The sequence below is a fragment of the Zea mays genome, chromosome 4 (genome assembly GCF_902167145.1).
Source record: "Zea mays cultivar B73 chromosome 4, Zm-B73-REFERENCE-NAM-5.0, whole genome shotgun sequence".
Classification (NCBI taxonomy): Eukaryota; Viridiplantae; Streptophyta; class Magnoliopsida; order Poales; family Poaceae; genus Zea; species Zea mays.
The window spans coordinates 24233376-24305464 of record NC_050099.1 but is presented as its reverse complement, the minus strand read 5'-3'; the positions used below and the strand labels follow the sequence as shown (position 1 = coordinate 24305464).

Here is a 72089-nt window from a genome sequence, read left to right as displayed (position 1 = left end):
GCATTGATTTCACAGATCTCAACAAGGCCTGTCCAAAGGATGAATTTACATTACCAAGAATAGACTCCCTTGTAGATGCAACAACTTCTTCAGAGCTCATGAGTCTATTGGATTGTTACTCAGGCTATCATCAAATTTGGATGAAGAAGGAAGACGAGCCGAAGACTAGCTTCATAACCCCTAGTGGCACCTATTGCTATCTCCGGATGCCTGAGGGGCTTAAGAATGCTGGAGGAAACTTCAGCAGAATGACAACCAAGGTCCTTCATTCTCAAATAGGCAGGAATGTATTGACCTATGTTTATGATATCATTGTGAAAAGCACGAAGCAAGAAAATCACATTGCTGATTTGCAAGAGACATTTGCCAATTCCAGGCAAGCTGGCCTAAAATTGAATCCAGAAAAGTGTGTTTTTGGAGTAAAAAAGGGCAAGTTCCTTGGCTGTTTGGTTTCAACAAAGGGAATTGAAGCCAACCCAAGCAAGATTGAAGCTATCCTTCGGATGGAGCCACCAAATTCAAAAAAGGGGGCTCAACGATTGGAAGGAAGGCTTGCGTCATTGAATAGGTTCATATCAAGATCGACAGAGAGGAATCTACCATTCTTTGAAATTCTAAAGTCAGCCGAAGTTTTTCAATGGGGTACGGCTCAGCAAAAAGCTTTCGAAGAGTTGAAGCAATACTTGATCGATCTAACAACACTAACTCCACCTTCGCCAGGGGCTCCATTACTCTTATATGTGGCAGCTTCGCACTCTGCAGTTAGTGCGGCACTTGTACAGGAGAAGCTAGATGGCCAAATCAAAAAGCAGGCTCCAGTGTACTTTATCTCCGAAGTTTTAAGTTTATCAAAGAAAAATTATACAGAATTGCAGAAGGTGTTGTATGCTGTGTTAATGGCCTCCAGGAAGCTTCGACTTTATTTTCAAGCATATCACATAATTGTTCCTTCGTCACAGCCTCTGAAGGATATAATGAGGAACAGAGAAGCTACTGGAAGAATTGGAAAATGGGCTGCGAAGCTTAACAGATTCAGTATTGACTATGTGCATAGATCCTCAATTCAGTCCTAGGCGTTAGCAGACTTCATTGCTGATTGGACGCTAGGGGCTCAGGAAGAAGAAACAAATAAAGACGCTGAAGCTTGGACAGTGTTCTGCGATGGTTCCTGGGGAACCCTCGGTGCAGGAGTGGCTGTTGTCCTAGTTGCGCCTTCTAAAGTCAGAACATGTTATGCAGCAAGACATGACTTTAGTTGTACAAATAATATTGCTGAATACGAAGCACTTCTGTTGGGGCTTCGGAAGTTAAAGGCAATGGAAATAAGAAGGGCCATCCTTAAAACTGACTCTCAAGTCATTTCTGGTCATGTAGACAAAAGTAGTAAGGCAAGAGATCCGAAGCTTGAAAAATATTTGGATACAGTTCGAAGGTTGGAGGCTTCTTTCGAAGGTTTTCCATCAAGAATATCCCAAGAGGAGAAAATGAGCATGCAGATCTGTTAGCCAAATCAGCGGCACAAGGGCTCCCTCTACCTTCGGAAGTATTCTTCGAGACAATAAAAGCACCTTCGGATGAACTTATGGAGAGAGCAGTGCTTACAATTTCCCTTGTACATAGTGAAGATTGGAGGACTGAAATTATATCTTTCCTCCAAGGTAATTGTCTTTCGGATGACGAAGCTTATAATAAGAGAATGGAAGCAAGGACAAGACCGTATGTGATGATAGAAGGGGAATTATACAAACAAGGAGTCTGTTATCCACTCCTCAAGTGTTTATCTAGAACCGAAAGTATATAATTAATGAAGAAGATACATGCAGGTCTGTGTGGATCTCGTATTGGGTCTAGGCCCTTGTTGGGAAAAGTTTTTAGACAAGGATTTTATTGGCCGAAGGCAGCTTCGGATGCAGCAGAGTTAGTTCAAAAGTGCGAGAATTGTCAAAAATGTGCAAGAGATCAGAAGCAACCTTCGTCTCTCACACAGCTGATACAACCTACTTGGCCATTACAAAGATGGGGCCTGGATTTGTTAGGTCCACTTCCAACGGCACAAGGTAATTTGAAGTATATTGTGGTGGCTGTAGAATATTTTTCTAAGTGGATTGAAGCAAAGCCTTAGGCTACAATAACTTCGGCCACAGTCCAAAAATTCTTCTGGCAGAATATTGTTTGACGCTTCGACGTGCGGAAGGCCATAACTGTGGACAATGGAACACAGTTTGATGCTGAAACATTCAAAGATTTCTATGACCAAATTGGCACGAAGATCCATTTTGCATCAGTAAGGCACCCAGAATCAAACGGATTGGTAGAAAGAGCAAACGACATTATAATGACAGGAATAATGAAGCTAATCTTCAATCAGCCCAGAGGAAAGTGGCCAAATGTGTTGATTAAAGTGGTGTGGAGCCATAATACAACCACGTCAAGATCAACAGGATTTACACCTTTCAAACTATTGTTTGGTGACGAAGCTATAACTCCAGAAGAAGCTAAAGCAGGATCAATAAGAACAGTAGCTTCGGCAGAAGACGAAGCTGATTATCATGTAGCAAAAGATACCATAGAGGGGACCAGACTTCAGGCTGTAGAGAACATCAACAAATATCAAGCCGAAATAATAAAATGGCGTGACAGAAATGTTCGATTGAAAAATATCAAGCCAGGGCATTTGATGCTTTGGAGAGTAGCCAATTCAGACACAGTGGGAAAATTATAGCTGAAGTGGGAAGGTCCTTTTCTTGTGGTATCTTCGTCAAGACTCGGTTCTTATATATTGAAGGATATGGACGACAACGACATACCCAGATCTTGGAATGCGGATGAGCTTCGGTGATATTATGTGTAAATTGATGTAATCTTTTTTCATTTTTTTCTATGGCACCCTTTTCCTTTCCAAAGGGGAGAAAGGTTTTTAATGGGGCCTGTTGGGGGCCTTCGGCTTCCGAAGGTCCTCAAAAACAGGATTTAACAGTATTTCTGGAGTATAATGTGTGAACAGGTATCTTCGAACACAAGTCGGCATCACAGTAGACCAGAATAATACGAAGGTTGATACAGCGCCGAAGGTGTGAGCAGGAAAGCTTCGGCGTGGCAACAAAAAGCGAAACCGACTTAAAGATGAAAAGGCTATTTAGACCTCGATAGATTACTATAGAATCATTATCAAGTGTAAAGGGCATGAATGTAATTTTGTATGGGTTGTGCCCCGTGCCTATAAATAGGTGAACAGTACCCCCGTACTGTTCACGCTGACTTGGCATTCACTTTTGCGTCACGCTTGTACTTTCATTTCCTTCAAGTTGAAGGTACATCTGTAATTCAATGTTATTTCTGTTTATATATAATAATAATATATAATTATTTATGTTATCCTTTATATTCCTTACAATTCATTCTTCGATGCTATATAATGTATTTATGAAGGTACGCCCTTCATAACCTTCGTCCGAAAACCATTATATCCTAAGGGGAATAATGCTTCGTAGGACGAAGGATTTAATCGATTAACATTTTCTATGTTGCCTTGTTCTTATAGCATTTGAGAACAAGTCCCCAACATTGGCGCCCACCTCCGGTGAACTCACTTCCACTTTTTGAGTTTTTTGAACACCTTCGGCGATCACAAACCTTCGTTATGGCGCCGAAGAAAGCTTCAGCGACTGGGGCTGCAGCTCTGCAACCGCTGGACCACAATCAGGAGACAGTCTCCCTTCGGGAAGCCCGAAGCCAGAAAAGGAAGGCTGTCAGCCCGACACCACCAGAGGACGAGATAGATCAAGAAATCAGAGATATGGAGATGCTTCATCAACAAGTGCAGAGGAAGAAAGAAAAGATGGCCAGGCTAGCTGAACTACAGAGGCAGATAGACGAAGCCTCTGAAGAAGTTCGTCATCTTTCCCAGGATGAGCAACATCGAAGGCCTCACCACCAAGACCTTCATCAGGAGGGTTTTCCCAACGAAGATGACTGGTATGACAATTTCCATCATCGGAATTTTGTTTTTGATGATGCTTCTCCTCTGTCCGCTGAGCTGCAGGCTACACCTTGGCCTCTGTCCTACAAGCCGCCTCAGCTTCCCGTATTCGATGGCCACTCAGACCCGAAGCAGTTTTTGATGAGCTACGAAGCAACAGTATCTTCGTATGGTGGCAATGCTGCAGTCATGGCCAAATCTTTTGTTATGGCTGTCAGGAGTGTTGCCCAAACCTGGTATTCCTCCCTTCGACCAGGAACGATCACTTCATGGCAGAAGCTGAAGGACTTGTTGTTAACTAGCTTCCAAGGGTTTCAGACGAAGCCGGTTACTGCTCAAGCCCTGTTCCAGTGCACCCAGGATCACGAAGAATACCTTCAGGCGTATGTCCGGAGGTTCTTGCGTTTAAGGGCACATGCACCAACGGTGCCCAATGAAATTGTCATTGAGGCCATGATCAAGGGGCTTCGGCCAGGACCGTCAGCTCAGTACTTCGCTAGGAAGCCTCCTCAAACTTTGGAGAAGCTGCTCCAGAAGATGGACGAATACATTCGCGCCGATAATGATTTTCGCCAAAGAAGGGAGGAGGCTTTCAGGTTTTCTGAAATGACCAGGGGCTTCGGAGGGAGGTTCTACCCGAGGCACGTTAGATCAATTCATAACTCTACACAAAATTATGATAGAGGGAGCCAACAGCAAAGGCCACAATGTTCCTCACAGGCTTCGGGGCAACAGCAAGGCTCCTTCCGACCACCAGCTCCAAGAGGCAGAGGCGCCAGGGGCTTCGGAGGAAGATTTGGCGATCAACCGAGAAGAATCTTTTGCTTATTCTGTGGTGAGAACAAAGGTCATACCACCAGGATGTGCCATGTTACCATCCAGAAGCAAAAGAAATAGCCGAAGCGGCAGCACAACAGGCTCAGCCGAAGCAGGTCATGCACACTGCTTCGTATCATTCGCCTTACATCCCAGAGTATGTAGGCAATCACCCTGCAGTTTCTGTTGCTTCGGCGAGTCAACCTCAGGCTTCTTGGCAACAGCCTCCGCCTCCACCTCCGCTGCAACAAGGCCAGCAGCCAGAAGGGAGCCAGTATGCTCCACACCAAAGGGGCTTCAGAGAGCAGTCCGAAGCTCGTACAGTTAACAGCACTGTGCCAGAGTCAAAGCACATCTATTGACAAATATCCTACCTTAATAGCAATCTTTTTCATTCAGTTTTATTTTCTGTAATAAAGGACATTGTTTAGGTTTCATGTAAATAGTTTCGTTGATTCCCATAAGGAAAATATATTTTCTTCACAGGCTTAAATTGTTGAAGTTTAAAGACTTGTGATAACAAAGAGGATCTTCGAACTATCGAAAAGTCTTCGAAACAACAAAAAGTCGTTCTAAGGAACGCAGAGTAAGTTTGCCGAAGTCACAAAAAAGTCGTTCCAAAGGGAGCGCAGTGTAAGTTTTCTGCTCCAAAGTCGTTCCAAAGGGAATGCAGAGCATACAGCGAAAAGTCAACGCTGATACCGCCTAAGTAAAAGGCGAAGCGCGAAAAGTCAACGCGAATACCGCTGAAAGTAAAAGGCGAAGAAGCTCCTAAGGGAGGCTTACAGCGAAAAATAAACGCTGATTCCGCTGAAGTAAAAGGCGAAGAAGCTCCTAAGGGAGGCTTATAGTAAAAAGACAATGCTGATTCAAAAAATTATGTGTTTTGTCGCAGGAATGTGTGCATTTTTCGGAATAAACACCATCTTACACAGCATAACATCATCGCATCATTTCACATAGCATAAGCATCATACATCATGTTGCATATGGCACAAGAAGGGGACATGACATCGATCTTCGGAAGAATGTTTTGAAAGAGGAAAATCATGCTAAGTAGCTTCGGAGAACATTTTCACGGAGCTTGAATATTATTCATCAGAGCACCACGAATATTGTTGTGACAAATGGAAATTATTCTTCACGAAGCATGAAAAGAAGGGAAGGTGTTTTTTCGTCAAAGACTCAAAAACGGTACGTATGTAAAATTTCATGCATCGTAAAGAATTAAATGCTAAAAGCAGGTATATTACATTCAGGGCTACAAGATGTCACACATATTACATTTCAGAAGTTTAATTTACAATAGTATTTAATCTTCTCTCAGAACAACTTCTGCAGCCTCATTCAGGAGCCGATTGACGACTTCGTCCATAATGGCTTCAGCCATCTTTTTAATTTCGTCGTCTCCTTTCGGCTGAGGGCCCGGAGACGCTTTGGCAGGATCTGAAGTAGGACAGGATACGGCTACATTGCTATTACAAATGGCAAACGAAGCTTAAAACCAAAAATTACAACACAATAAAAACTATTAGTTAATACCTAACTGCCCTTCGGGCTCTGCGCTCTTCTCAGCAGTCTCAGCTACTTCTCTAGCGTCGTGGATGCCCTTTTCACTTTTTCGAATGATTTCTCGGGCCATCTCTCGACCACCATTATCCCAGATATCGGTGAAAAATTTTCCACCAGCCATGCTAGCTTCGGCCGAAGGATCCCTTGCATCTTCGAAGGGCAGTGCATCTTCGGATTGTGCTAGAAGCTTTACGTGTTCACAACCCTTTTTCTCTAAAATGGTGGCAATCCCTCTGGCACCCGAGAAAGCGCATATATCTCCACGGCTATTTAAAATTTCCTCGAAGGCCTCAGCTTCGTGGTCGATCCATTCGATGGGACCTTCGGGATTGCCTCTTGTAAAGTACTCTTCGCTTGAGAATGCGCCGACTTTGGCGAAGCTAGCTTTTAACTTCTTAACACACTCTATAGATTTGTTATAGCATCTCTTCTTGGACGAACGAAGCTCTTCAACAGTTCCTTCTAAGTGATCTGCCCATTGGTCGCTGAGTTCTCGCTTTGTTTCCTCAAGTATGCGTTCTTCCTTGGCTCTGGCCAGTTGTTTCCGAAGATCTTCAATTTCGCGCTTCTGAGCTTCAGCTTGACCTCTAAAAGCAGCTTCGTCTTCCTTTATTTTATTTATCAATGAGTGTAATATTTTATCTTTTTCGAGACCTTCGTTCCTCAGTTCGATTACTTCGGAACGAAGGTTGCTCAGGGCTATAGCACACCCTTCGTCTTCAGCATCCTTCTATGCCCTGAGGGCATTGCTAAGTATCAGGCCCTGCAAAGAGAAATATGTGTGTGTCAATAGATTTAAACAAACGAAAAATTGTGGTCTCAACAAAAATACAAGGATCTCATTTGTCGTACCTTTAAGCTATTATAGGCCAGGCTGTCGGCCAGATCGTTCTTCGACAGCACCGAGAGCCCGTCTTCTAAAGTTGGGAATCCGAAGCTCTTGCTCATCTCCCGACAGACAGAAATCTCCTTGCTGTCAGGGAGACAATACAAAAAGTCTTCTTCTCCACTGCCATTGAATATTAACGCCCCCTTTGGATACTTCAGTTTTTGGGCGTAGCGCTGGGCCTCTTGCTCTTCTTTTTCTGATAGTTTTTTCCCCGAAGCATGACGAATAATATAATCACGAATTTTGGAGGATGCTTCGGGGGCAATGACGCTGATTTCTTCAGCAAAAGTTGGCTTTGTTATTTTTTCTTCCTCAGTTTCCAAGGATTTTATCTTCGCGGGCTCTGAGGACCCAGCTTCGGCTTCAGTTTCTTGCTCTGGAGCTTTAGTATCAGAAATTTCAGTTGTTGTTTCAGGAATGGCAGCAGCCTTCTTCGGAGGTGTGCTTGAAGATTTGATTGTTTCCAGTACATCTAGCACATTAGCCATTCTCTTTCTTTTTGGAGTCACTGCTGGCACTTTTTGATTTTTTACTGTCTCAACATTTGCTGCAGGACTCACAACTTCTGATGTTTTTTCTTCAGTTGGTTTTTTCACTTCTTCCATTTTTTCTGTGGATGGCGCTTCGGCCATTTCTTCGGTTTTTGGTAGCAAAATCTTCGGTTCTTCCAATTCTATCCTTTTTGGCGCTTCGGCCATTTCTGCAACTTCTGGCAGCATGGTTGGTTTGGTTGGCTTTTTAGCCTCGGTGGCCGAAGAAGTTTCTCCGGTAAACTCAGGCACCGAAGCTGGTTCAATATAGCGCGGCCGATGTGTGAGGACCTTTATCTTCTTTCTTTTCGGTTCTGGCTCGCTAGGAGCAGTTACAGCTTCTTCTTTTGCAGAGGTTGTGTTTTTTCTCTTCTGCCTTCGAATGGGATAGCAATAGTCAGGGTAGACAAACCCGATTGCATCAAATACCCGATTCAGCCTCTTCTTTCTTCGGCCTCCGAAGGCTGCTGACATTGCAGTATCTTCGGCCTTCGAATAAGCCCCAAGAAGTTCATCACTTAAATTTTCAATACTTTTTAACCAGTCATCATCTGGCTCAACGAATTTATCTCCGAACTTAAAAGTGTACTTCAGCCTGATAAGTCCACCTTCGTCGGCCTCTTTTATGGTTTCTTGCGGCATCTCCCATTTCTCCGCGAGCGGCCATATCCTGAAGGCAATATGCTCTTGTACTAAATCTCTCGTTCCAATAAAAGAACAGATAACGCCGAAGGCCCTCTGGCATTCTTCGGCAGCTTCATTCATTTCAACCTTCGGCCTCCGAAGGCCGAAGCTTTGCCAAATAGGGCGCATAATTACACCCTTGATATCTTCTCGTGCTGACAGGTCATTCTTCACATAAAACCATTCTGTCATCCAGTCTCCGGGCCATCTCTTCCGAAAAGTTGGCACGGGACAGCTTGACCCGGACCGAGAAACGAAGCTGTAGCAGCCAAAATTATTGTGATACTGTTCCTTACCCCAAGGTTTTGTTTCGTATGATAATTCGTGTATATTGCAGAAGCTTTTTGCATCAGGCTTCAGACCTTGGCTTCTCGCGGCCCACACGAAGATATTCAGCCTTATGATTGCCTCGGGGGTAAGTTGATGAAGATAGACTTCAAAGATTTTCAGCACCTCCACGACGAAGCTGCTCAAGGGAAATCGCAGACCAGCTTTCAAAAAGCTTTGGTACACTACGACTTCATTCTCTTCAGGGTGTGGACAAGTTTTTTCCCCTTCGTCGGCCCTCACAATGGACAAATCCCGGAAATACCTTCCTCTCATGTTGACCAGATGATTCTCTTTGATAGTTGATTTACCATAAACTGAATGGCTTGGTCGCCAGGGACGATCTTCGGAGTCTTCACCACCACTGTCCACATCATAACTGTCACTGTCACCAATATCTTCAGACAAACCTTCCAGAATCTCCTTGGTGATTTTTTCTGTATTGGTCTTTGACATCGCTATAAGAAACCCCAAGTTTTTCTCTTCGTCGAGGCTCAACTTCATCTCAGCAGCAGCCTTCTTATCTTCAGACATCTTCGGAGACACTAAAAAACTATTTTCAAAGCCGAAGCTCCAAAACTAAAAGCTTAGCAAATCTTAGTGCACAAGAGCTAAAAATTGAGTGAGCGGGAGCAGATGGCCAGAGAGCGTGTCAAATGAGTTTGCGGTATGACCGTATTTATACGCCAAATGCGTTGAAAATTGACAGACCCCGCTTGTCAGTGAATATTGCTATTCTAGCAAAGGGAAGGTGTTTTTTCGGACCTTCGGCGTAAAGCCTTCGTCCATGTCGCAATCTAAATTTATTATTTTAAACAAATTAATATTGCGAGGGGCTACTGTTGGGGGCCTTCGGCTTCCGAAGGTCCTCAAAAACAGGATTTAACAGTATTTCTGGAGTATAATGTGTGAACAGGTATCTTCGGACACAAGTCGGCATCACAGTAGACCAGAATAATACGAAGGTTGATACAGCGCCGAAGGTGTGAGCAGGAAAGCTTCGGCGTGGCAACAAAAAGCGAAACCGACTTAAAGATGAAAAGGCTATTTAGACCTCAATAGATTACTATAGAATCATTATCAAGTGTAAAGGGCATGAATGTAATTTTGTATGGGTTGTGCCCCGTGCCTATAAATAGGTGAACAGTACCCCCGTACTGTTCACGCTGACTTGGCATTCACTTTTGCGTCACGCTTGTACTTTCATTTCCTTCAAGTTGAAGGTACATCTGTAATTCAATGTTATTTCTGTTTATATATAATAATAATATATAATTATTTATGTTATCCTTTATATTCCTTACAATTCATTCTTCGATGCTATATAATGTATTTATGAAGGTACGCCCTTCATAACCTTCGTCCGAAAACCATTATATCCTAAGGGGAATAATGCTTCGTAGGACGAAGGATTTAATCGATTAACATTTTCTATGTTGCCTTGTTCTTATATCATTTGAGAACAAGTCCCCAACAGGGCCATAGCTTATAATTTTTCCTTTCTTATTTAGCTCCACGAGAGCCAAATCCCCCAAAAGGATGAAAAATGTAAAATCTGAGCATGCACCATCGAGTGCAGAGAGAGAAAAAAGAGGAAAAGCAGGGAGAAGCTCAAAAGTCATCCCCAAGGGGATGCAGAGCATGACGAAGCTACAAAAAGTCGTTCCTAAGGGAGCGCAGCGTAAGTTTTCTGCTCAAAAGTCGTTCCTAAGGGAATGCAGAGCCAAATACCACCGAAATATAAGGTGAAGGAGTTCAAAAGTTGTTCCTAAGGGGATACAGAACTTATACCGCCGAAATAGAAGGCGAAGAAGTTCAAAAGACGTTCCTAAGGGGATGCAGAACTTATACCACCGAAATAGAAGGTGAAGAAAGCTCAAAAGACGTTCCTAAGGGGATGCAGAGCTTAAGACTCAAAAGACGTTCCTAAGGGGATGCAGAGTCTGGGTGTGGCTTCATGCGCATGTGTTTGGACATTCATTTGCACATTACATTACATCATTCATTGGATTCATACACATTCGTGTAGATATTTGTAGGATCATCATCATCATAACATAGAGTACAAACAGATGCTTCGGCTTTGATGACAATTCTTTGATGAGCATAAAGAAGCAAAGATACGCTTCGTTGTGTACGAAAAGAAGGGAAGGTGTTTTTCGCCTTCGGCTCAAAAGATACAAGTTTCGTCCACATCAAAGCAATTCACACACGAATGAAAAGGTAAAAACATATTACAAGGTATGGACAAATTTACAGAGTAATGTTTGATTCCTGAATTACAATATCTTTCACAAAGATAGTTCAAATGTCTCTAAAGCCTTGTGCAGCAGCTTCATCAATCTTCGTTGAGCTTCGGATTATTGACCTTCGGCATCGTCATCCTGTACACAACAAAGCAGTATAAGGTAAAAAGTAATTACAAGAGAAGGTAAGCAACAGGTACAAGTTTTATACCGGCTTAAGATGACTTCGTGCCTCGTCACCAGCTAAGTTCCGCCCACCCTTCGTCCAAATTTGCATTATAAACCTATTCCCAATACTTCGGGCTAGGCTGGGGATATCAACTAGGTCCGCTGGAGATAGACTAAAATTCGGTCTGTTTACTATTTTTCCGTGCGTGCAACCAGCCTTCATAAAAGCTACAGCTGTGCCACGAGAAGCCAGCAGGGCACATAAGTCGTCGTGCCCAGCTATAACTTCATCAAGCGCCTCAACTTCACTTTCAATATGCTTGAAGGTGCTTGGCAAGTCTTCAACCGAAGGTTCAAATTTTTTAGAGCTGGCTCCCACTGAGTTAAAGCCCTGTCGTAGTCGTTGCACGCAGCGATTGCCGAAGTTTAAGCAAGCATTCTGAAGCTCTTTTAGGGATTCTTGCAGATTTGAGTTTTTCTCGACTTCGGCTTCAAGCCTTGCACCAAAACTTTTCTTTTATTGTTCGAAGTTTTTTGATCTTCGAAGGAGTTCATCGTTCAATCTGGCAACTTTGGCTTGGGCTTCTGCCAATGAACCCTCCATTGTCTGAAGAAGGAAGTCTTTCTTTTCTAGAGAAGCTTCATGATCTTTGATTTTCTTTTCCAAGCCCTCGATTATAATATCATTCTTCTTATCTTCGAGGTCTTATTGCATTCTTAGGGCTTTGCTTAGCAGCATACTCTGTGCAAAATAGCCTTCATCAGAAATCTTTGCTTCATCACAAAAGATTAAAAAGCTGAGGAAAAAACTTTACCTTAAAATTGGAATAGAATAAGATGTCGACGATATGTTGTCGTCAGTAGCTGCTAATGTCAGCTTCAAGCTTCGGAAAACCAACACTCTTTGATAGAGTTCTAATAATTTTCGCCCCAATACGGTCTCGAATGCATCCTAAGGCTTCTTCATTAATTCCTCCAAAGAGCATGGCTTCTGGTTGGTAGCCACAGGATATAGCATACTCCTGTAGCTCCTCTTTCTCGGCCTTGGATAATTCTTGACCAACTAGATTTTGAAAGCTGAAGCCTTGTTCATCCGAAGTATCTTTAGCAATTTCTTTCCCTTTCTCATGCACTGCGGCCAGGACTTCTTCTGTAGCCGCAGCAGTCTCCTCTGCAGCCATATCCAAAAGCACTTTATCAATATCAGATAACGTACTCTTCAGATTGGTAGCTTCGGCGGCCGCAGCTTCGGCAGAAGTATCTGCTTCGGCAGCTGGTGTCTTCTTTGATGCTGAGGCCGGCGGTGGCGTTTCCTCAATAGCTTGCATAACAGTAACAATTCTTCGCTTTTTAGGCCCAACCGCCTTTTTCGTTGTCGAAGGCTTGTCCTTCTGTAAAAGCTTCGTCAGTTGCAGCCCCAGAGGACTTAGCAGCTTGATAGGTAAGGATTCAGTCATTACCTTTAAAATTTCTTCTACTTCGACAGCAGAAGGCGTTGAAGGAGTTTCCTTCATCTCAGCCACCTTCGGCTCTGGAGTTGCAGTTTTCCTCTTCTTTGAAGTCACCGCCTTCGGCTCGGGACTGGTTTTTCTCTTCTTTAGAGTTTTTTCGTCCTCTTTCACCATTCTAGCAGCCTGCCTGCTCAAAACACTGACAACCCTTTTTTTGTCCCTTCGGCACCCTTGCTGAGTCGTTCATAATCAGGGTATTCAAAATTTAAAGCGTCCATTACCCGATTCAACCTTCGTTTTGGTCGGGTGCCGAAGGCTGCAGTCATTAATTGATCTTCTTTTTTGGTATAATTGCCCAAATTTTCATTGCACATAGTCTCAATCATCTCCAGCCATTCTTGGCAAGGCTCTTTGAACTGTTTCTCAAACTTGAAGCGATAAGGCAATCAAACAAGTTCATTCTTCTTCTTTGTTCCTTTTAGCTTCGGCATACTCCATTCACTCAACGTTGGAGATACCCTATTGGCCAGGTATTCTTGCACTACATCCTTGGTGCTGATTTGTTCAGCCACCACCCTGAATTCTGCTATGGCCAGCGGACATGCTGACCCTAGCGCCATGTTGCACAAGGGTTTGGTCATCCCAAAGCTTAAAGCCAGCGGGCTCATCACCATCGTCATCAGTTTCCCTCTTTTCTTCTCATTGGCCTTAATATAAAACCACTCACTCTTCCAGCCAGTTGGCCACTTGGTGCGGTAGCTGAGGACCGGAGCCTTCGTATCCTTGCGATACGCGAAGTTATAACAACCAAAATTTTCATGTAGCCTGTCTTCTCTGGCCTTCGTTTGGTAATGCAACTCATGCACTCGGCAAAATGCTTTGGCATTTAGGTTCAACCCTTGGCTTCGAAGGGCCCAGATGAAGATGTTGAGCGTAACAATAGCATTAGGGGTCAGCTGATGAAGAAAGATTTCATAATTATCCAAAACTTCTCCAATCATCTCGTTCAGCGGAAACCGTAATCCTGCTCTGAAAAAGCTTTTGAAAACTACCACTTCATCATCTTTTGGCGTTGGAGTGGTTTCTTCCCCGGCAAAACGAATAAGCTTCTTCTCAGCTTCTCCGAAGTAGCCCAGTTTCATCATCATGGGCACGTCGTCTTCAGACACAGTAGATTTCTCAAAATCCAGGTGGCTGAGTTTTGATGGGATCAAAATGCTATAATCTTCTTCTTCACCAGCATTTTCTTCTTCTTCAATATCAGCCTGCTCAGCTTCGGCACCAGAAGTACCTTCGTCAACAGTTCCCTCTGTCACAACTAAGCCTGATTGTCTCATGACTTCGGAAATCGGAGCTGTCTTGGTGGCTTCAGTCTCCTCTCCTTCACGAGTCACCCTCGCAGTCGAGCGTACTCTGACCATCTGATGGATTTTTGCGGTTTTTACGAAGCTGATGTTTTTTATAGTTTTTGATGAAGCTATCTCTTTTGACGAAGCTAATTCAAAATGATGGTTCGCTCGAGAATGCAGTGAAAAAGCTTTTGCTATGGTTAAATTTTTCAACAGCACAACGGTGCAATGACAATGAATGTTGTGGTAACTTCACACCAACTCGTCTGTTTATATAGTGCTGCAGGTGGGAAGGTGAATCGCCAAGCCGCCTGCACCCGCTGAACAGTCACCCGCACCCGCTGAACGGTGGACCACTCGACGCTTGGGAAGTGAATCACCAGATCGTTCATACCCGCTGCATGGTGGGCCACCTCGTGCTCGAAATATTTTAATCGTTTCTCGACAACGAGCTCAGTGAAGGTGTTTTTCAGACCTTTGGCATTCCGAAGCCTTGGAGATTTTTCACGGATCAAGCTCGTTACGAAAAACGATCTAGCACCACGAAGGGGCTACTGTTGGGGCCTGCTTCGTTGCCAAAGGTCCTCTAAACAGAAACAACTTCGAAAGATCAGCATATAAGCAAACACGGCGTGAAGGTACACGCCGAAGCTATGATCCAGGGAGCTTCGGCATAGTGACATGCCTTGAGACGAAGGGCTGCACCGACTTAAAGAGAAAAAGACCAATCAGTCTATGACAATTTGTGTCATGATTATAACTAGTCATCAAGGACATAAATGTAATTTTGACCGGGCTGCGTTCCGTGCCTATAAATAGGTGAACAGTACCCCCGTACTGTTCACGCTGATTTTGTATTCACTCGTGCGTCACGCTTGGACTTTCGTCTTCTTTCAAGCCGAAGGTACAAATGTAATTCAGTATTATTCATGTTTATTCATGAGGATATAATAAAGATTTATGCTGATGTCATATGATTATTCATGTTATTTCTCATGTTTCATATGCTTCTTCTTTCATTAATATAAACTGCGATGATGAAGGTACGTCCTTCATGACCTTCGTCTAAAGATCATTATATCCTAAGGGAAATAATGCTTCGAAGGATGAAGGGCTTTAACCATTAACATTTTTTGTGTTGCCTTGTTCTTAACTCATAGCATTTGAGAACAAGTCTCCAACACTCAGTGTCCTTCCAATTGACAAATATGGACACATTGTCACAGTGCTACATCAGATGGATCTTTCAGTGGCTACTCCTACACAAATATTGGGAAAGATCAATGCTCATGAGATGTACATGCACATAAATCACAAGGATGAGTCATCTTTCAAGAGAAAAGATTTGGCTCTCAAATCCAATCAAGAAAAGAAAGGAAAAGCTAAAGTGCAAATTGAGGAGGAATCATCAAGTGATGATGATCTTGATGCTAACATTGCTTTGATGGTGAGGAAGACCACCAAGATGTTAAAGAAGCTCAACAGAGAAGGCATCAAGTTTGACTCAAGAAAGAAGAAATTCTTCTCCAGTAAAAGAAAGCCCATCTCTGAAATGGACTGCTACAACTATGGAGAACTTGGTCATCTTGCTCATCAGTGCAATAAGCCCAAGAAGAACAAATTCAAGGGCAAGAAAGATGATGACAGTGATGATGAGAAAAAGGAAAAGAAATTCTTCAAGATGAAGGATGGGAAGCACAAAAGGTTCCACAAGAAGAAAAATAGAAAGGCATACATTGTTGGTGATTGGCTCACTGACATTGAGTCCTCAAACAGGTCTTCTTCAAGTGAAGAAGAAAATGATGAAAAAGTTGCCGCTATCGCTGGGGACTTCTCTTCACCACCACCATCACCCTCATCGACTTCTCACCTATGCCTCATGGCTAAAGGTGAACGGAAGGTACAAATTGATAATGATATTATTGATGATAGTGATAGTGATAGTGATGATGAATTTGCTTCACCTTCCTATGATAAATTAGCTGACTTGCTTAAGGAATATACTCAAATCATTAGGAAGTCAAAGGCTAAATGTGATAAGTTGAAAGATAAAAATGAATTTTTGACTGCCAAATATGACATAGTTGTAAAAGCTAGTGATGAGATGAAAGAAGAAAACAAAACTATGTCATCCATTGTAAGTGAGCTTAAATCCTCCCTAAAAGATGCTAAGGATAAGTGTGACAAATTAAATGAAGAAAATAGGGAGGTGAAAGATAGACTTATAAAAATTAAGGAAGACTATACAAAATTTAAAATTGATCATGATAATCTTCTTGTTGCAAATGAGCTTTTATCTTGCAATACACATGAGGCTATTAACCCTGCTGTTAAGATTGATGTAGCAACCTCATGTGATGACTTGAGCCAAGATGATCAAACTAGTCTTCATGATGAACTGACTAAAAAAGTTGAAGTCTTGACATTAGGCAACTAGAAATTGAAGAGATATTTGACTGATGCAACTACTAGAGGAAATGTTGCCATTGAGAGCAATGACTTTAACAATGAGTTGGCTGTGGACAATGAAAGGCTTAGAAATGAGGTCAAGAAACTTAAGAATAAAAATGAACATCTTGCCACAAGTGTGCAAAATTTCAACAAAGGCCAATACCTCCAAAATGAATTGCTCATGAACACTGTCATGAAAAATAACAAGAGTGGTATTGGATATAATTCTTTTACGCAAAAGAAAGCTACAAATCAATACAAGCCAAAGCAGACTCATAAGCCTATCAAATGCTTTGAGTGTGGAAAATAAGGTCATTTTGCCCACAACTGCAAAGCCAAACCACCAACTCCCTTGCCAAAGCACTCAAGACCATTTGCTTTCAATGCCCATTATGTTTTAAGAAAAGTAGCAAATGGAAAAGTTAAAGTTACATTCCTAGGTCCACCAAGCAAGAGTAGACCTAGATAAATTTGGGTTGCAAAGTCTTAGATTGAGAAAGTCACTGGTCCTATGCAAAATGGGGCCCTCAAAATTCAAGCTTGATTTGTATGTTGATGTAGGTGAACTACAAGATCGGTGGGAGTCATTGGGTTATTGACAGTGGATGCACTCAACATATGACTGGCAACCCACGGATGTTCACCTCACTTGATGAGAATGTTGATGGACAAGATAAAATCACTTTTGGGGACAATTCAAAGGGAAAAGTTTAAGGACTTGGCAAGGTGGCTATTTCAAATGATCTCTCAATTTCAAATGTTCTCTCGGATGCACCTGAGCTTCAACTTACTATTAGTGGGTCAACTGTGTGATATTGGCCTTCAATGCTTATTCACTCCTACAGAGGTTGTTGTGTCAAAAATGGATGATGAGTCAATGGTGTTCAAAGGATTTAGATACAACAATCTCTACTTAGTGGATTTCACCTCTGAAGATGGAGACTTAAGAACTTGCCTCTTTATCAAAGCATCACTTGGATGGCTATAGCATAGAATGCTTGCACATGTTGGAACGAGCACAGTCAAGAAAGTACTAAAGAAGGACATGGTTAGAGGACTAAAGGATGTTGTATTTGAAAAGGACAAACCTTGTAGTGCATGTCAAGCTGGAAAGCATGTTGCTAACACACATCCTACAAAAGCTTTCATGTCAACATCAAGGCCACTGGAACTGCTTCACATGGATCTATTTGGACCAACAACTTATGCTAGTGCTAGTGGCAACCTCTACTGTCTGGTTATTGTTTATGACTTTTCAAGGTACACTTGGGTGTTCTTTCTCCATGATGAATCTGAAGTTGCATCTATATTCAAGAAGTTCGCCAAGAAGGCTCAAAATGAATTTGATTGCAAGATCAAGAAGATTAGAAGTGACAACGGAAAAGAATTTGATAAATCCAACATACATGAATACTGTGATGAGATTGAGATCAAGCATGAAGTTTCAGCAACATATACACCTCAACAAAATGGAGTTGTGGAGAGGAAGAACAGGACCTTGATCACACTTGCAAGGAGAATGATTGATGAGTATAACACACCAGAGAGGTTTTGGGCTAAAGCTGTCAACACTGCATGCTATGCATCAAACATGCTATTTCCTCACCGGCTACTTGAGAAGACTCCCTATGAACTGCTAAATGGGAAAAAGCGAGATGTCTCCTTCTTTCGGGTGTTTAGATGCAAATCCTACATCTACAAGAAGCACCATCACCTAGGGAAGTTTCAAAGACGTTGTGATATTGGTTTTCTACTTGGTTATTCATCAAAATCCAAAACATATCGAGTATTCAATCATGCCACTAGCGTGGTAGAAGAAACATATGATGTGGAGTTTGATGAGACTAATGGCTCCCAAGGAGCACTTGAAAATCTTGATGATGTAGGTGATGAGCCACTTAGGGAAGCCATGAAGAATATGCCAATTAGAGCCATCAAACCAAAAGAAGATGAAGAAGAGGTGCAAATCATTGACAGACCTTCTTCATCAAATGTACCACAAGATGATGAAAAAGATGAGAGGCATGCAAATGAAGATACATTTGTCTCTCATGAACAAGCAAGGGTACAAGCCGAAGATGTTGATGCTCCAAGACCTTCTTCCCAAGTGGTTGACAGGAGAAACTCATCACTACTTCAAGCACACCCACAAGATCAAATCATTGGGAGTCCTTCACAAGGGGTTATCACTCGTTCACATAAAGATGCTTCATTTATTGAACATCACTCTTTTTTTGTGTTGAGCCTACATGTATAGATGAGGCGCTACAGGATCCAGACTGGGTGAATGTCATGCATGAAGAACTAAACAACTTCACCCGCAACCAAGTTTGGACCCTGGAGAAGCCTCCACAAGATGCAAGGATCATTAGAACAAAATGGGTGTTCAGAAACAAACAAGATGATCAAGGCGTGATTGTGCGGAACAAGGCAAGACTTGTTGCAAAGGGCTTCTCTCAAGTTGAAGGCTTAGATTTTGGAGAGACCTTTGCACCGGTTGCTCGACTTGAAGCCATTCGTATCCTACTTGCATATGCATCATGCTATGATATAAAGCTTTATCAAATGGATGTAAAAAGTACATTTTTAAATGGCTTCATAAATGAACTTGTATATGTTGAGCAACCACCCGGGTTTGAAGACCCTAGATATCCTAATCATGTTTACAGGTTGTCCAAGGCGCTATATGGGTTAAAGCAAGCTCCAAGGGCTTGGTATGAGCGTCTTTGCGACTTCCTCATCGAAAAGGGCTTCAAGATCGGGACCGTCGACACAACCTTATTCACAAAGAAACATAACATTGATATTTTCATTTGTCAATTTTATGTTGATGATATAATCTTTGGCTCGACAAATGATTATCATTGCAAGGAATTTGGTGAGTTGATGTCGAAGGAGTTCAATATGTCTATGATTGGTGAGCTGACGTACTTCCTCGACTTTCAAGTCAAGCAAATGAAAGATGGTAACTTCCTCTCACAAGAGAAGTATACCAAAGACTTGTTGAAAAGATTCAACGTGGAGAAGTGCAAACCAATCAAGACACATATGCCAACTAATGGACATCTCAACCTAGATGAGGGAGGTAACCCGGTTGATCAAACTCTCTACCATTCTATGATTGGTAGTTTATTGTACCTTACCGTATCTAGGCCCGATATCATGTTTAGTGTCTGTATGTGTGCTATATTTCAATCAAACCCTAAGAAAGCTCATCTTCGCGCTGGTAAAAGAATTCTTAGGTATCTTAAGCACACCCCAAGCGTTGGCCTTTGTTATCCCAAAGGAGCTACTTTTGATTTAATTGGCTATTCCGATTCGGATTATGTCGGTTGCAAAATTGATAGAAAAAGTACTTCCGGGGGTGCCATTTGCTTGGGAGATAACTAGTATCCTGGACATCTAAAAAGCAAAATAGTGTTGCCTTATCAACCGCCGAAGCAGAATACATTACCGTGGGTGCTTGTTGCACACATATTTTATATATGAAACAAACTCTTCTAGACTATGGTGTAGTTCTAGAAAAGGTACCTTTGTTGTGTGATAATGAGAGTGCTGTTAAAATTGCTAATAATCTTGTACAACACTCTCGCACCAAGCATATTGATATCCGTCATCACTTCCTTAGAGATCATGTTGCTAAAGGAGACATTATTTTAGAAGGATTGAGATCAGAAGATCAATTAGCCGACATTTTCACAAAGCCACTAGATAAACCTCGCTTTTGTATGTTGAGGAATGAGTTAAACATTCTTGATCTCAGAAATTTCATTTAAAATCTAAAAATGGTGTTATCAAGCCTGCATTGCATATTTAAATTTCTTATATTGCATCTAGGGCTTGTCTAACCTAGTTAAGATAACCAGCAACAAAGCAAGTGAAAAAGCTTAACTCGGGCTCAAACTTGACAAGGCTTAGCTTTTAAGCTTTTTTAGTACTTGAAATTTCATTTACTATGCAATTGTTGGTTCTTGAGATATGCATATGGCACTGCACTTAGGCGGGAGTATTCAAAACTCAAATCGTTCATGAAAACCCCTAGTGCAAAGCCAAAATGTAAATTTAACCATTTGACTATTTTCTCTAAAAATTATCTAGCCTACGGCAAAATATTTTGAAAAATATGAGAAAATATATGAGGGTACCAATACTTGTCCCAACAGGTGTTCTTTTGTGTGCTTATAAGTTGGGATTTTGGTTTGGTTCAAAATTAGATAGAAAATTTCAAGAATTTCAAAATTTCCCTCTGTCTGGGTGCACCGGACACTGCACTGTGCACTGTCCGGTGCACCGGCTGTGCGCGCGCAGATCCCCTTTCTGTTGTGCGTTGTCCGGTGTGCACCGGATATGCACTGTAGAGTGTCCGGTGTGCCCATAACCGGTTTTTAAAAAAAGGCTTTCTCCTGCCCGAGCACGAGCCAACTGCTCTCTTCTGCTCATTTCTCTCTGGCTCTCTCTGTTCTCTGCAATTTCATGACGATCTCCACCCCTCTCCCTCACCGGCGGCGACCTTGAGCTCCGGCGATCTCGTCCAAGCCAAAATCTGCCTTCCTCTCCACTAGTGAGCAGTCCTGCTCTCTCTCTCTCTTCCTCTATCATTCTCTGGTGTGTGGAACAACCCCCCTTCACATACCAACTTGTGCACATCTACAAATTCTTGTGAAATTAGTGAATCCAAGCACCTGCAGGTATTGAGCTCCATAGGGAGGGTTTCAACCACTAAAATAGCCATTTCACCGCTTCTCTCAAATCTCGCACACCACATGTTCGGTGAAATGCCCAAACTTGCTAAAATTGCTCAAATCGATCCCAGATTTTTCTAGCACCTTCATATCACCTCAAGTAACATATTCACCAAATTTTACGCTAATCCGATATCCCAGACTCTAGTTTTCCACAAATTCCCATTTCTAGCGATCGATTCCGAGCCGAGTGCCACAAATCCACTTTCTTCGCCTAAATTCAAACCAAACGCACACTTCACTCATATTTACTCATATAAACCTACTCGTGAAGTATCGGCTCAATTCCAAGTCATTTCATGTCTCAATTCCAATTTCAAACCTCCTATGGCACTATTCCTCGCTCAAACGTCGTTTTCGTGTCGTTTGACCTCTATATCTCCAGATCACTCAGTTTCTGTGTCATAACTCCCCGTGTATGTATTTATTCACATTTCATATACTTATGACTATGTGACTGATACGTGCTCACCTCTTCTGCCATTTCAGTGATCTCGCCTGCCTGTGAGCCCGTCTCCTGTTCTGCCTGGATTCTCTCTCTCTCGTAAGGTTTCCAGGTAGCTATCCATTCTTTTATAATCTTATCAGTTGCTATCTACTCGTGCTTAGTTTTCCACTCTCCTATGCAACCCTCAGGTCACGATGGTGCGCATGAAGAATGTGTCAGCGCTAGGGGGAGGAGACGATGAGGACCCTCCTCGCCCGTTCAGGCAGGTCAAGGGCAAGACCGTGTACTTAGAGCAGCAGGAAGGCCACAAGAAGCGGCGTCTGGATAGAGCAGCCCGAGGAGCTCTTGCAGCGGCAGCAGCGACAGAGCAGGCAGAGCGAGGTGGCCAGTTGTAGATCTCGTCAGATCAGATTTCCTACAGGGTCCGTCGTCTCGCGTCTCGACCTCGCTCCTCCGCGCCCTCTACACCCGCCACAGCTACTACTCCACCTTCTACTTCGCCAGCTCCAGTCGCTCCAAAGCCATCCACCACTTCCGCCATACCTACCACCTCCACCACTCCCGCTTCCACTGTTCCTCCTCCCGCTCCCATTTCTGCTCCACCCATTCCACCAGCCCACTTCCAGGAGCGAGACGAGACCGAGGTGCGACCAATAGCTGCCGATCCTCGTATGATTGATCTTCAGCGTGCCACTGTAGCCCGGGTACGTAGGTTCAGACACGTACCCGTGGAGTCTTGGCTACCAGCTCAGAGGGACCCTGCAGCGGCATATCTGTTCAGTACCAGGATTCAGGAATCATTTTTCTGAGCTCAGTTGTCGGCACAGATCGCCCTGCGAGCGCACTGGCTATTGGATCTACCTACTTTTCTGCTAGCAGCCGGTGCGGATTCCGAGGTGCACCTCTCCTATCTGCCTGGACTTCTCACTCTACTCACTACAAGTGGCAGATACGTTGAGGAGTGGGTCCGAGTATTTTATGCTTCAGTGTGGATAGACCTGGATCATCAGTGGATGAGGTTCGAGGTTCCGTTTTGAGCGAGAGGATGTCATTATACATGCCAGCCAGATACGCCAGCTGTTTGGATTTCCCGAGTCGTCGACTCGCCTTCACAGTCTGTGCTATGGTACTTTAGATCCTCCTCGACGCCCTCACGGCGGAGTCACTCCAGCCACTGCTCACGTCGCGGCCCTGTTCAGACCGCCTTTCACAGATGGGTCGCGGCGCTCACCAGCTGATTTCACCTCTACAGCAAAGTACTTATATCAGGTGATGAGACGGACACTACTGCCCCGGATGGGTTACAGAGAGGCAACCACACACATTCAGCTCTGGCTACTTGGTGCCTTGATCTCACATTCATAGTTCGATGTGGTTGATTTTCTTATCTGTGAGATCGAGGACACGATGTTGGATGGTCTTTGTGCTCGCCGACAGCTGCCATATGCGCACTACCTCTGCTACATCTTTGCGCAGCTGATCAGGCCACCTCAGTTCTAGGGCACCGTCGAGGCCTCACGCCTCTAGTTTGGATCCTATCGTCCAGCCCCTGAGGACCCAGTGGCAGTACTAGATCCAGTGCCAGACACTCAGGCTGAGGATGCGGTGTTCCACCAGTTCGAGACCCAGGGCACAGCTATCCCTGATGATGATGATTTTGGGATCCCGCCACCGCCTCTTGTGCCTCCACGCTCACATGATCACGAGGCAGGGAGTTCCAGTGCTGCCCCTGCTGCCCCTCCTGTCATTGACCCTACTCTGGCTGCGATAGTCTAGTCCCTTAGTCAGCAGCAGGCTCATCTGGTGGCCGAGCATGCTCGACAGGCAGTGGTCCAGCAGTAGATGTCCGAGCGAATGCTCTCTATGTTTTAGACGATTCAGGACCGTTAGGACACTCTGCAGCAGCAGCAGCTTTTGGCAGACAGGGCTGAGCACCGGGCCTTCATGACTCACATTCTTCAGCATACCGGTGTTCAGCTCCCTTCTGTTCAGTTTGCACCTCCTCTAGCTCTTCAGGCAGCGATTGTGCCAGCCATTCAGGCAGGACCCCCACTACCATCTTTTGGTCCTTCTCCCTCTCCGCTCCGGCTGGTCACTCTGGATTTCTCGTTGCCGGTCATCGGATCCGTCAGTGCTCAGCCACCAGCGCCTGCTGTTACCACTGCTGTTGTGGCGGTGTCCATGACCACTTCAGCTCCGGCGGATCCTACAGTGCAGCCTTAGACCGAGTCTGTACCAGCTCCAGCTTCTACGGCAGATCCTGGATCCAAGACTAACTCTGACCCCTAGCTTGCGTTTGCACTTCTATCACGACCGCGACCGGATGTGCCCCACCTCCACCTTCTTCCTCTGGGCTGTAGGTTCGGGTTACCCTTTTGGTGTTTGGCACCAAAGGGGGGAGATATGAGAGTTGTGAGAGCTAGGGGGGTTAGGGAGTTAGTCAAGAGTGTCTTGTGTATTTTGATGTAATATATGTGCTTGATACTCTCTGTACTAGCTCCACTTTTCTATGACTCTTTAACTCGCAAACTCTATAATATGCTCTCGATGCTTATTTTGACTGTGTGTGTATTGTGTTTTCACCTAATATGTTATCACCAGTCTTTTAGTTCTTGTTCATCGATTTCATTACATTCTTATATGAACAAGAAACTTACGTTGTGTATGCGCCTATACTTATTATTATTTACACGCTCTTTCTGTCGAAAATTATTGAGTATAACTAACCATCTTCTCTATTGACAGAAAAACAAACAAACTACTCTCACACTCTTATAGGGTTGTCATCAATCACCAAAAAGGGGGAGATTAAAAGCATCTAGGCCCCTGGTTGGTTTTTGTGATCAATGACAACGTAATATTATATGTGACTAACGTGTTTTGCAGAGACAAATGGTAATTTAGGTTGCATTACAGGAAGATGTACTATAACGGTGAAAATAATCCCTGAGATAAGAACTTGAAGCGACGGCTAAAACGACGAAATAAAAGATGAAGGTCTTCGTATTCCGAGTGTCAAGGAGTTGCGAATACTCGGTATAGAGTTAGGTCTTTTATTTTGTTTTAGCCGTACTATAAAGAGGGGTTGTCGATGAGTAGTTTGACTAAGAGAGTTCTAGTATAGTGTTGGTGCATATTCACACTCACATCTAGTACTAGGTGTCACTCTATAACACACTCACAAGTTAGAACGAAAACGGATTCGAAAAACATAAGAAAACAAGACTTAGGGTTTCTAGCCTAGGGGCACCGGACTGTCCAGTGCGCCCTCTGTCAGTGGGGCCAGCCTGGCCCGGGGAAGACCCTTCCCCACCAGAAACCCGAGAGCGAATAGTTCAGAAAATTGAATTATAGTCGGCACACCGGACTGTTCGGTGTGCACCAGACAGTGACTATTCACTATCTGGTGTGCCAACTGCCCAACGGCTAGCTGTCAGAACTAGCCGTTGGAAGTGACCGTTGGCGCACCGGTGGCGCACCAGACTGTCCGGTGCGCCCATGCGTAGCCAGGGTTGGTAACGGCTAGTTGGTGGGTGAGAGCTATTTATACCCCCTCCACCCACCATATTGAATGTCTTGCTGCCCAAATTTACTCCCATACATTGCTAGAGCTTTGCAAGCACCACAAAACATAGTGAGGTGATTAGAAAATCTTAATCCCGCATTTGGACCTCATTAGTGCTAGCGAGAGCCACCTAGAGCACACACCGCATGCATTAGGCTTCTCTTGGTCAAGTGAAAGTCTACGGCTTTCTACTCTTAGTGATTGGCATCACCTAGACGACTTGGTGGCGTTGGGAGCACGGTGATCACCTTGGAGGACTTGTTTGTGACCCGCCTCGAGATTGTAAGCGGTCGTGAGAGATCCACCGCGCCGGAGTGGCAAAGGATCATCTCATAGTGAGCACCTGGTTCTTGCGAGGACCAAGGGGGAGCGATAACCTTGCGCGGGTGCTCCAACGAGGACTAGGGGAGAGTGCCAACTCTTCGATACCTCAGAAAAAAATTGGAGGAGTCTTCTACACTTTGCTTTACATTCCGCACTTAATTCAAGCATTTTACCTTGTGTATTTGTTTAGCAAGTAGTTGAAGCATTGTCTTAGTATCATTATATTTCTAGTAGTATTCTCTTATTGCTAGTTGTTGGGGTGAAGTTGGGCTCTTGCTTAGGGTTTAATTATTGTTGATTTTTAGAAAAGCCCAATTCACTCCCCCTCTTGGGCATCGTGATCCTTTCAATATAGATCTTGAGAGAGCCATATTCCTTAGGGCAATACTTAGTAGTTTAAATTCTCTAGCCCCTCGTCTCCTAGAGCGCTCATGATAGTAAGCCCTTGAGTAGCCTTGTGTCCCAATGCACTAATGAGAATATGCTTAAATCCCTCCGACCCCTTGTGATGCGGAGCATTATGAAGTATAAGTGTTTAGGGTAATTTGGCATCAAAACACACGATGACACTTGGGGACCCTCTGTTGGCCCCGTGGTATTAGACTCTTTGGTGCCACCTCAAAAAAGCAGCTAGACCTCGAGACTTTTGACACCCAATGCACTATGAGAACTAGGTACTCGACACACCCAAGTGTGAACCTATCGGGGCCATCGAAGATAGTATAAGGAATGGACCCACCTCGGAAAAGTTATACTTGACATTGTATCATGACTGAGGGATGAGCCCTGGTACGACTCCAAGAATAGGATAAGAAGATAGTTGGGACTTAGCAGGTGGGGTCTAAGGTTCATATAACCTTTCTCCTCCCTTGCACTATAAAAGGGAGGAGGAGAGCAATGTGAAAATAAGTTGGTGCAGATTGATCCCAAGTCAACATAATTTACTCTACACCAATGACAATAATAATGGTGGATTAGGACCATTAGGCTAGAGCTCCAACCAAAAACATGAGGTGAGAGGGAGTTCAAAAAAAGCTTTTGATGCTCACTAGTATTTGAGATTGTAATTTGTTTCTCCTTTGTGTTTATTAATCAATGAGTAGCAAGAGGACATAAGGTATTACAAACATTATGTCTTGAACCTCTATAATTTCCCATGTGCTAGCTCCCACTCGTGCCTAGGTTCAACACGACCACCGACCTACGTCGTGCTCCGTCTTAGTTATATCTTTTTCTGGTACTCTTTGTACTCTACTGTATTATGCAATGACATTTGGTGCGCCAAGTAGGAATATGGTGCATTTCCTTTTGAGTTTCTTGTGTTTTGTTGTGTAGCACAATTGTGGCAATGTTAGCATGTTTGCCAGTTCGAACAACTATCTCTATAACCTACTCCATCAACTCAAATTGTGATCCACGCCATAAGAGGCATATAAATCTCATGTAGTCCTCACTCTAGCGACCTTCGTTGGATGGATATGGCTCCGTGAGCCGACATATAACAAACATGTAGGCTAGTCTTTTGTGCGCACCCCACTAGAGCGGCAATGTCCTAGGGACATCACACCATCTACCCCTACATACTCTAGGGGAGTGTGACCATTCCGCACATGTTACTCTCCTAGTGTTGCACCATGACCAAGGCCAGGCAACCTCCAAGATTAAAGGCTTCTCCCTGCACTGAACATATACCCATACTTGGGATACCCTAAAGAACAAACAGAAAATAATGTGTACTCGTAATTGGGATACCCTAAAGAACAACACAAAAGCTCCATAGATTTGACACGGGACGACCTCCGACCAAGAGAAACCCTAGTTCGAGGAATCCAACCAAGGGAAGGACCGACACCTCGACCTAAGTTCCCCTAACTAGGATTTTCGATTTAAGTTCACCCAATTAGGACGAATCCTATCATCAAAAAGCAACCCAGACTTCCCAGACCAGGATAGACCCGACCTTAATCACCCCAAACAAAAATCCCGACCAAGTCATCCTAGACAGGCAGCCCTGACCTCAGTCAACCTAAGACAAGATGATCTAAAATCAAGTGTTTATGAAAGGACCCTGACGAAGGGGAAATCCTCCAGCCGGGTGGTGGAATGCACCCACCCTGATCCTAAGATGAGGAGAGGGCCTAGAGGTTTGTTTGATAGAATGGATGAACAAAAGAACACAAGGGTTTCGAGTGGTTCAAGCCACCGGAGCGTAATACCCTACATCCATTGTGAGTTGTATTGCTGAGAGCTTGGGTGTCCTAGGTCTGAGTGTGAATCTACCCCCTCTGTATCGCAAGTGCCCTCCTTTTTATTGTGCAAGGGGGCACACTACAAGGGAGTTGGGCCCCGACAAGTGGGCCTAGGAGTTACTATAATACAAAGTGTGAGGTGTTGGGTAGAGCTAGCGATGCTAGATCTTCTGGTCTCGTATCTCCTCTTGGTTGCTATGCGGGCTCTTAGAATGCTATCCTCTTGCCCTGTCTAATCAGAACACAGGCGCAACCACGCATGCCTTAGTGTAGGTTGTGGTGTAGTCTGGTACAATGTCGTGCGTAGGGATGTATGGATGGTGTCGTCCTATCTCCTTCGCATGTCTCTTCATGCCTCCATAACGCATGAGGAACAGTAGAGGTCATAATGAAGGGCGCCCAAACGACGCATTGAGTCAATGCTCGTCTTGGTAACATGTGTGTAACAGTGTATACCATACATTGCAGACTGGGTGCGCCGTATGCATTCAATGCGGGGAGTATGTCACCTACCACTGACGTGGGCAAGTGTGCATCCCTCCCGCTCCTAACACTAGCGGCCCCACGCTATAGGCTTATGTTAGGTGTCGCTTGGTGGCTTACGTCAGGTGTCCAATGCCACGCGTCGGCATCGGACCTCTGCCTAGGCAAGAAGCATGCTCGGGAACACATGGCGATGTGGCACCCTCGGACCCTCCCTATTTGGGAATCCAGAACAATGCTTGAGGGTGCATAGGCCTAGCCGTAATGGTCCAAACATGCAGCTGCACGAGACCTCTCCTAGCTTGAGGTACAGATGGCTCACGCGGGGTCTGGTACCACTCTCGGAAGTCCAAAACTGATCTTGTAGTCAGAGAGTGCCTTTATTCCAAAGTTGTGGAGCCCCTTTGGACCCCTCTAGGGATCTGATGGGCCCTTATGGAGGTCTAGGCTCCGCCTGCGAGAACCCAGACCTCCAGCCAAAGCTGTCGGTTACTCCCTTTATGGGACTCGTGGTGATCGCAGTCCAGCTTAGGAAACGAGCCCCATTGGCCCGCAACTTTATATGGTGGGCCTAAGCCTTGAGTCGAGCTAGCCAACTAGTAATCCCGTGGTTATGGGAAACCACACGGGTCTCACCATGACCCAGCAGGAGTGGGTACCCTATATTTAGGGTACCGATAGAGGCCCACGGGCCCACCTCGGATGAGGTGGCGAAGCCGCAGCTGGGGCCATACCTGCGTCTTGCTCCAAAAATGCTAGTCCTGAGCAGTAGCACTGCGCCTGTAGGCTTCATGTCGAGTTGTTTGCTTGTAAACACATTGATGTTGTTGCAGAGACAAGAAATGGTTTTGCCCTTGCGTACACCAAGCTCGGGTCGAAGACAAGAAACTCTCTTTACTGGCCCCTGGCATAGGAATTCCTTAGAGGTAGTCCCAGATGTCTGAGACTACCTTTAGACCAAAGAGCTATTCCTAGGCATGGTTCAAGAATAGTGCTTAGCAGTGTACCCTCGTGATCCTTACTTTGTTGCACTCAATCTATCGAGTTATGCAACTGAGCTTTTGTCAAGCAGATTTTTGCATCCGAAACTTAAATTTGAACGAGGTGTGGACTTTTAGATACCTGGTGCAGAAAGTACTAAGTCACCTATTATAGGGTGGTGGAAGGTGTAGGCTTAGGTACGGGACTAGGCTAAGTGGCTACCCAGCTCCGGACCATCCCTAAGAATGTGGACTTTTCCCTCAGACCTGGCTCCTATCAGTATGTACCTTGTTCAGCATAATGAGGGATCACAAACTAAGCGACAATGCTAGTTACATAGTTCAAATTTCATGATAACAATCAAAAGTAAGAACCTCGAGCGAGGGTAAAAAGAGAATCATATCTAGGTTAAGAATATAATGATAGAGCCAATGCATAGGGATTGTACCGAGAGCAAAACCTTTCTACATTATTGGATATGTGTGATCTTGCGCAAAAATCACCAGGGACCGGGTTTACAAGGACGGTCCCTACTGGGTTGGACCACAGATTGCGCCTGAGACTGGGTTTACATAGGCAAGCCTTACCGGACTGGAACACGTGCAAGTGCAGCTTGGCTCAAGGGCAAGTTTTTGTGTTGCCCCTCAGGTACCTTGACTACCTATGAGGTAGTTTCGATTGTCTGATGGAACCGCAAGACCAGAGGTTGGCCCTGAATAGGGCTTAGGACCGAAGCTTAGCAGCGTACCAACAGGATCCCTACTTTTTTGCGCTCAATCCTTCGAATCATGCATCCAAACCTTACTGAGCCTAGTTTTAGGACCGACCCTTGAATATGGAAAAGGTCCAGAGCCCTAGGTACCTATCCGACGATACTTAGTCAATTGTTCTAGGGTGGTGGAAGGTGTAGGCTTATGGTACGAAACCAGGCTAAGCGGCTACCTAACTCCAGACCTCCGCTAGGAACGTAGACTCTTTCCCTTAGGCCGGGTTCATAGTGATTCGTTCCTTATCCATCATCAAGCGAGGTCCCGAACCAGGTGCAAGGTTAGATACATAACTCAGATTTCATGATTATAATAGAAGTTTGGATCCACGGTAGGGGCAGAGGAAAACATCATGCCCAAACAAGAAAAGAAATCGATGGATGAGAGTAAATCCTTCCTTTACAACTAGATATATGAGATTTGCGTAATGAACAGAAGAGATCGGGTTTACAAGGGAGGCCCCTACCGAGCTGGACCATAGATGGTGCCGGAGACCGGGTTTACATAGGTGGGACTTACCGGACTGGATCATAGATAAATGTTATCCTATCACAATGGAAGAGTTAATTTTCATACTACCTTGTAAGTAGAAGGTACATGGCAGACCTAAACCATTTGAGCTCTGTTGCGCGTCTAATTCGAAGGGTAAGCAGCAACATATGCCGTTTTGGTGATAGCCGGAGGCGGAGCATGTTGGAAGCCGACGGTGGCTACCCCAAACGCCATGAGTCCTAGGCTGTTGGCCGACACATCCTACCCCAAACGCATGGGCTTGTGTCGTGGCCGACAAGTTGAGCGTTGGCGATGCGGACCTAGCAGCAGGCCAACGCAATGTACCACACTAACATTGACGCTGCCTTGCCCTTGAAACACCACTCGTTTGAGTGGTGGGCCAATGGAGAAACCATCACGATCGACGTCTGCCACTGGCGAGACCAAGGATAGAGGTTGGTTGAAGGTGGTGGTCGTTGTGGGTCAATGCAGGTCTTAGCCTCGCTTTTGTAATGCCTCCAGGCGTGTGGGAGTGCTCCCCGCAGCTGGTAGACCACCTCCGCCATGATGAGGTTGACAAAGGTGTAGCCTTTACTAGCTTGTTTGTTGGGCTCCACTGGTATGGTTGGAGACTGAGCACGCCATAGGGCTCAAACCGCAGGCCAGGGCATAGGTCGGCACAACAAACCACGTGGGCCATGGTACGACTCAAGGACCCTTCCAATGGATTTTTGAAAGGAGTCCATGTTAACAAAGGCGTAGCCCTTATTGTCATGGCTTCCTAGAACCCATTGACAGGTAGAAGTCATCCCGCAGTCGGAGGAGACAACTCCACATACCATGGAACACAGTGGTCGACCGATGGAGGCACTCTCTCATGCACTCGGCTGTTGACCTACGACGAGAACCTCGAGTGCCACTATATCTTGCTGGGGGTTAGATAGAGGCGACCTCAGGCATGGTGGAGACTAGCGGGGAGATGGCAGCAATAGCCTGCTCTGCCATGGACAAGGCTCTCACCGCCTTCACTTGATGGCAGCGGCTCGCTTCCTGAGACGTCGTCTGAGGTCGACGGTGAACCTCTTGATACGTCGATTCTCTACCATGCGCCAAATATCGACAGATTCACCACGATCGAGCTCACCGGTGGATGAGTGGGCTGTCATATCAATCAAGGGGCCAGGCCCTGACCCCCTACCTAGCGCTCAAAATGTCGGAGGGGAAATCCTCCAGTAGAGTGATGGAATGCACCCACCCTAATCCTAAGATGAGGAGGGGGCCTATAGATTTGGCTGACCGAATGGATGAACATAAGAAATACAAGGGTTTAGAGTGGTTCTAGCCACCGGAGTGTAATACCCTACATCCACTATGAGTTGTATTGCTGGAGAGCTTGGGTGTTGTGGGTCTGAATGTGAATCAATCCCCTTCTATGGGAGATGGATATACCATGGGTCATTGTCACATGGACACGTTCCATGGGTCGCTTGAACAGACCCCCGATAAGTCATCGCCAAGATGTGCTATTAGGCCGACCTTCGGGAAAAACAGGTGCTACCGAGAGGATGACATGTTTAGCTAGAAAGATTCCTAAGAGCACGACATAAAGATGTTATCTATGCACATATATCACAGAGGAGCCAACGGAATTCCGTGTAACACGCCCTGCATGCAAACGGATAGCAGATCACATGATGCCAAAACTCGAAGGGAATAACCACTGGAAGAGTCGTCACGCAATAGTAGCAAAAGTAGATAGATCCAGATAAGATCTCACGATCTGTAAAGGGACGTCTCCTCAGCTGGTTATATAAGGCTCAGAGGGTACCCCTACAAAACTCTCTCGACATTCCTCTCGTCGCAACCATGCCACCATTAGACTGATAGGTCTCATCCATCATCACCCACAAATCGTATGTAATCCGTGCACTACCAGCAAACTCAATACTCAGCATCAAACATGATGTAGGGTATTACGCATTCAGACGGCCCGAACCTGTATAATTCCTTTGTGTACCGACGTGCTCATGTAGGTACCATCGAGTCACGATCAGCGATGCCGCCCTCCCAAAAGCACTACGTGGGTTACCCCGTAGTGCGCAGTCAGGACCTAAGCACTGATACCCTCTGTATCGCAAGTGCCCTCCCTTTTATACTCCAAGGGGGCACACTACAAGGGAGCTGGGCCCCGACAGGTGGGCCTAGGAGTTACTATAATACGAAGCATGAGGCATCAAGTAGAGCTGGCGGTGCTACATCTTCTGGGTGCGTATCTCCTCTTGGTCGTTGTGTAGGCTCCTGGCATCCTCTTGCCCCGTCTAATAGGAACACAGGCGCAGGCCTTGGTGTAGGTTGTTGTGTAGTGTGATATGTTGCGGTGCGTAGGGGTGTATGGACGGTGGCGTCCTGTCTCCTTCGCTTGTCTCCTCATGCCTTGGTAACGCACGAGGAACAGTAGAGGCATAATAAAGGGTGCCCAAGTGGCACATTGAGTCAATGGTCTTGCCTTGCTAACGTGTGGGCAACATTGTATCCCATGCGTTGCAGACTAGGCGTGACGCGTGCATTTAATCGAGGGGGTACGTCACCTGCCCCTGTCATGGGCACGTGCACATCCCACTCGCACCTAATGCTAGCGGGGCCCATGCGAGAGGCTTATGTCAGGCGCCACCTGGTGGCTTACGTAAGGCGTCCCCGGCCACGCGTCGGCACAGACCTCTGCCTAGGAAGGAAGGAGGCCCGGGAACGCGTGGTGATGCGGCACCCCCGGACTCTCCCTATCTGGGAATCCGGAACTTGCCCGAGGGGGTTTGGGCCCTAGCCATAATGGTATAGACACGTGGCTGCACCAGACCTCTCGTGGCTTGAGGTTTGGATGGCACACACGGGGTTCGGGATCACTCTCAGAGGTCTGGAACTGATCTTCTAGTTAGAGAGCGCCTTTATTCCCGGGTCGTGGAGCCCCTTCGGACCCCCTCTAGGATCTGATGGGCCCATGTGGGTCTTCGGGCTCCACTTGGGGTAACCCAGACCTTCGGTCAAAGTTGATGGTTACTCCCTTTATGGGACGCGTGGTGTTGGCGGTCCAGCTTAGGAAATGAGCCACGCTAGCCCGCAGCTTCATATGGTGGGGCCTAAGCTCTGAGTCGAGCTAGCCACCCGGTAATCCTGTGGTTATGGGCAACCACATGGGTCTCGCCTTGACCCAACAGGAGTGGGTACCTTATATTTAGGGTACCGATAGACCCCATGACCTAGAAGCCACACAACATGGCTAGGGGGAAGTGCATTTATGATATTTTGATCACTCGGCGCGGACTCCTAACTGAGGCGTGCAAAGGGCAGAAACATGTACGATACATGAGACTAATGACTCCTCCAACCAACTATTTCACCATCAAAGGTACGAATAGGGCCTCACAGGTCATGGTCAGTCACGCTCCAAGGGTATAGAAGTCAATAAAGCCAGATGTGAGGAAAGCAAGAGAAATATGAGGAAAATCACCACATGCCTCTCAGAAAAGCATACCTAGCAACATGGCTTCGAACACGTTTAGGACTCAACCACCCCTATAGCCAAGTCATCTCAAGGATGACAAAGCAGACACACTAGAGCAACTACACGACTAAAGGTAGAGATGACGTACCCCATCAAAAACATCATATAACAATGATTACTCGCTCCCTCCGCTATATAATGGATTGGGTGCCTCGTTGTGGAGGCAGGCAAACTAAGTTGGTAACATTCCTCACACGAGCACGAAAGCCAAGCGCTTCGCCTTGTAACACACAAAACCAAGCAACAAAAACTTTAGCTCCATACTAAATGTAGGGCTCTCTCCGAACCCATCTAAACTTTCTTCCTTAGAATCACCAAGTGCAAAGCCATTAGGACAAAAGCACGCTAACCCCATCCTAACCTACAAATTCACTAACGTCGGGTCAAAACCATGACACTTATGCACAACACTTTGGCCTTAGCCACATCATTGTACCTTAAAGTATGATTCTATGTTATACACTTTGCATGCCTTTAGGGTGATTCTACCTTATACATTATATGTCCTTAGAGCATAAGAGCCTATTTATATACTTCCTAATTAATAGGAATAGAGATCTTGATTAACAAATATCATGCAACTTCTTTAATCAGATGTCAAATATTACCCACATCTATTTTGGATTTCATGCTAGCCAAAAATAGAAAAAAAACTATTGAGTGTGAACAAATATAAAAATATATTCTTATACAAGTTTGACTCTTAGATATGCTCGCGAGGTGTGTTTGAGAGGACCCTCCATAGAAGCTAGAGCTATTTTGGAGCCACAAGCATAATTTATGGCTCCTCAAAAATAACTTTGGCTCCTCTATTTTCTACTAAGGGCTTGTTTAGAACCACTGAGTTTTTAAGAAACCAATTTATAAAAACTAGGGTGCTTTCAAATACGACAGTTTATGCTTCAGTTTCTAGAAACTAGATTCCCAATTTCTAAGAAACCGATAAGGTGGTCTTCCTTAACTAAAACTAGGTTTTGCCCGACAAATTATATACTGCCATTAGTTGGTTTGGTGAAAATTATGGTTATTGCCATGGCTCCCAAACATATGCATGTGATCCCATTGATGCCTATTTTGCCCAATTTGAATGTTCAGTTATTATTTAAAAGTTTTGAATTTAAAAATATGAGTTCAAGTTACATTTGAAATTAGCAACAAAGAAAAATAAAGGGGATATAATTAAATCAAATTAAAAATGAAGGGGATAATTGAATCAATTACTTTTAAAATATAGTAAGAATAGACATATCTTCGTGTATTAAAAAAAGCTAGAAATTAGTTTTCAAGAAACTGGAATCCAAATACACACTTGGGTTTTATCTAGAAACTAGGCATAGAAATCAGTTTCTTAGAAATTGTGGTGCTTTCAAACAGATCCTAAAAATGGCTCTTCTAAAACCCCCTCCACAAGAGCAACATTCATTTGCATGGATCACTAAATGATTTACATGCCATAAATGTTTCATGCTAATTTTATGCTAATGTTTTCTTGTGGATACTTGCTAATATTTGAAGCAATAAGCTTTAATGTTTTTGAAATACCACCATACGATATGTTCTATAAAATGGTTAGTTTTTTAGTATGTAGAGTAACATAACTGTTTTAAAAAAATGGTTATCAAGTATATCTGACCAAGTATATCTGACTAGTCCAATAGACATTACATGGTCAAGTCATGATGCAAAAATGGTGATCCTAGAGTCAATGATTTTTTTTCTGAAAATAGCATTTTTATTGTACTCAACAAGAAAAACGTCTTTATGTCGTTCATAAGATACATGGTATTTTTGACGTATTAACTTGGAAGTTGCAAGCTGCAAGGAAAGTTTGACCACGGATCATCATTCTCCAAATCCCATCGAAAGTTGAAACAACCAAAATGGCCAAAACATCCTTGTCAGTAAGGCCGCAAACAAAAGCTTGTTCGGAAAACAAACACTAAAAAAACCGGCCGCATCATCCCAAAAGAACCAATTCTCGCGAAAACAGTTAAATTATAACGGTTTTTTTCCTTTTCAGTTAGAAGACATGTCACGCGTTTCTTTTTTGGAATACCAACCTTCCATATAGCAACCAACGCGTTCACTGACGGCATGAAATCTTCAACCCGTTAACCTGAATCAGCTGGTTCTTCTCTGACTCTGATGCCATCAACTCAACCCCTTTACCTGACCCAACTGAACAAAACGTTTTTCTGCCTTAAAGTTTCGGAAGGGGGACGAGTACGTTTCGAGCAGCAGCAGGCAAAGCACCAGGTGTCCCGTGCCTTTGAACCAGCTTTATACTCAAGCTACTCCTAACACAAACACTGACATAGCAAACCCATCCTATTAAATGCGCTGCACCAATGATTCATGACGCCGTTCAGCTGAGGCCACACTTTCGACAGGCGACCAGCGGCAGCTACCAAAACGGCAAAATCCCCCAAGTTCCCTTGGCCAGAAGCAACATTTCTGAACCTAGGACCCTTACCAAAACTGCACCACTTTTACTACTACATGTTACAAAGGATGAGGCGGTGAGCATCTGCTCATCATCACTTTTTTCGCGCATCTTTGCTGGCTTTCTAAAAAGGAATCTTGACCACCCACCACCTAGGTAATGACATCCACAACAGACCCAGTCTCCTCTTCCAGGCTATCATAAAGCGTTTTCTTCGTTACCATTCATTTTAAGGCCTGAAATTCTTTGGGTGGTGGTTTTCCTTCTTACCATGGTCCCATTTTAGATATGTTGTTATGGTTTTTTTTTAATCATGTTAGGTTACCATGAACACATTCCATCCCTGAGAAGAATTCTTCCCCGAAGCCTATATGATGAATTCGGGCTCAGGGAGGGTGTTATTTGACTGCAAAGTCATGTTCGTTGGCGCGCCGGTACAACAGAGCTGAAGCTTCTACCCTGTTTATGGCAAACATGATACAAAATTTCAATCAAGCGATGGGATATCTTGAGAAGTTAGAAAATAAAGTCATAAAACATGATAGAAAATTCTCATGTAAATAGAAGTAGCAATATTCCTCACCATCCTGGATGCACTACGAATTTGCCTTTGGATAATGCCCAATTCACCTTGTCTGTCCCAGGGGAGTTTGCAACAATATGAGTGACCCGATCATCAACCAGGTTTGTGCAGACTGCACCAAACTGTTCTGCAGTCTGCCACAGAGGATGCAAGTGAGGGCTGGCGTCTCCAACCGGGAAAACCCGGCTAAAGACAATACGGCAACCAGTAAGTATCCTTCGCTGCTCAGATGCTAGTATGCTCCGCACGTCAGCCTCATTGAGGTTAGGATGTGAAAAAAAATTGTGGTGGATTCTCTCAATGACCTATTACCAGAATCAGAACCATGTCAATATAATCAAAGTTCACACGTTGGTTCATATGCTGAGAAAAAAGTACCATACCGCAAGTGAAGAAGCAAGGGTACCATCCTCAGGCCTCTCATCTCTGTCAATCTCTAGAAGTGATGGTCCAGGAAGGCCAAATTGACGCCTGCTGCAGGGGAAATAGGTGTATCTGCAGAAAATCACATGGAAAGGGGATTAGGCAGATGCATTTGACAACACTTCATTAGGAAGAACGAACGCACTGATGCATACCTCTCTACAACTATCAAATTGTGCCTGTTATGAGGCCAGACTCTTACAGAATCATCTATGATCACAACTGCAGATTCCATACCCAGTACCCCATCCAGATCTTTACTTTTTGGCACTCGTTCATCACTGTCAAAAGGATCACCATCATCACCTCTTGATATGACTCGTCCAGCGAACAAGGTCCCAGTAGGATCAAGAACCTTGGCCATCTCAGTAGCATACAGTTTGTTTCCCATAGTGTATAAATGCAACTCAAACAGGTTACTAGCCTGCACAAATCATCACAGGTCAAAAATTAACAGCAGATCAGAAACACTTAACTCTGGAAAAAAAAGGATCGAACACAGCAAACCTTCTGAAGAAAGTTCCATATTCCTGGCCTCAGCTTCGTCCACATATTCATATGATGAAAACGGTAGAGATGACGTTCAGGCAAAGTCCTGTCTTGCTCCTCTTTCTTCCGTAACATCTCTTCATGAATTGGTTCCACTTCTATAAACTGAAAAGGTATGGGCCACATGAATAGAAAAATAGTAAAACAACCTAAAACTCATAGCCTCATAGTCATAGGCCAGAATATCAATATACCTTTGCAGAATTAAGAAGGGTGTGATCCAAATCAAGCACCAAGCATAGCTTCCGTGCTGAGAACATTTTGTGTTGTTCTGTTATTCGTCTTGCCCTTTCCTTCTGTATCAGAGCCTTTTGCTGGTCATCATATCCATCAAGGAGATGATCAACATCACCCCATGGACTAACAGGCTGTGTAGCTTCAAGTGTTGTTGCAGAAGCACCATTTGTTGTTGCATCAGCATTTTGTCCATTCTGTTCAACTGCTAGTCTTGGATCCACCTTATTTACGCTACTCAAAGCTTGTGTCGGAGCCATAATAGCTGTAGCAGCTAACTGTGAATTAGAGACAGGATCAACATGTTTTGCGCTGCTGAATGGCCTTGCAATGCTAGACGGCAAGGCTGGTTGAGAAGGCACTGGAGTAGTCTGGTCCTTGGTGCCCTGAGAGTCTGGCTGTGTAGTTCCATTATTTTTCACTTGCTCCAAGCTCATTGCATCAGATTTCTGTGCTATGTTATTGTGTAGGATGCGCCGTGGATCACGGGGCTTCATGCGAACGATTCCACCATCATTTTGTGAGTTCTACAAAAATAGCAAAAGTTGAAGTTAGTAAAATACTCTAAAAAGTGATGGCATTAAATGTAAAGATAGCACATCTAATTATTGACTAACACAACATACGAGCAAACATAACAAACCTAGGTTCTAATCATTTAACCCCTTAGAGCATCTCCAACAACGTGACCTATAAAAATGCCCTATAATTTGAAAATAAGTATATTTTATAGAATTTAGGGCACCAACAAAACACCTCGCTTCAACAGCAAAGCCCCAAATCTAGATTATAGGGCAGCCTACTACGGTGTAGTATATTTGAGTCACTTGAGAGGGTGCCCTATAGTTTTTTGACAAAAATTTATGAAATAGAGCACTGTTGAAGTAGTTTTTCCTGTGTAGAGCCCCATATTTCAATTTGAGGCACTAGTTTGAGGCATTGTTGGAGATGCTCTTAATAAGCACAATGAAATACAGAATATAATGATACAAAAGAAATAGCCATCAAGCAAATAAATGATGTATACAAGTATGAACAGAAGACGCTTACAGTACAAAGAGTTTTACCAAAGGAGGTGTCTGCACTGGAACCTGTGGCCTAACAGATGGGACTTGTGCAGCTTCTGTGATCTTCGGAGCATTGCCAGGTGTGAAAACCATGCCTGCAATTCCATTGTTGGTCATCCCACTAGACATGCCACCCTGACTTTCTGATGCTGACTTCTTTTGATGTTCCATTTGGATCAAATGCATAAGCAATGCTGGGTTCACAGCAATGTCCTTTAACAACATAGGAGGCAATGGGACAGCAGGAGCCGCACTGACATGTGGAGCAGTAGTTTGAGGAGGTTGCAAAGTTTTCATATTGATACTGCTACTATGTGTAGGAGCCCTGATGTTCATAAGCTGATTGGGGTTCCCCGTAGGCTGCATGTCTCTCTGATTCGCAATTCCGCCCCTAAATCTTTTTAACGCATTGTCATCCACCTGAGGATCATCAACTGCTTTCTGTTTACGGTTACCAACTGAAACTCCACCCAAGTTCCCATCCTTCAGTTCTGAAAAATTTGCACGCCAATTTACATCTGTAGCACCAGCAGAATCACGGTTCAAAAATCTGAGCCTCGGATCTCTACTTTTGGATGCTGCCTTTATTGCATGATTCGGACCTGCAGTCGACTGCTCAATTTGTTTAGCAAAACCAGGTGGACCAGACGCATAACTAATACCGCTACTGCTGACTGTGATAGGTTGAGAAGCAGCCATCTGACTTGTACTTGAAGCATAACTAATACTGCTGCTGCTGACTGTGCTAGGTTGAGAAGCAGGCATCTGACTTGTACTTGGTAATACAATACTCTTTGGAACAGGGAAGCTGGAAACATCACTAAATATATCACCACCTTTATCTGCAGGTTTACCCTCATCACCAGATGGAGTTGGACTTGGTAGATCATCACTTGGATATACAGATTTCTGCCCATACTTCTGCTGATAGGAAGAGACAGCCTTCAGAGGATCATTTAAGGGTGGATATAACGAATTCTTTGTAGGCTCAACTCTGTCTAGGAAAGATAGTTTCTCAGGTACCATTGGAAATGCTCCAAAACCAATAGGCTTTAGCGCAGGAAAAGGCGGTGCATTGTCCCGGGTTGGCGAGGGTAAGCTGTTCTCATCATAATCTGCATGAAGATTCAACAAGGGACTATTCCTTTTGGCAGGTACTTCCAACCTTGGCAAGCTACTAAATAGATTTGCTGCACCTGATTCAAATGGCAGTCCTCCTGTGTTTGAAACCTGCCCAGATGGAGCTGAAACATTTATCGCACTGGTGCCACAACTGGTACTTGGGTCACTGACATTGTCTTTCTCTCCAAAAACTAACTTCCTCACGCGGCTGTCCATCTGATACACAGGAACAGGACATAAAGTCAAGGTTGCGGCTTCAGCATTCAGTACATAAGCAACAAAACAGAATGGAGACATTACTAACCTCTTCTCGCTGCTCAGGCGTCAGCATGTCCGAATATCTGTTTTTTATGTGGAACAACAACCTGCATCATTCAATGGCCATTGTGTCAGTTACAAAAAGTGGTGGTAGCAGTTTTCATGTGTAAATAATTAGCTGAAGACCAATTGCACACTTCAAAAGTGTTGTCTTATTCTGCTCCCTCCTCGGCAAGTTATACAAATTCGCCACCTGCAGTAATGCAATGCAACAAGCATCAGCCCTACTTCAAGGGAGGGAACCAACAAACATTTGATGTAGGCCTTACAGTGGTGAGTGTGTCAATTCCAATAAACGCCTGCTGCATGAGGGGTTCAAGGATAGCCATCGGGCTCCCGTTCTCCAGTTCCTGGAACAGAGGCTTCAGGTTCTCGAAGCAGGTATGCAGTCGTGCGCATGCACCCTCGAACGACCTGCAACATGGCAGCGGTTACAACTGGTTTTCTCAGACACCTGAAACAAAGCCTTTGTTCAAGGAAAAACATGAAGCATATGCCCATATACTTCTCAGCTTCCTCAATGGAGACCATCTCGAGCTCCTCCAGTATACTCCCCACACGCTGATCAAGGTTCACCTCCTCTTCCTCAGCAGCTGGGACAGGCACAACACTGGCACTTCCATCGATAGCCACCGACTCTGACTTCTCCGGGGCGTCGGAGTCCAAATCGATGGTCTCAGGCTGCGCAGGAGCAGGCGAGGCCAAGGCCTCCACAGCCTCCCCCTCCTCAATCTCGCCCTCTTCCTTCTCTCCGTCGGAGACGTCCACGGCGTGCTCCACCTCGTCGTCGTCTGGGGCAGGCGGTTGTAGCCCCAGCGGCTTATTCCGCACGGCCTGCGACCACGCAAAGCTATTGAAGGCATAGCGAAAGTTCCGGGCCATGTAACCCACGGCGGGCGGGGCCACCCAAGACCTAGATCTCGGCCCCGCCGCCGCCGCCGCGCCGCCCAACGCCGACGACGAGTCCTTCTTGAAGTCGTCAGCCGTAATCTCCTCTATGGACCCCGAAGAGTCCCTATCCGACCCCTCGCCCCCGCCCCCGGCAGCAGTGACCAAATCTCCGCCCGCCGCAACCACCGCCGACCGCGGCTGCTCGCGCGCCATCAAGTCAACCAGCCTTTCCTCGTCCTTGGGCGTGACCGTCACGCGCATATGAGACCGCTCCTTCCTCCCCCCCTCCACCAACCACGCCAAAACTCCGTCACAAAAACTCCGGCGCCTAGGTCTCACCCGCGGCGCCCGAATCCGACGACCAGGTCCTCGATCTGCAGCGCTCGAGGCTCTGAACTGTATTCTGCCAGACAAATCGCGTAAATCGACAGCCGCAGCGCTGAAACCCGGCGGATCGGAGCGCACGCGCTGGGGGCAGGACGGAGGCAGCACGCGAGATTTGGGCGAAGAAAAGAGAGGATGAAGAGGAGAGGGGTGACGGGACGCATATGTAGAGCACGCCGGGTCGGATCCGGCCGTTGGGGTTTGAGTTGGACGGTGTCGATCCGGACACGTCTTGCCGGGGCTGTTCGCGTTGGCTGCACAGTCTATACAAGGCCACATACATGGACGACATGGCACAGCGCGGCTAGGCTGATGTCATGCTCTGGCTTATATTCCCCTGCCAGTCCTGCGGTCTGGATTATGCTTATGCCCTTGCTCTTTGCTTTGCATTTATCAGTTCATTTTGGTCATGTGCTTTCCTAGTGAATTGATATTTTGTTGGCTTCAGCTTTAAAATCAGTTTTAGGGCTAGTTTAGAAACTTACGTTCTCTACGGAATTCTCGGTGATTGAATAGAAAAATAGCTTATTTTTCTCTCAATCCACGAGAATCCTGGATAGAATTTAAGTTTTTCAAACTAGCCCTTATAGGTTTGAGAAAACATTTTTTAAGAAAAAGACAACACAAAGAATTGGAAGAAACTAGTATATTTTAGTTCCACCAAAAAAACTTTGACAACAAACGATGCTAAAACAGCTTTTAGAAACATCATGTCTCACCATGAATTTTCTAGAGAAATTAAAAACAGTTTTACGGTGCTAGGGCAGAAAGCCAGAAACCCTACCAAAAAGTCCCTCTCTTTGTTGAATATGTTGGGTACTTATTTTTTCAGATTGAACTTGTGTAACACTACTCGGCACTTCTTTTGTCCTCGTGGAATAGAGAAAAGTCTGTTTTCTAGCGAAACTCGATCTCGATAGTAAATTTGTTGCATCTTTAGTAGTGTATCTTTCTTACCCATGTTTGAAGAGCTATGGTGGCAAAATAGCTACACCAAACTTGTTATTATTGATTATTAGTTTAGAATTTGCTCCATATGCTCTATATGATTTAAATTGTTAAATTTATCTAAACCAAACTAACCACATGCCAAGTAAATAGAGGCACAAAAATATTATACCAAAAATTACTCGTCACGTTATTGGCACGGCCACATTGGAATATTGGATATAATTAACCCAAATAATTTTTTAGGTTTTGACTCTACCTAATTCATTCTGGCATGGATTGTAGTTCCAACAGAGAACATCATTAAGCACTCGCTCTCGGAGGCCATTAGGAGCATGTATCATTCTCAACGATGTTGGTGTGCAACAACGCGAACTATGGATATTGTCTCCCGTGGAAAATAAGCTACACTATGTATTAGAATATCTACTATATCTAAATAAGATAACATGTGAGTAGAGAATTGTATATCATTATCACTAAACGTGCAACGAAGTAAAAGAAAAGTGTGATGATATAATGGAAATAGCCATGGGTCATTGCATACCAATACCAACATATTTACTCATGCTTTTTAAGTTTGTTGTTAATCAACATCGTAGCAATAATAGCAGTATCTCCACAATATCAACACGTCCAAGGATGAAATACCACAACTTCAGTGTGCTAGCATAGCACACACAGTGAGATAAATGTAGATCGTGTCTTAGGCTCTTGCAATCTTAAGTGGAGAGGCAACAAGTAAAATGAGTCTCCACTAGCATGTTAGCTCCTTTTTATATATATAGACTGTGTATTAATCGACTTTTACCCTAAAAGTCCATTAGTGTTCTTATGGATTATGATTGCCTCTTAGGCATCAACAATCTTCATTTGCACTAGAGTCGTTCATCTATGCAATTGTTCTAACCCCTTAAGTGTATAACCTATTATGTTTATGTGTAGACAGTCACGATCGAAAATCGTTTTTGAGCCATTAGTCAATAGTGGCGTCTAGCAATAGATATTTTAGTCCCATGTACACATAAAGATTGTATTAACCAAACCTTGGTAAACACACATCTTGATCTTTTTGTCATAGGATACTTGTTGAACTCAAGAAGATATTTATGCCACCCTTCTAATAACTCAACACTTAACTCCTGAATTATGTGATGCAGAGGACCCTCTTACCCTAATGTGGATACAAGGAGAAGCTAACTAACCTGCAATAGTGTTTATCAGTGCCCTATATTCATAGTCTAAGTTTGATATATTGGGTATTGTTATTTTTAGATTGAGGACATAATTGGAGAGGGTATCAAGTCTCACCGCTAGCGCTCTTACGCTCACTATATTTCCTACCTTTCGATGAGGGAGTTGTACAATCATAGTACAATTTCCATTAACGAGCTTAACAAGTCACCCACCTACTTTCCAAATTTGAGCGTCCATGTATTCCTTAATAAGGTCACATCTGCCTTGAAGTGAAGCAACAAGATTATAAGATTTTTCAACATTTCTCGAGATAAGTGTATCTAGAAAAGAAGGTTTGCACTTAAACACACTTTTACCCATCTTCGCAGCTAGCGAAAACCTTTTCAACATTCTGACACCCTATCCTTTCTCCACAACCATGGGTAATTTATGGTAAAACCAATACTTCAACCAATCAACATGTCATTTATTCTTAATAGCATGAGAAAATTTTGTTTAGAGTTACTGAAAACTCCCTTGTGGGTTTTGGTGGTTTGGATGACAACCCAATTAAAGGACTAATATGTGTGTTAATTGTTGAACAGGTACTTAGTGCAAAGCTTGCAAGGTTCAACACAAGTGAACAAGTGTGATGGTCAAAAGACTGGAATGTTTATGGATAATGGACGTCACAAGTAAGGTGGACATTGCTTAAGTGAGAATCAATGTGCGTAACTCAAAGACAACTGATCAAGCCAAGGATGGAGGCAAGAAGAGCTTCAAGGTACCTAGTGCACGGGAGAAGGTCAAGGAGGCCGAGGAACCTAAAGCCAAGGGTGAAAAGAAGACTTGCAAAGTCAAGGTTGATCAAGTTGAGAAGAGATATGGTGCATCGAAGATCATGACTTAAAGACATGACTTATAACCAATGAGGTAATACTTATGGTTATGTGGATTAAGTCACAAGGCTCAAGATCAAGATCAAGAAGTGAACAAGGTCGCTAGTAGGAGGAGTAGTGTCAAAGCCAGAACTTAGAAGCAGCTCCAAAGAGCTAAGTTCACTTTGAAATTTAGTTTGGGTTGTTCCTGTATTTGGATATGTTCTATGTGACCTTTAGAGGGTGTTGGAGCTCATATATGTCCATCTAGATCATGTCAAGTTGACTTGATGGTTTGGATTCCAACATCGACCTCAAACAGGGCAAAATGGGTTAAACGATGAAAAATGTTAAGTATGTAAGGTTTGAGTGTTCAACTATGTTCGATACATCTTTTACTACATGTTTGGTACTTTGGTTTTCTCTCTAACTCTTTTGTACAGAAAGTGCCATTCCGGGCTCTACTTGAGGAAAAAACAGAAAAGCTAGGAGAAGAATGAGAAAGAGGTAAATTTCTAGGACTAAATCAATTGGATTATACTCTAAATGTGTTTGTCTAAGTCTCAGGAAAGTCCTACAAAAAGTTGAAGTCAAATGGAGGAAAACGCACTTAGTGTGTTGTTGGTTGGCGCACATGAAAGTGAATAATAACATGTTCGATGCATAATGCAGTGAATAGTAACATGTCTGGTGCATAGGACACTGAATAGTAAAATGTCCCGTGCACAGGATAGAGAAGAGTAACATGTCTGATGCACATGTGTAACACCCTGAATTTTGGGGTATAAAATTTATTTTCTAATATCCACCAAATTCAGGTGTTAACATCTCCTTTCCTTGTTTCCCTTATCTTTTCGTAAATAATGGAGAGTTAATTTATATATTGACATAAGCCTAGTGAAGTGAGCCCTAGAGGTGCTTTAGTTGTTGCATTCATATCGTTGCATAATGTTTCTAAGTGTAAAAAGTGTTTGAAACATGTTAAAATATCCTGTAGAAGCTTTCGGTAAATTTTCATATTTTCGGAATATTTTTCTATTTTTTGGAAACCAAAATCTATTTATTTGAGGTATTTAAAAACATTTTTAAAAGCTCTAAATATGTTTTTTGGGTTTACTGGGTGCCAAGTCGTGTCTAGGAAATTTTCTAGAATTTTTGGAGCCTGCAAAATATTTTTCAAACATTAAATACGATGGAATTATTTTAATGCTAAAAATCGATTTATTTCAAAAATTAAAATATTTTTAAACCCTATATATATATATATGGTTGGAATCCTCTCGCGGAGCCCGTTCCAAATATCAGATCCATTTCATGAGCCGAGATCCCTAGCGCCGACAGTTCCTCGTCGAAGTTCGGGGCGGTTCCAACTCCGGTGAGTAATTACTTTCAATCTGTGCGTCGTTGGCGAAATTCGAGAGTACCACTGCATTCGTCTCGTCGAGGGCTTCGTCTTGGTACTTTCGATTCATCGATCGTACCTTCGGTTCACCGTCAATCGACAGATTTCTCCTCGGCTCCAACGAGGGTCTTCTTCTCCGGTGAGTTTTTCCATTGTTGTTCATAGAAGTTCTTCGTTTTGTTCTTCGTGTGCGCAACCCCTTCTCCCTATCCTCTCCCCCACCGTAGCCCAACCCTTCGACCCTCCCTAGCCCTGGCCAGGCCCTGGCACGGTGGCCAGCAGCCGCCGCACCGCCCCGGTGCCTAGCCACTCCCCCTAGTTGGCATCCCTAGCCGCGGCCAGGCCTCCCCGATGGCCATGTGGTGGCCCCTAGCTGAGCTTCTCCTTCCCTCGACCGTCCTCTGCCCCAGAGTAGCAGCCCCTTCCTGGTGTTCATGCAGTTACATGATGGGAGGAAGAAGGATGCCACACATGATCTCATCTCTGCGATCTTCTATGGTTGCGCGTCCATGTGGGCCACTGCGTGGCAAATGTTTCGACCAATAGAATTGTGCCACACCATTTAAATCTGAGAGTTAATAAAAATGCGATATCTTTTGCATTTTAAGTCCTTTTTGCGCCGTTTAAATTGTGTTAGATTTGTAACGACATTGTCCACATGTTAACAACATTAATTTATCATGTCACATATCTTAGATAATTTATTAAATGTTTGCTTGACTAATGTTTATTAGATTAGCATTCCAATTAAGTTTAATTTATAGTTTTCAACTTGCGTTTTTATAAATAAACATTAATGTGGTTAATATTAACCTAAACACTTTTATTTACCACTTGTTTATTATAAATGTGACATCTATTTAGTAGCCTTGTCGTGTGTCGTGAATTCGCCTCGCTTAGAGTCGCTCATATTAATTACATTACTTATTTAATTAAGACCTGTTAGCGTAGCGGATTAATCGAAACTAAGTATTAGCTCTAATTTACATTTGATAAATGTCGACTAATATGATTATGATGAGTTAAATGTTCTAGTTCACATTCATATACCATAAATATGTTACCTGTTAGTGATTCTCATGTGTCACACGCATTGTTTTCGTGTGTCGCGCGTTCGGTCGCACATCAATAACCCATCTGACCTAGAATAGCCCACATTAATTAATCTACCTATTTTAACGACGACTATTCGAGTAGCGAACTAATCGGAACCAAGTAATGATTTTATTTATGCATTTAATAGATATCAATTAATATGGTTATATCGAATTAAATATTATAACTCATACCCGCTTAGTGTAAACGCGATAACTTCTCAACCGTAGCTTCGATTTCGACGTTTCTTTTTCTCGCGTGACCATAGAAACGATCTCTATTTTATGTTGCACGTTCTTATAATGTGTCACTTCGTATGGTGTAATGTTCTTATGTATGTGTATGTTTGTTTGCTTTATGCATGTTCGTCTTCGCTGCATGTCGCGAATAGATCGTGATTTGTTCCCGAGCTTCGAGGAATCGACGGTCAAGCTTCGACAACCAAGTGAACAAGCTCCGAGAGTTGTACAAGGTTGAAGACTCTGAACATCTATTTGGTGAAGGCAAGTGTCATCTGACCTACTTATGTCCTATTCACATGATAATTCATTTCTTCACATTACATAATTGAAACCTAAGGATTGACTAGCTTTCTATTTACCTTGTCCTTGATTACCTTTTGGGTTATTATGGTTATCTTTATGCTAATGCTCTACTTTAATCAATGAACATGATGATATACATTTATGATACGATGATTTTATTCTGGATATGATGATGAACTTGTGGCACTAAAGGGGGCTCGGGATGTTTCCCGAGTACCTCTCCGTAAGGACCTGTTCGTTGAGAGACCACCCGGAAAAATAGTGCAACCATGAGGGTGGTATGGGATGCCCTTAACTGATTAATTGGAGGAATCTGGGGGTGTATTTTGCTTCGCCGTTGTGCCGTCAATGGGGCTGGGGCATAGTGCTTGCTCTACTAAGGGTGGGGTGACGAGGTTCATTCGATTTGGTTTTGTTAGTCAACCCCTTAGGGAGGAGTACTGTGTTTGTACGACTGACGAAACCTAATGGGCGGCTATACACCAGGGGAATCTTTGTAAAGGCTACGTAGTGATACCTGCCAGACCACCTAGGAAGTGATCAAAAGGGAGTAGCGCTCCTCGTGCAGAAAGGGAATCACGACTCATGGGTAAAGTGTGCGACCTCTGTAGAGGAATGAAACTGATATATTAGTCGTGTTCACAGTTAAGAGCGGCCTTGGGATCCTCTTTGATTAGACTTACAGATGATCTGAGATACAATGGTTACGGATGATGACGATGGTTCTATTAATGATAATTTTGACTGTGGATTTTGGTATTTCATCTATGAGGAGATACTCTTTGGGATAATAACTTGGGTTTACTGATAAAACTTGGCTCATATTAATGAATAAAACTTGACAAAGTAAAAGCAACCCGCTTTAAGCCTAACTCCACATAAAGCTAGTCCACCTCAGCCAAACGAGACATTTGCTAAGTACGTTGATGTGTACTCACCCTTGCTTTCACTAAACACCAAGTTGCCTTTGGTGCAATCTATGCTCAGGTAAAGAAGATGAAGAAGGCATCGAGGCGGATCTCCAAGAGTTCTAGGACTTCGACGAGTTCGAGGATTAGTCTAGTGATCTCCCCCAGTCAGCTGCATGTGGTGGGTTTATTTACGTTGGTTATGTTTCTATTATGTGCACTTTGATTTATATAATGTAAATGGCTCTAGTCTGTAACATTATTACTTACTCTTTATTATTATTTGAAGCATTGTGTTATGATGAGTCATTTATGTAATCGCGGTGTACGTGAGTTCTGATCCTGGCATATACATGGTTCGCATTCGATTTGCCTTCCAAAACCGGGTGTGACAACAGGACAGTGAACAGTAACATGTCCGGTGCACCAATGGCTAGCCCTTTCAGAGAAGGAAACATCAAATTAGATCTGACAAGTTTCCTGATTTTGTTCCAACGGCTATGGGAGGCCTTGGGGCTATAAAAGGACCCCTAGACGCCCATATTCAAGTGCCCAAGTGTCCTAGATGTAGCAACAAATTGTAGACACATTGTGAATCATTTCTGTCTCCCTCTCTTGTGTATTTCTCTCTAGTCTATGTGTTGGTGTAGTTATAAGCCAAGAGAGAGTAGAGGAGTGTTGCTACAAGTTCGAGCAAGGTCTTGAGTGTACTGTTACTCTGTCATAGAGCTCCCAACATCTATGACAACCCCAAATTTGTGTAACTCGACATCGACATAGTGGAAACCTCGATCTTTCACCTAGTGACATATATGAGCAAACAAAGGAATGAGTTGAAATAGACTCCAAGCCAGGTTGGCTAACTCCAACATGGACTAGGCGAGAATTTCAGGCTTGGCCGAACCACGGGAAAAAAAATTCATGTGTCGTGTGTGCTCTTGTTGTGTTGTTCTCTATCTCTCTCTTTGATTGCTTTATCCTTTACACTTCTATACTTATCATTGGTATAAGTTATTTTTTGAATTGCAGCTATCTTGAGACAGAGACTCTGATTCTGTTGCTACCTACTCTAAGTGATCTTCATTCACTACGATCTAGTCTTCGAGTAGAGTAAGACTTCTAAGTTTTTGGGTTAATTTTTATTTGCCTATTCACCCCTTCATGTTCTTAGGCAAAGGAAACTTTTAGCTATGGCATGGTTTGAATATGTAGCAACCAAAGTAATTGATAACCTTCACCCCATCAACAATTTGATTATTAAACTAGCAATGCATCTCATGCAAAGTACAAAAAGCACCATATTGGGAGTAACTTATAGTGGCTTCACCGCCCAAATAAAAACAACAATTTTTTGATATGTCATTAGGGGTCACTGAAAGGGAAATGTGCCCTTGGGCCTTTTCTATAAATGTTTTGGTGATTAGATGCCCAACACATAGTACTTTGGTTCATATGTGCTAAGTGCCAAAGAGATGAAAATCAAAGAATCAAGGTATGACTCTAGCCTTAGTGAATTGTTTTTGGTACTAACATATTTCTATAAGTGCTAGGAACCTTGACAAATCAAATGAAATTGGATTGGAGAAGTTTGGCTAAGTTCAGCCAAACTTGCACCAGCCTTCGGTGCACCGGACTGTCCGGTGCACAGGCTGGTCCAGCAGCGAACTCGCTGCTCTCGGGAAATCGCCGAGGGCGCTGTGGCTAAAATTCATCGGACTGTCCGGTGAGCCAACATCGCTCGCGTCAACGGTTGGCAGCGCGATCAGCGAGCGACGCGTGGCCCGAGCCAACGGTCACCAGGCCACACCAGACAGTGTCCGGTGCGCCAAGGGCACCGAAGGCTCAACGGTCGGCTTCGCCTAAAAAAGGAAAGAAATCGGGCACTATTCATGTCCGGTGGTGCACCGGACTGTTCGGTGCGCCAACCGACATAAGACAAGAATTGCCTACCAAATGGAGATCCAACGGCTCCTGGCGGCCTTGGGACTATAAAAGGGACCCCTAGGCGCATGAAGCACGACACCAAGCCTCCATTTAACATCCTAAGATGCCTAGACTCCGCAAACATGCAACCAGATCATCGTGATTGAGATTTGAGCACTTGTTGTGTTGCAAACTTGTTGCGCTATTTTTGTGTGCTCTCTTCTTGACTTGTGTGCGTGTCATTGCTGCGACTCTAGCTCTTACGTGTGTTTCTTTCCCTCCCTTACCCTTGTGGTTTTTATTGTGATCAACATTGTAAGGGTGAGAGGCTCCAACTTGTGGAGATTCCTCACAAAAGGGAAACATCTACTAAGGAAGAAAACCGTGGTACTCAAGTTTGATCATTGGATCACTTGAGAGGGATTGAGTGCATTCCTTGACCGAAGGAGGTCACCACAACGTGGAGTAGGCATTGGCCGAACCACGGGATAAAATCATCGTGTCTCTTGTGTCACTTTTTATTGTGGTTGGTTTCTCTTCTTGAGTTCTCGCTCAATCACTTGTGCTATTGTTCCTAAGTTCAATACTCATTCTAAAGGAACAATCAAGTGAAGAGTTCTCGCTATAGCATATTGGTTTAATATTACTAACATTTCATAATCAAGTTTGGGCTATTTAGTGTTGTTATTTACAGGATCACCTATTCACCCCCTCTAGGTGCTCTCAATTGGTATTGGAGTCGTACTCTTCATTAAGGGACTAACCGCCCGAAGAGATGGATCCTAAGGGTAAGGGGATGGTGACCAACGACAAGGAGAAGGAGACCCTCTACGTCAACGAGCCAAAAGATGACAAGCCCACTGACTCAGGCTCGAGTCACAAGAAGAGGGATGGAAAGAAGAAGAGGTGCATAAAGAAGATCATCTACTACGACAGCGACGCCTCCTCTTCTTCACCAAGGGATGATGACGATGAAGACTCTTTGTCGAAAAAGAAAATGGTTAATCAAAACTATTATTTTGATTGTTCTCGCATCCCTTATAATTCGAATGCCTATTTACTATCTATTCCACTTGGAAAACCCCCACACTTTGATGGAGAGGACGATTCATTCTAGAGTCATAAAATGCGTAGTCATTTATTTTCCCTCCATCCTAGTATTTGGGAAATTATTGAAGATGCAATGCATTTCGATAGCACTGATAATAATGTATTCATAAATGAGAAATACATAAAAATGTCCAAGCCACTACTGTTTTGCTAGCATCTCTATGCAGGGATGAATACAACAAAGTGAGCGGCTTGGACAATGCCAAGCAAATATGGGATACCCTCAAGATCTCTCACGAGGGTAATGATGCCACCATAATCACAAAGATGGAACTGGTGGAAGGCGAGCTTGGGAGGTTTGCCATGATAAGGGGAGAGGAGCCAACTCAAACGTACAACAGGCTCAAGACCCTTGTCAACAAGATCCGAAGCTATGGGAGTACAAGATGGACGGATCGTGATGTCGTCCGACTCATGCTAAGGTCATGTACCATTATTGATCCTCATCTTGTAAATCTTATTCGTGAGAACCCCAGGTACACCAAGATGACGCCCGAAGAAATTCTTGGAAAATTCGTGAGCGGACACATGATGGTGAATGAAGCAAGGTATGTGGACGATGCCATAAATGGACCGCTTCCTCTCCACGAGCCGCAGCCCGTTGCTCTTAAAGCAACCAGCAACAAGGAAGCGCTACCTAGCAAGGTAGCACAAGTGGAGGCTGTCGGGCTCAACGAGGATGAAATGGCGCTTATAATCAAGCGCTTCAAGACCGCCTTGAAGGGACGCAAGGAGTACCCTAACAAGAACAAATCAAGGGGAAAGCGCTCCTGCTTCAAATGCGGTAAGACTGGTCATTTCATAGCACAATGTCCCGATAACAACAATGACTAGGCACAAGAAAAGTATGGGAAGAAGGAAAGAAAGAAGAACTACATGAAGGCGAAGGGTGAGGCGCACATTGGAAAAGAGTGGGACTCCGACTATTCTTCATCCGACTCCGATGATGAAGGACTAGCTGCCTCGGCCTTCAACAAGTCCTCCCTCTTCCCAACGAACGACACACATGCCTCATGGCTAAGGAGAAGAAGGTACGTATACGAGATACACCTAAGTACACTTCTTCTAGCGATGAGGAATCTTCTGACAATGAAATAGATTATAGTGATTTATTTAAAGGATTAGATAGATCCAAGGTAGATAAAATAAATGAATTGATTGATGCTCTTAATGAAAAGGATAGGTTACTAGAAAAGCAAGAATATATTTTGTATGACCAACATGATAAATTCATTAATGTTCAAAAATCTCTTGCTCTAGAAATTAAGAAAAATGAAATATTATCCTCTGAGCTGTCTACCTGTCATGATTCTATTTCTAATCTCAAAACTTTGAATGATGATCTAAATACAAAGCTAGAAGGATTTAATGTAACTAGTTCATCTGTAGAGCATGTTGTTATTTGCAATAGATGCAAAGATTTTAATATTGATGCTTGCAATGAACATGCTTCTACCATTCTTAAGTTAAATAATGATGTTGCAAGTCTTAATGCTCAACTTAAGACTTGCAAGGATAATTATGAGAAACTGAAATTTTCTAGGGATGCCTACACCATTGGTAGACATCCCTCTATTAAGGATGGACTTGGTTTCTAAAAGGAGACCAAGAACTTAACAAGCCAAAGGACTTCCAGCCTCAACAAAGGGGAAGGGAAGGCTCCCATGGCTAGTAGCTCTAAAAAGAACCATGCCTATCTTTATAAGAAATTTACTAATTTTGCTCATCATGATAAGTATCATAATCATGTTGTTTTTCCTGTATGTTATGATGATGTATTTAGTTCTCATGCCATGTTTGCATCTAGCTCTTCATATGCTCATGGTAGGAATAGACCTAGGCGCCATCATGTTGCTTCTCATGCGCCTAGGAAAACATCAACTGGACCAACTACTCTTTATGAAACATGTGATGCTTCATTTGTACTGTCATGTAAAAATGCTAAAGTAGTTGCTAGAAAGTTGGGATCTAAATGCAAGAGAGACAAAACTTGCATTTGGGTTCTAAAATCTGTTGTAACTAACCTTGTAGGACCCAACAAGAGTTGGGTACCTAAAACCCAAGCTTAATTACCTTGCAGGTTTATGCATCCGAGGGCTCAAGCTGGATTATTGATAGCGGATGCACAAACCACATGACGGGGGAGAAGAAAATGTTTACCTCCTACGTCAAGAACAGGGATTCCCAAGACACTATCATCTTTGGAGATGGGAACTAAGGCAAGGTCAAAGGCTTAGGCAAAATAGCCATCACAACCGAGCATTTGATCTCTAATGTGTTTTTAGTAGAATCGCTCGGGTACAATTTGTTGTCTGTAAGCCAATTATGTCATATGGGTTATAATTGTTTATTTACAAATATTGATGTATTTGTCTTTAGAAGAAGTGATGGTTCATTAGCTTTTAAGGGTGTATTAGATGACAAGCTCTACTTAGTTGATTTCTCAAAAGAGAATGCCGATCTAGATGCATGCTTAATTGCTAAGACTAATATGGGCTGGCTCTAGCACCACCGTCTAGCATATGTTGGAATGATGAACCTTCATAAGCTTCTAAAGGGAGAACATGTGTTAGGACTAACCGATGTCTATTTTGAGAAAGACACACCTTGTGCAGCGTACCAAGCAGGGAAGCAGGTGGGAAGTACTAATCAAAGCAAGAATGTGATGACAACATCAAGACCACAACAACTCCTACACATGGATCTCTTCGGGACCGTTGCTTATCTCAGCATCGAGGGAAGTAAGTATGGTCTTGTTATTGTAGATGATTTTTCCCGCTTCACTTGGGTTTTCTTTTTGTAGGATAAATCTGAGACCCAAGAAACCCTAAAGCGCTTCTTAAGGAGAGCTCAAAATGAATTTGAGTTAAAGGTGAAAAAGAAAAGGAGCGATAATGGATCTGAATTCAAGAACCTTCAATTCGAAGATTATCTTGAGGAGGAAGGCATCAAGCACGAGTTCTCCGCTCCCTACACACTACAACAAAATGGTGTAGTAGAGAGGAAGAACATGATGCTAATTGACATGGCGAGGACTATGCTTGGAGAATACAAGACGCATGAGCGGTTTTGGTCGGAAGCTGTGAATACAGCGTGCCATGTCATAAACCGACTCTATCTGCATCGCCTCCTCAAGAAGACATCGTACGAACTCCTAACCGGCAACAAACCCAATGTTTCCTATTTTCGTGTATTTGGGAGCAAATGCTACATCTTGGTAAAGAAAGGTAGGCAATCGAAATTTGCTCCCAAAGCCGTAGAAGGGTTTTTACTAGGTTATGACTCAAATACAAAAGCGTATAGGGTCTTCAATAAATCTTCAAGATTAGTTGAAGTCTCTAGCGACGTTGTATTTGATGAAACTAATGGCTCTCCAAGAGAGCAAGTTGATCTTGATGATGTAGATGAAGGTGAGGTTCTGATGGCCACAATGCGAACAATGGCGATAGGTGATGTGTGACCACATGAACCACAAGAGCAAGATCAACCTTATTCCTCTATGTTGGTGCATCCCCCAACTCAAGACGATGAATAGGTACCTCAAGAAGAAGGACATGATCAAGGGGGAGCACATAAAGAATAGGATAAGGAGGAAGAAGCATCACAAGTTCCTCCAACTCAAGTCCAGACGACGATTCAAAGAAATCATCCAGTGGATCAGATTCTGGGTGATATCAGCAAGGGAGTAACAACTCGCTCATGTTTAGCTAATTTTTGTGAGCATTACTCATTTGTTTCTTCGATTGAGCCTTTCAGGGTAGAAGAAGCCTTGCAGGATCCGGACTGGGTGTTGGCCATGCAGGAAGAGCTCAACAACTTCAAAAGAAATAAAGTTTGGAGCCTGGTGCCATGTCCAAAGCAAAATGTTGTGGAAACCAAGTGGGTGTTCCGCAACAAGCAAGAAGAACACGGTGTGGTAACAAGAAACAAGGCTCAACTTGTGGCAAAAGGTTATTCCCAAGTCGCATGTTTAGATTTTGAGGAGACCTTTGCTCCTATGGCTAGGCTAGAATCAATTTAGATTTTATTGGCCTATACTGCTCACCACTCTTTTAAGCTTTTTCAAATGGACATGAAGAGTGCCTTCCTCAATGGACCAATCAAGTAGGAGGTATACGTGGAACAACCTCTGACTTTGAGGATGATAGGTATCCCGACCACGTCTACAAGCTCTATAAGGCGCTCTATGGACTTAAGCAAGCCCTAAGAGCATGGTATGAATGCCTTAGAGATTTCCTTATTACTAATGCTTTCAAGGTTGGGAAATCTAATCCTACTCTCTTTACTAAGACTTGCAATGGTGATCTCTTTGTATGCCAAATATATGTCGATGACATTGTATTTGGTTCTACTAATCAAAAGTCTTGTCAGGAGTTTAGCAGAGTGATGATGCAAAAGTTCGAGATGTCAATGATGGGCAAGTTGAACTACTTCCTTGGATTTCAAGTGAAGCAACTCAAGGAAGGAACCTTCATCTCCCAAATGAAGTACACTCAAGATTTGCTTAAGAGGTTTGGGATGAAGGACGCAAAGCCCGCGAAGACACCGTTGGGAACGGACGGACATCTTGACCTTAATAAAGGAGGTAAGTCCATTGATCAAAAAGCATATCGGTCTATGATAGGATCTTTGCTTTATCTTTGCGCTAGTAGACCAGATATTATGCTAAGTGTATGCATGTGTGCTAGATTTCAATCCGACCCCAAGGAGTGTCACCTTGTGGCCGTTAAGCGAATTATTAGATATTTAATTTCTACGCTCTACTTCGGGATCTGGTATCCAAAGGGGTCTACCTTTGACTTAATCGGATACTCAGATTCTGACTATGTCGGGTGCAAGGTTGATAGGAAGAGTACATCAGGGACTTGTTAGTTTATGGGAAGGTCCTTGGTGTCCTGGAGCTCTAAGAAACAGACTTCTGTTGCCCTATCCACCGCTGAGGCTGAGTATGTTGCCGCAGGACAGTGTTGCGCGCAACTACTTTGGATGAGGCAAACCCTCCGGGACTTTGGCTACAATCTAAGCAAAGTCCCACTCCTATGTGATAATGAGAGTGCAATCCGCTTAGCGGATAATCTAGTTGAACACAACCGCACTAAGCACATAGACATCCGACATCACTTCCTGAGAGACCACCAGTAAAGGGGAGATATCGATATTTATCATATTAGCACCGAGAATCAGCTAGTCGATATCTTCACCAAGCCTTTAGATGAGAAAAGGTTTTGTAGGTTGCGTAGTGAGCTAAATGTCTTAGATTCGCGTAACTTGGATTGATCTACAACATACACGTGTTCTATGCCTTTGATCATGTTACTTTAAGCATTCATGTCTTTTATTGCTTATTTTCGGTGCTCAAGTTGTACAAGTCATCCCCGGACCTCACAAGTCCCTATGCAAATGATGCACATGTTTAGGGGGAGGATGTACTACAACTTGACTTTCTTGAGACTAACTTGTTTGTTGAAGTACTACTGAAATAGTCTCAAAGATGTATTGAAAGGGAAAAGTGAACTTGGACAAAGAAAGGGCTTCCACTGCACTCCGGTATAAGTGTATCTTGTCCCAAGTTAGTACAAATGTTCTCATTGCCTTTTGCTCGTATTTGACACTTTGGTGAGGCAATGGGGTTAAATGGCCAAAAATTCTCTTGTTTTGGTGCTTAATGCCAAAGGGGGAGAAATTAAGGCCAAAGCAAATGGATCAGCTAACCACTTGTGAATTTCAAAAATTGTAGAGTTAGAATCTTTGTGTTTGATCAAAACCCTGTTTGATCAAAACCCTCTTATTACGAAAATTGTTCTCTTACGGGGGAGAATTTTGATTATGGGAAAAAGGGGAAGTTTGTGGCATTTGATCAAATTTACTCTTGAAAGGTCTCTTGATTTGCCAACACAAGTGTTTTTGAGATAGAAATAGGAAAAAGAATTTGTTTTGTGAAAATAAACCAAGTGGTTGCAAAAGTGATCCAAATATGCCAAATCATGTGTGAGTTAAATTAGTCTTCAGTTTGCACTCTTTAGCTTATCTTTGAAAATGTTGTTGCATTTTGAGTTGCTTTTAATGTGTTGGCATAAATCACCAAAAAGGGGAGATTGAAAGGGAAATGTGCCCTTGGGCCTTTTCTATAAATGTTTTGGTGATTAGATGCCCAACACATAGTACTTTGGTTCATATGTGCTAAGTGCTAAAGAGATGAAAATCAAAGAATCAAGGTATGACTCTGGCCTTAGTGAATTGTTTTTGGTACTAACATATTTCTATAAGTGCTAGGAACCTTGACAAATCAAATGAAATTGGATTGGAGAAGTTTGGCTAAGTTCAGCCAAACTTGCACCAGCCTTCGATGCACCGGACTGTCCAGTGGGCAAGTCCAGCAGCGAACTCGCTGCTCTCGGGAAATCTCCGAGGGCGCTGCGGCTAAAATTCACCAGACTATCCAGTGGTGCACCAGACTGTCCGGTGAGCCAACAGCGCCCGCGTCAACGGTCGGCAGCACGATCAGCGAGCGACGCGTGGCCCGAGCCAACGGTCACCAGGACGCACCGGACTGTCCGGTGCGTCAAGGGCACCGAAGGCTCAACGGTCGGCTTCACCTGAAAAGGAAAGAAATCAGACACTGTTCATGTCCGGTGGTGCACCGGACTGTCCGGTGCACCAACCGACATAAGGCAAGAATTGCCTACCAAATGGAGATCCAACGGCTCCTGGCTGTCTTGGAGCTATAAAAGGGACCCCTAGGCGCATGAAGCACAACACCAAGCCTCCATTGAACATCCTAAGACGCCTAGACTCCGCAAACATGCATCCGGATCATCGTGACTGAGATTTGAGCACTTGTTGTGTTGCGAACTTGTTGTGCTGTTTTTGTGTGCTCTCTTCCTGACTTGTGTGTGTGTCATTGCTGTGACTCTAGCTCTTGCATGTGTTTCTTTCCCTCCCTTACTCTTGTGGTTTTTATTGTGATCAGCATTGTAAGGGTGAGAGGCTCCAACTTGTCGAGATTCCTCACAAAAGGGAAACATATACTAAGGAAAAAAATTGTGGTACTCAAGTTTGATCATTGGATCACTTGAGAGGGATTGAGTGCAATCCTTGACCGAAGGAGGTCACCACAACATGGAGTAGGCATTGGCCGAACCACGGGATAAAATCACTGTGTCTCTTATGCCACTTTTTATTGTGATTGGTTTCTCTTCTTGAGTTCTCGCTCAATCACTTGTGCTATTATTCCTAAGTTCAATACTCATTCTAAAGGAACAATCAAGTTAAGAGTTCTTGCTATAGCATCTTGGTTTAATATTACTAACATTTCTTAATCAAGTTTGGGCTATTTAGTGTTGTTATTTACAGGATCACCTATTCACACCCCTCTAGGTGCTCTCAGTCACCAGATGCATCTCTATGTTATATGCATCAAGAATTTCTTCCATAATATCTTACATAGGAAAGTGAAGTGTGAAAATAAAGAAGTCCTTGAACACTAAACATGTTTTTGCCTTCGGCTTTCAAACCACTTCGCTCCCTAGCAAACGACCTTGGTCCCATACCAGCGACCTTGTATGAAGAAATGGGACAAGAACAGCCTCATCCATCAAATATATGACAAGCTTAAGAGATTTAGTTTCATTATCAATCAACTCTAATTTAGAAACCTCAATGTACGCCAAATCCTTTTCAGGACCATCAGAGGTTGTGAAGGCAAGTTCTTCTCTAGATATCGCAAATATAATAAGAAGACAAGATTCACATAAAAGCTTTGCAATGATCATCAGAGCAGTAAGACTACTCAGGCAGAGGAAACCAGTAAATCCACAACCCATGGTCACTGTATTTATAGGAAACCTCAACCAAGACAATTGTTCACATTCCTTTCATAGCCCATGACTGTCAAACTTCATAATTATGAATTTGAAATCTTTTAGTCACATATACAACTCTAAAGATCAGGGACAATGTTATAACCTTTACTAGAAATCATGATTTCGTGGGGTTTAGACCTTTGGAGTAGGACTTCGCTTGCGAGGGCTATCATTAGGAATTTCACCATAAGTAAACACATCTCTCCATATTTTGGAGTTTACTAACAAACATTTGTTATTTTACATTGACAAGCATAATCAACTTCACATTGAAAAAAATCAATGACCACACAGAGATTGAAGTTATTCGGTCATCTTTCATTCTACGCTCGAAAACTTATGAAGAGATGATATGAAGCCTCAATACATGCAAAGTTTCACTTATGAAGAGCTTGCATGAGGGCACAAGACCAACAAAGCTTCAATAGAAAGGGTTGCATCTCCCTACATTCAAGTGAAGGTGTCAATGAATCCGCGCTTGAAGTAAAACACACCTACAAATGTTATTTATCAACAAAGACTCAGTGGATGGTAAAGACATAAACTAACCAAATTAGCCTTGTAACTTCACAGTTCAAGTGTAATTAGGACTTTTTTTAATTGTAATAAAAAGATAGGGGCCTATAAGTACCCCCGATATATATTGTTCACACACATGAAGATTTTATCCAATGGAGTTTGTTACTACCATCTCATGTCTAGGTTAGTTTGCTTGCCAATAATAGTCTTACCATGGTCAACAATGCGATGATAAAACTTTTTAGCTTTGCCAAACACAATCATATAACATTTGTGACAGTCTAAGAAAACTCAATGTTATATTCAAAGACACATAATGCGATCACTTAAAAACACAAAACTCAACACGTACGCATCATGAAAGACTCGAACAAAGGTTTGTTGGTATTAACACAATATTCAATCCTACACAAAGGTTCAACCATGAAGTTGCCCTTTCACAATAAAAGTGACATAACTTTCATGCCACCCTGCCTAGGCCTGATAGGTGGAACCTACATAGGGTTTACAAAAGTTAGAATACTTAGAGTCTTCACACCAATGACCCTCGATAATTAAAAAACAAATCAAACAACATGATCAAAAACTTTTCCAGATTCCCTCGCTCTTGTTGCAGTAGATTCTTCCATCTTGTTTTATTATCCATCGGCTACAACTAGCTCCTCTTCAAGCAGTTGTAATAAAATATATTAGGAAACAAAAAAAACAGGGAAGGCAAGAAAGTTACAAAGACCTTACCTTCTATATTTTAGCCTTGGCTCTCGACCACCGCTATTCTAGTACTAGTGAAAATATTTCTTTCCAAGCTCATTAATCTATGCAAAAAAAACTTGCTCAAAGGCTAAATATGTAGAAATTTGTATCCTTCATCTAAGAGTTGCTAATAAAGTGGATCATTAGCTTCTTTCATTAGATAGAAGAGTGTCTTAGTCGATTACATGTAGCTTAATCAATTGCCATTTGTAACACGCTTGGTAGGTCTTCATATTTATGACAAAGAATATGAAGAAAGAGTTAAAGTCACCCATCTCTCGACAAGCATCTTCGAGCTTCGCTATAAACTTGTCTTAACAATCTCTACTCAGACTTCTAAAGATGAATAGCAGAGTAAAGAAAGTAGGAACCATTTTTGTCCAACTTCTTCTCAAGATATCTATGCTCGTTTCCATGTCATTTCACTTGATTAATCTCTCCATCTTTACTTTCCAAAGACATACAAGCACTAAGTAGCAAAGTTTCTATCTTATGCCTAGTTTCTCACAAGAAATTCTTTGTTTTTTCACAACTAGTTGAGCTTTTAATGAATCCATTTCTTCCATCATCTTCCTCTCATGAAGAGTCGAAGCCTCAACACTGGCTTTGATAGACTTCCTCAACCCTCATTAAAGCAAAGTATTCTACATAAAAGAATTCCTTAAGTATAATAAAAGACCAAAGTAACATCAGTGCAAAATAAATCAACACTACCTTATATGATAACACAAAAGATGCATCAACCAACTCTAGAGTGTACTTCACAGCAAGCTTTGCCTCAGCATCAGGAATTACGAAGGCAATATCAATGCACTTGGACAACTTCAACTTCCCAGTCTTCAAAAGAACCCAAAACTTGTCCAACATAATGCTAATAATTTTAAAAACATCAAGAGGCACACCTTGACTCTAGTAAAACTCAAGGTGTCATTTATAGGCCTCAGTGTCAACTCTAGGAGGAATATCAACTAAAGCTTCACATACAATAAATAAAATTTCAAAGCTAAGCCAGCAAGAAGATTTACTAGTAGTAATGCCTTCATCGAGTCAACTAGAAACTCAAGTACTAGTGTCAACATCAATGGTAGAATCATTTAACCAGCCAACTCATGCCTCCTCGGCCTCATCATCAAACACACCAACATTGTTGTTGAAGTTAACGAAAGCAACAATGGTACCTTTACGAACATGGACTTTTCTTGGAACATCTTTGCTAACTATAGCTCTAAATTTGCTAAAAATGAGCATGCTTAGGTTTTGCAAAAACATCAATGAAGTGTCACCTTTAGTTGCTTGGACTTCAATCGGTGAAGCCATCTCCCTACCTTCTTGAGGACTCAAACCAAGTCCTCTTTGTGAAGCCATTATAGGCATTTCACCTTCTTTAAGGGAACTTTCATTCTAGCACTGACTCTCAATATTTTCAAGTACACCCAAAGACCTAGTGGACATCAAGTTTCAAATCAAATAATCAAGGGGAGTCAACATCAACGAAACACCACCACCACCAAAAGCATTTGCAATAAAACTTCCCACCACACTGCAAACAACTTATCTTAAATCCTCCTTAGATCCACTCTCATTCTTCTCGCTTGTAACAACATCAATAAGCTCATCCCTTCACTTTTTAGTCACCCTTTTCATGGGTTATCTAGTAGTACCCTCTTGTTTACGATTGCCTAGGACATACCTAGCTTTGATATTCAAGATGAAGGTGGACTCCGATCACCATAAAAATGTTTCCAATGTTAAAAACATGATTGAAGCATTTGTAATCAACTATGAGATCTCAACGATCAAATTATTTTCTTTGTTAATGAACTTTCCAACAATCTCGTAAGCCTTCACTTTCACCACTTCAAGAAACTTTGCTTTGGACTTAAATCGATGAGGCCTAGAAACTTCAAAATTATAAAATTTATATTGCTTTAAGACAACTTTCTTAAGATGAAAGAAAAAAGGCCCCCAACCATAGCAAAGGGGCCAAACTTCAGCAACCTTGTACTCTTCAACACAATCTTTACCTACATGAAGCAAAACCACAAGTAGGGAACCGCTGCCCCCACTAAAACCTAATCCCTAGCGGCCTGGGAGTGTTTTTATAGCCGTCCGAACCTGGTGCGACTGATCCAGATGGCATCGTTGAGCTAGGGCTTACTCTAGTTATTGGAAGCATACCAAATATACAAACTATATATATTGGTAGGAATAGATAGAATGACCTTAGACGCAGGGATTGCACCAAATGCATATCACCACTGCAGATCTGCATGAGCGTCCAGATCAAAAGGTCATGGCGATGCACTCATATCTTTCAGCCGCAAAGAGATTGGAGTTCATGGATGAAGGAACTCATGCGACGCCATAAGCAGATCAGAAGGTCATGGATGAAGGACATCTTGTAGCCATAGCAGATCGTTTGCACTCCTCTCTTGCGGCGCGGACGAGGATGGACCAAACGCGGCGCGCAGACGACCTCTACCTCCCAGCAACATCAAGAACAAGAAAAGAAACGTGGATAGGAGAGCGTTACTGGTGAGAAGGTGGTGGGGAGGCTTGTAGTCGGAGGTGTGCGGCGCCGCCACGTCGTCACCTCGCGCCGTTGTCTCTTCACCTCCTACGTCGCTAGCGTCGTGCCCTACGTCGTTTTGGCCAGGATCCGATCTGGAGGAGATGGTGCCAGTGTTTGTGTCGGGCTGTGGAAGGAGGAGAAAATCTGAACCGGGTCAGGTTTGCTTCTAGTTTCAGCGGCTCCAACCAAATTCCACCCGGGCCAATCTACTCCGCCCGGAAAAGACCAGGAACAGCCCAATCCGACCAATACGAACAAGGCCTTAGTCGAATCCAGCCTAAGCTCCTAGACCGACCACCTTTACGATCAGACTAGCTTAGCATATGCATCGATGAGTAGAGCAGTTGTCCCGACGCTTCCTTCCTCTTTGCGAACGTTGGTTCCGCTGCTAGACGAGGCCTAGGGCGCGCGATCGATCCAGCCTGCATGGTCCACCACCTTTATGAGGTAACTAGTTAGTTTCCCGTGCGTTGCAACAGTTTCTATTTATGCTTTAGAGTATAGTACAATACCCATACATTGCGACAACATAAATTATTCGATAAAATGTTAGTTTACAATAATTATATGAAAATGAATAACATATATTATAATCTACCTCAATATCTCATAAATTCTTACACAATACAAACTGGCAATTTCCAACTAAACCTAGGCACTTATACAACTACTTTTTGACTTTTGAAGGTACGAGTTGACAACATTTTTTAATTGCCATTGAAGTTATGAAACTATAGAACAATAAATGACTTTTGAAGGTATGAGTTGATGCAATCCGCTTGTCTATTCTCGCTCGAATCATCAGTTGCTACAACATTTCCAGTCACATCAACAGAGCCAGCAGTAAGAGCTTTTAAATACTTGCCAACCCTACCACTAGTAATTGTTGAACCAACTACATCAGTTTCTAGGTTGATATACCATGATCCCACCTTATCCTGCATCGATGCAACCATATGTTAGTACAATTGGGGAATTTTAAATGCAAACAGACTATGGTTAGTTCAAACAAGATATAAAATGCAACATTACATAATCATCATCATTTTTCTTCTCCTCCTAGAAGTATATAACATTGGATCATTGACTCAGAACTCAGAAGATATGAAAAATAGAACGATGCACTAAGGGGGTGTTTGTTTGAGATTATAATCTGGGCAGATTATAATCCCAAACAAACACCCCCAAAGTGTAATTGTAAAAGAAAAAAAACAAACCTGAACAGAATGGTTAAAAATCTAGTTAGCAGCCTCTTATGACGCTTTGGTAAACAAATATATCCTCTTGCATTTGTAAGAAAAGCCTGCGATGTAAACAGCAAACGGTGACCTGAGTTTTCATTGCCTAACATCACATCAGCTTTAACCCGTCGGATAAAAAACTGTGATTACATTGGGTTGCAGAATAGCAAACCAGCGCCCTAATGAGTTTGTTGATGGCAGTTTGCTCCTGGTAAAAGAATGAATCTTTGTGGATACCAAAACTATTTCATTATAGATTAAGAATAATTAAATAGTTGCAAAAGTAGGTATGGGCAGGTATGACACTTACGAAATATCAAGTGCCACACATAGTTGGCTACTATGGTCACATAGCAATCTGAATGAATTCCATAATTCCCACAAGTCTGCCATTTCACTTTGTAACTAAAGGAAACACGTAAACATGTGCATTATATATAAGCTAAAATACTTTCACACCATGTTCCATGCACACTCAATTGTCGAAAAAGTACAGTGTGGTTGTTGTTATTTATTTTATCAAGATCACCATCCATAGGATCGGACTTCTCCAGAGACAACCTAAGCCACAACTTGAGAAAGAAGCATATGAAAAAATAGCATCCAGATATAAGCATATCTAGAACATGGATAAAACTGACAAAATGAGGACTGGGAGATGGAGGGCAATACATTCATATTGGCCAGGCCTTGCAAAATTGATTGACAACTTTGGCATAATTGCAACAAAAACTCCTAGGGGCAGCAAGAACACATATGCATGCATGAACGTGCACCAACATTCATTTTGTTTCTTCGAAAAGGAAAATTTGATCCACTCGCTGATCTTCCTGATGACGTGGTTGCTCCATGGGTCCTTTTCCACATATGCACAAATTTTTTTCACCAGTGGTTAAAAATAAAAAATATATTAGAACAATTACCTCCACTTCTCTTATCTCGTACTCTACCTCGTGCTTAGTATACCTTGTGCTTCAGTATGCAGAACGGAACTATGCGCATAATTACGTGCTTTGCTTTTGGTCTTGATAAACAAAACTACATTGAAAGATTTGTGCTGCTGGTATGCATTCACAGGTAAAAAAATTATTTGTAACGCATCACCACGCATACTTGCAAACGCTCCTAGTCTTAGGAGCAGGCTTGACTTGAGCTGCTTGAGGAACACCACTCTCTTCCCCATGAAGCGCCCCATGAGGAGGATCAGCACCGTCCCAGGCATGATGCCCGATCTAAACAAATGAAAGGCGATTGGAATCGAATGTCCATGCAAAATAAACACGAACACCATGCAGACAACAGCTTGAATGAATGGCTTTTGCACTTGAGCTTGGTGGGCTTAGGCTTGCGGGTGCTGTGAACGCGAGGCTTGACATCGTTAGTGGGGTAGAACTTGGGTTATGTGACCACCTCGCGCGCCGCAGCCTCCTTTGCCTCGATGCCCAGATTATCCATGGTAGTCAGCCTCCACGCATGTTGCAGCAGCAGCCTGCACACCAGTCCCACGACATGGTTGCGGTGGTGTCTGCTGGATTCCCGGTGGCGGCGCTAGGGTTTTGGCGGCTTTTGTGAGGAGCGAGGGGGCGAGGTCGACAACGCGTGGTGGTGCGAGCGGTGTCGATGTTGTGGAACGCGGGAGGGGCCTGGAGCAGGGTTCCAGGGAGAAGAGCCGGGATGACGCGGCGGCAGACATCACAACGGACGGGGATGGGGGCGACAGACACGGAGACGGATGCCACGACGGGGGAGGCAGGCGGGGGCAGGAGAGCGCGGGCGGCGGCAGGCGTGGACTACGGGCGAGAATGACGTCGCGTTGCCGGATCTGGTGGGGGGAAGGGCGTGGACGGCGGGCGGGAATGGCGTTGCGCTGCCGGATCCCGGTGTGAGGGGCGTGAATGGCGTGTTCGACGGTGGGGAAGCGCGGGGAAGCGCGGTGGGGCGGTGGGAAAGGGCGGGGCACGGTGAAGCCTGCCGTGGATGTCCACAATATATACATATAGAGTAGTAGAGATTCCAATCAAAATTTGCTTCTCATATAATGTGGAGATCCTGCACAGACTGTTAATGCCGCAATAACATATTCATCATCTTAGTCATTAATTTGTATTTTGCATCTCGATAAAAAAACCTATTCAAATAAATATGTTATTTCTATATGTATATATCCACATATATACTGATTTCCTATATATCTAAAGCAATACTCTCTTAACTGTGTAAGTGTAAATGTATTGATTAAATACTCACGCGTGGCGCGAGCAATTTACCGGTGGATATGGTTGCAGCCTGGCACATCTTAAAATCACTACTATCTTAATCCAAATGTGTTGGAGTGGATCAATATAGAATCTGAACTAAACTCTAGACTAACTCACTCCAATATAGATAGGTACATAAATATTCAAACAATACCATGTGCACTAGCGCGTAACATGTTCATCAACCGTCTTCTCCTAACAAAAAACAAAGCCTTGAAACGACACAACCCGGCCCATCAGACACAGCTAAAATTCGAGGGAAATTAAAAGGAGAGCTAAGCCGATGTCCGTCACTCTGTCGTCGGTCGACGACGACGACGACGCTAGGTAGCTAGCTAGCTCGGCTGGGAAAGATGAAAACAGAACAGATGGAAACCCTTGGCAACGATCGATGACGATGGTAGGTATCATCAACTCTTCTCTTCCATCTGTGTTCATAAATATCTCTAGCTAGAGATAAAAAAAACTCAATTACAGTACAATAACGGAGCATTCACATGCACGTACGAGCGGTGATCGATGGATTGGATTTGGGTGTCGTCGCGTCGACAATCAGTCGCTGTCTCGTGGCTTCTGGTCGACGAGCTTGTCGATGAGGTCGGCGGCGTCCTGGATGGTGGCGATGCTCTGGGCATTGTCCTCCTCGACGGTGATCTTGAACTCCTCCTCCAGCGTCATGACGATCTCCACCGTGTCCAGCGAGTCGGCGCCGAGGTCCGTGAACTTGGTCTCCGCCGTCAGCCCCACGTCCGCCGCCAGCGCCAGCTGCTGCTTCACGATGTCCATCACCTTGCTCACCGTCTCCGCCTTCGCCTGCGTACGTGCGTGCGCGCATACAACAACACAGTTGGATCAGATAAAGAAAATGGGGTTCGTAATTGGGCCGGCCCTTGCACTTGCAGCAGCCACGTTACCGCGTAGACGCGAAACCGAGGGGATCGTCGTCTTAGGGAGACGAGGCCTCTTCGGGTGGTGGACATGGAGACCACAATCCGGCCTGGTACTCCGCTTCCCTGCAGGGTTCAAATTAAAACAGGTAGAGAATAAGATTCTGCAAAGAAGGCACCCCAATTACGAAGCAGCAGCAACACGAGGAATAATGTAATATGCGTCTTCGGTACAACTTGGATTCATATATGATTTCATATGCAGTGCTGTAGATATGTAAAACCAGTGAAAAATTTCAGTATTTACCTTCCAGCTCAGGGTTGGTGCCTTGCAGTAGCCGACGTTGGCAGAGATGGCGGACAAGGTGGCCATTGGAGCAGCCCTGCAAGCTGGGCAGGAACTGGAAGTGCACGGGAGAATGAGAAGCAGAGGAAACCAAAGCTAAGCTAGCTGCAAATGGAGCAGGGCAGCCGCAGCAAAGACCGGAAGGGTTTTGGATTAGATTAGATTAGAAATCCTGGGCTCCGAGGTGGCGCGATTCTGGACACCCGCTCCGGCTTTTTACATACTCCCACCGTCCTGTCTCCTGTTATCTCTGCATGTGGACCCAGGAGCGAACCTTTGGTAGCTTTCAGAAAAGTTTTTTTTTTGTTGGGCCACCACCATGAATCCACAATATGCTTCTTCGTCTTGCCCTCTCCCTGTATTCTATATCTGACCTAGGAAACACAAGTTTTGGTTTCAGTTACTAAACAATACTGGAATAGTGGGATGAGTGCTAATATTGCAAAGCGTTTAAATTCAGCTTGCTTGTTTGTCCTTTTTTTTAAAGAAAAAATAAATAGAGGTTGAGCAAGACACTAAACTCACCCGACAAAGTGTAGCTGCGGCTGGCATTCCGGCAGTCTGCAGACCACACCACTGGTCCCGTTTGGTTTGAGGTCCCTCCCTTTTAGTCCCATTTAGTTTCTAAATTGCCAAACGGTAGGACTAAAATAGGGACTAAACTTTTTTAGTCCCTAGTCTCTCAAGATTTAGCTAAAAGGGACTAAACCATATTAATTTCACATTGCCCCTCGTTTAGTTCAACTGTACTAATAGCATAAGAATGTTAAAGGCCATTTTAGTCTCCTTATAAGTCATTTAGTATATTCTTACTAATTTTAGTCCTTAGAACGAAACATGTTAGGGACTAAACTTTAGTCTCCTAACTAAACTTTAGTCCTTAGACTAAAGAAATCAAACATGGCCTAATATGAACGAGGCGGCTCAAGTGTGACAAATTTGAGTGACCATGTTTGATCCATAACAATTGTCAGTTATAAGGCATATCCTCAACAGGTGTCTTAGACAGACTCCAGCAGTTCTCCTATGTTATTTCCTATCTCACCTATTATTTTAAACTCCACTATATAAATAGTACTATCTACAGTGATTTATATGACTATAGACACGATTTGCTGGACACACCCATAGTAATCGCAAAAGCATGTTCTCACGTAGTGACAATACGTTTTCTAAGATCTTGTTAGCAGCGGAAAACTTACACCAGCTCCGGTTGGTGCAAGTGTTGCATCATGAGAGGAATAATGACCTAAGTATTGCATCGCAGTAAGTACCAGAGAATACACAATCAATACTAGTTGGAAACCAGCTATAGTACTGTAGTGTACCGTAATTAGGGGTACCTAGATTACGTCCTTAAATACTCCCTCCGTCCCAGGATATAAGGCGTAACCACTTTTTGTTCTTGTCCCACGATATAAGGCGTGCTCTCTCTATGCATACGTACATCGATGCAATGGTATAGACACAATTAAATACATTTCTTGGTCTTTGAACCAGAGGTGGTTGTGCCTTATATAGTGGGACGGAGGGAGTACACGCTTAACCTCAAAACCACCATCAGACCCATTCCCCGAGGTCAAGGTATCATAACCCGGGCTTCGCCCGAGGCCTCTCTCAACGGTCATCATAGCTCCGCTTCGCCCGAGCCTGCCCTCGGACAAGGTACGTTCTGAAAGTCGCCTAAAGGGGGGGTGAATAGGCGTAACCTGAAATTTATAACTTTAAACACACACTACAAGCCGGGGTTAGCGTTAGAATTAAATTCAAGTCTGGGAGAGAGGGGGAAAACAAATCAAATGAGAATCAAGCGAATGAACACGGTGATTTGTTTCACCGAGGTTCGGTTGCAAAGAACCTAGTCCCCGTTGAGGAGGTCACAAAGACCGGGTCTATTTCAATCCTTTCCCTCTCTCAAATGATCACTTAGACCGAGTGAGCCTTCTTCCTTAATCTCACGGGTCACTAAGACCCCGCAAGGACCACCACACACTTGGTGTCTCTTGCTTCGCTTACAAAGCACTTGAGAATAAGAATGGAAAAAGAAAAAGGCCAAGCCAAGCAACAAGAGCAACAATGAACACAAAACACCCTCTCTAATGTCCCTAATGGAATTGAGTTGATTTGGAGGCTTAGAGAGGATTCAATCTATTTGATGTGTCTTGGAGTGGAGTCTTTTGCTCTTGTATTGAATGAGATGTTTGGAATGCTTAGATTGTTATGAATGAAGTGGTTGGGGGGTATTTATAGCCCCCAACCACTTCCATAGCCGTTGGGGAGGCTGCTGGCGATGGGCGCACCGGACAGTCCGGTGCGCCACCGGACAGGCACTGTTCCTTGTCCGGTGCGCCGCCACGTCACCCAACCGTTAGGATTCGTAGCTAGTCGACCGTTGGAGACTTTGTTCTCTTGCGGCACTGGACAGTCCGGTGCCACACCAGATAGTCCGGTGCCCATCTGACTTCGCTGCTCTGACTTCTGCGCGGTACTGTGCTGCACTGTTCCTTATGTCAGAGTCGTCCGTTGGCACAGATAGTCGTTGCTCCGCTGGCTCACCGAACAGTTCGGTGGCACACCGGACAGTCCAGTGAATTATAGAGGAGCGCGCCCTGGAATTCCCGAGAGTGGCTGGTTGACATCTGTACGGTCCTGGTGCACCAGACACTGTCTGGTGGCTAACCGGACAGTCCGGTGCGCCAATCTTCAGCACACTCCAGTGCTTTTGCTCCTTTAAAATTGTGTCCCTAACTTGATTCTTTTATTGGTTTGTGTTGAACCTTATGCACCTGTAATACATGAATTCTAGACAAACTAGTTAGTCCATGCATTTGTGTTGACTATCAACCACCAAAATTAAGTATAGTAAATGGTTAACCCAATTTCCCTTTCACGTTCTTGGGAGAATCCTTGTTCCGGCCGAGGATTCTCCCGAGAACTACTGTCTCCACCTAGCCCGAGCCCATCTCGGGTAAGGAGGTCAACCCTGAGGCAGGACTGAGCCGAAGGCTGTAGGAGACAGGAGCTACCCCACACAGTGATGTAGGTGAACAGGAGCGACAGGACTGTGGTCCCGTCAAACTTTACCAACTACGATTACGCATGCGGCCACTGTTCTCGTGCCGCCTGCCAACTCCCAATGGAACACACATACGACATAAGTGCAGGATGGCCCTCGGGCGCAAACTCTGCCTCACCCGAAGTCTACCTCAGCCTCGGGACAAACTCTGCCTCGCCCGAGCCCGACCTTGGCTACTAGCTCCCCGCGAATCCCGGGAGGCCACTCCTTCAACTGTGTCTCGCACGTCTACGAATCCTAGGACAGACTCGGTCTCGGCCTTGGGCAAACTTCCGTCTCGCCTGAGCCCGGCTTCAGCCTTGATATTCGCAACGAAAAGGCGCCCGACGTCACCATAAACTGCAAAGCTGACATATTACTCAAGGGCTTTTGCCATACTCAGCACTGCATCACCCACTACGGCATGGGCAACCTCCTGTCTAGGGGGCTCTGGTACGTGACCGAGCCCTCGGCCATGGCCTCGGCTCTCAGCAAAAATCGGGCATCTCCATCGGGCATAAGTCA

The 72089-nt window shown here is 43.8% G+C and overlaps 2 protein-coding genes across 3 annotated transcripts; both read right to left on the bottom strand.

Annotated features, from left to right (window-relative positions):
- Positions 1 to 35934: 35934 nt before the first annotated feature.
- Positions 35935 to 42383, bottom strand: LOC103652948 (RNA polymerase II C-terminal domain phosphatase-like 3). Of its 2 annotated transcripts, none has more exons than XM_008679934.3 (11): positions 41317 to 42383; positions 41081 to 41225; positions 40949 to 41004; positions 40798 to 40858; positions 39372 to 40709; positions 38265 to 38831; positions 38029 to 38175; positions 37677 to 37945; positions 37482 to 37593; positions 37099 to 37403; positions 35935 to 36974 (listed from the first exon to the last, which is right to left on the bottom strand). In XM_008679934.3, the coding sequence occupies exons 1-11, from the start codon at positions 42363 to 42365 to the stop codon at positions 36914 to 36916; spliced, it is 4110 nt and encodes a 1369-aa protein (XP_008678156.1). In that variant the 5' UTR covers positions 42366 to 42383; the 3' UTR covers positions 35935 to 36913. The 2 variants fall into 2 exon arrangements, with proteins under 2 accessions (XP_008678156.1, XP_020408072.1); XM_020552483.2 differs by having other exon boundaries at positions 42042 to 42265.
- A 25300-nt stretch (positions 42384 to 67683) lies between these two features.
- Positions 67684 to 68629, bottom strand: LOC100281026 (acyl carrier protein 2). The gene is given in 3 exon segments (NM_001153945.1): positions 67684 to 68089; positions 68191 to 68289; positions 68471 to 68629. Coding segments are annotated over 3 exon segments (426 nt in total). The 5' UTR covers positions 68537 to 68629; the 3' UTR covers positions 67684 to 67828.
- Positions 68630 to 72089: the final 3460 nt, after the last annotated feature.

What these genes read in the sequence shown, in the direction of transcription:
- LOC103652948 (XM_008679934.3), bottom strand. Translation starts at nt 42,365, where the DNA reads ATGTGGCCTTGTATAGACTGTGCAGCCAACGCGAACAGCCCCGGCAAG. An exon ending in TCCATTGAGGAAGCTGAGAA is followed by an intron (nt 41,226 to 41,316) that starts GTATATGGGCAT and finishes GCCATGTTGCAG; the next exon opens with GTCGTTCGAGGGTGCATGCG. An exon ending in CAGTGCAGACACCTCCTTTG is followed by an intron (nt 38,832 to 39,371) that starts GTAAAACTCTTT and finishes CTATTTTTGTAG; the next exon opens with AACTCACAAAATGATGGTGG.